The 72,089-nt window shown below is 33.0% G+C and overlaps 3 protein-coding genes, 1 long non-coding RNA gene and 1 other non-coding gene across 6 annotated transcripts; 1 reads left to right on the forward strand and 4 right to left on the reverse strand.

Moving 5' to 3' along the window:
- Positions 1 to 3,225: 3,225 nt before the first annotated feature.
- LOC108451368 (transcription factor FER-LIKE IRON DEFICIENCY-INDUCED TRANSCRIPTION FACTOR-like) lies at positions 3,226 to 5,290 on the reverse strand. The gene is made up of 4 exons (XM_017749062.2): positions 4,757 to 5,290; positions 4,285 to 4,476; positions 4,014 to 4,187; positions 3,226 to 3,724 (listed from the first exon to the last, which is right to left on the reverse strand). Exons 1-4 carry the CDS (start codon positions 5,219 to 5,221, stop codon positions 3,626 to 3,628), a joined length of 930 nt encoding a protein of 309 aa, XP_017604551.2. The 5' UTR covers positions 5,222 to 5,290; the 3' UTR covers positions 3,226 to 3,625.
- Positions 5,291 to 16,512: 11,222 nt separating this feature from the next.
- LOC128281181 (small nucleolar RNA R71) lies at positions 16,513 to 16,619 on the reverse strand. Its single transcript, XR_008271393.1, has one exon. It is a non-coding gene; the product is annotated as a small nucleolar RNA R71 (small nucleolar RNA).
- A 23,024-nt stretch (positions 16,620 to 39,643) lies between these two features.
- Positions 39,644 to 40,653, reverse strand: LOC128280520 (uncharacterized). Its single transcript, XR_008270609.1, has 2 exons — positions 40,474 to 40,653; positions 39,644 to 40,130 (listed from the first exon to the last, which is right to left on the reverse strand). It is a non-coding gene; the product is annotated as an uncharacterized LOC128280520 (long non-coding RNA).
- An 18,783-nt stretch (positions 40,654 to 59,436) lies between these two features.
- LOC108450011 (asparagine synthetase [glutamine-hydrolyzing] 1) lies at positions 59,437 to 63,689 on the forward strand. 2 transcript variants are annotated; one of them, XM_017747425.2, is made up of 13 exons: positions 59,437 to 59,679; positions 60,648 to 60,786; positions 60,911 to 61,006; positions 61,101 to 61,242; positions 61,330 to 61,520; positions 61,633 to 61,794; positions 61,879 to 61,959; positions 62,052 to 62,273; positions 62,372 to 62,506; positions 62,617 to 62,697; positions 62,777 to 62,863; positions 62,946 to 63,053; positions 63,155 to 63,689. In XM_017747425.2, the coding sequence occupies exons 1-13, from the start codon at positions 59,600 to 59,602 to the stop codon at positions 63,380 to 63,382; spliced, it is 1,752 nt and encodes a 583-aa protein (XP_017602914.1). In that variant the 5' UTR covers positions 59,437 to 59,599; the 3' UTR covers positions 63,383 to 63,689. The 2 variants fall into 2 exon arrangements, with proteins under 2 accessions (XP_017602914.1, XP_052874956.1); XM_053018996.1 differs by lacking the exon at positions 59,437 to 59,679 and adding an exon at positions 60,269 to 60,545.
- LOC108452186 (protein PMR5-like) lies at positions 63,345 to 67,278 on the reverse strand. The gene is made up of 5 exons (XM_017749955.2): positions 66,306 to 67,278; positions 66,052 to 66,223; positions 65,559 to 65,737; positions 65,307 to 65,465; positions 63,345 to 64,305 (listed from the first exon to the last, which is right to left on the reverse strand). The coding sequence occupies exons 1-5, from the start codon at positions 66,650 to 66,652 to the stop codon at positions 63,972 to 63,974; spliced, it is 1,191 nt and encodes a 396-aa protein (XP_017605444.1). The 5' UTR covers positions 66,653 to 67,278; the 3' UTR covers positions 63,345 to 63,971.
- Positions 67,279 to 72,089: the final 4,811 nt, after the last annotated feature.

The raw sequence follows: 72,089 nt of genomic DNA on the forward strand, positions 1-72,089 counted from the left end.
CGTTCCTCCTTGACTGAAGTTCATCTCAATTAAGGGTGAGTTTAGATCGATGGTGCGTTTACTTGTGGTTAGTGTAAAAACAGTGGTGGCGGTGAGATTAGATACTGTAGCGTGAGATAAAAAGTAAGCTAAACGCACCGCACCGGACCCAATCGCCCATCCAAACCCACCCTAATACTTTTTGACCATGTAAGATCTATCCTCCTCCTGTGATCCTGCCTTCTCGATTGGAAACGTTTGTACTAGTTAGTTCATCAACTATATACCATCACAATTTTTTAAGACATCCAACTCATGCTTCATCAACTCAAAAGCTTTTTTTTATTTTAATTCCCATCTTTACCTTTTCTTTTGGAATCTTTTATCCCAGCCTCCTCAAGAATTAGTTGAAAACTTGAGACATTTTTTTCCCAATCACTAGTATTTCTATATTCTCAAAAATTTTGGATTTGCCAATTCTCCTAGTTTAATTCAGAAAGAGTGAACTTACAAACTCTTTGTCACGAGGGTCAAGCTTGCCTAGGAAGTTCCAAACTTCAAGCCTCTCCTCCCCTTATGTTGCTCTGTAGGGGGATTAGGGCTTTGGCATAAGGCCCGGAAACATGTCTTCTCACAATCTTTTTTTATTTTTTACAACTCAATATCTTGGCCCATCTTCGTTTTTTCCTAGCTTACGCTATTCTCGATAACATCCTCAACAAAGCAACCTTTTATCAGCATTATTGTTTAGAGTAATATCATGTCTCATTAAAATGTCGAAATAAATCCATCATTCCATTTGCATAAAACTTTTCCTTTCAGAACATTTAATGCACTAAATTTGCCAAATTTAACCCTCATTTCAAGCGCATGATTGTTGCTATCTCCCATTAGCTTAACATCGATGGAATTAAGGTTTCCCCTTTGTTTTGAGATTTCGCTTATTGGTGGTAATGCATTAATCCAATTGTTATATATTTTATTCCTCCTATGAAAATCCTTGGTTGATCAAATCTTTGGTAAATCATTAAATATTTTATTTTATCAAAAAGAAAATTTTAATATTTGATTTTTTTATATCTGTTTGATGACTGAAATCAATATTCACTTAATTCAAAAATGTCAACAAAAATGTGTTGAATAAAATAAATAGATAAATAGCTACTTATCACTTAATTTTCAAAAGATTAAATTGATTTTATTTTTTTAAATTACATTCAAAATAAATTATCTCCTTAATTTTTAAAAAATGAAATATTCATATTTTTGTATTTAATATTATTCAAAACTATCTAAAATAATATAAAATATCATATTAATAAGATTAAAATTATAGAGTTAAGTAATTTTCAAAATTAAAATTTATTATCTTCAAACAAGATAATTATATTAACGTAACAAACAATATTATAATGTTAATTCATAAACACAAAATTCTGTACTAATTTAGTACTTAATTTTTCAGTATTGATAAATTAGTTATATCGTTATTTAATATTTAACATAATAAATAATTTTAAATAATTATTGTGTTAATTAAAATCTTTATATAAATATATAAAATAAAATTTGTGTTAAATTGCATTCTAAAACAATTATGAATGTACTTAAATTAATGCAAGTTACTAATAAATAAATAATTGCATAAATAATAAAATAGAAATGAAAATAATTTGATATATTATTTTATTAATAAAATATAATTTAAAATAAATATAATTTATTTTTAATAATTTCATTAATATCAAATATTCTAAATATTCAATTTTTTTTATAGATTTCTATTCTCATCTTACCATCATAACTATATCCAACCATTAATTTTATTCTCACTTTGCTACGATAAACAATCTCATTGCTATGGTAATTAATATAAATCGTTATTACTATTTTAATCTCACCAAAAGTAATCTTACCTCCTGTACAAATACGCTTTAACTCTTGTATTGAGTGTTGAATTTTAATTTATTTTTTAATTAATGTTTTATTTTAAATTACAAAATACATTTAGTATATAAAAGAATTTAAAAAAAAATTTAATGTTTTAAACATTAGGATTTGCTTTTATATTCATTTTAAACTATAGACTTTCATTGAAAGTGTTGAAGTTTATAAATGGTATATTATTATTTAAAATTATTTTTACCTAAACAAAAGAAAATGGTTTTATTATTATATCAAAACTTGAATTTTGAATAAATACTACTGCTCCAAAAGCTTCCATTTCAGAGGTTGGTTATGGAAACCGCTAAGGATTCCAAGACCGATTTGAGGTTCCGAAGCAACGCCTTCGCTGCCCTGCAGGAAGCGGCGTAGGCGTATCTAGTGGGGCTTTTCAAGGATACTATTCTGTCTGCTATTCATGCCAAAAAAAAAAAAAAAGAGGTTATGATTATGCCCAAAGATATTCAACCTGCTAGAAGGATTAGAGGAGAAAGAGCCTAAGCCATGATATGTCGTTGCCTTAGGTTTTTAAGATTTAGGATCCCGTACAAGTTTTTGTTAATTTAATGTGTTTGTACAACATATTTCTCTATTAAACTTCAGTTTGCAGACTTTGCTTTTGAGGTTGCCAATCTTGCACCTTTTTTTTTTTTTTTTGTATGTGTTCCTTTTGTTTGGTAAGGGAAATTAATAACGAAGCTTAAAGGAGATGGTTTTTTAATAAAGAAATTAAATAGGTAATGTCAAAGAAAGCAACACAATAGGTAGCTGATGCACACCTCAATTCACAAAACAATTATGGGTTTTTGTTCATTTGTAGGAATGAACAGCCATGGTGATTCTTGCCACTGCTTTGGGAAGAGAGGGTATCAATGCTTTCCGCTTTGATTTGCTGGGAATGGGTAACAAGAATTGAAGAACCACATTGATCTTCCATTTCCTTCTTGCTTTCCTTCGTTTCCCTTCCCAATTTCTTCTCATCACTGATGGGGTTACTCTTAGAGACTAGAGAAAAGGGGCTTCAGCAATGCAAATGTCCACAGTTTTTAGGGTAGGGGACTAAAATGATAAAATTTTAAATTATGTGGAAAATCAAAATTTTAGAAATTATTCATTGTCAGATTTTTGTGAAGCGACCAAAATGATGAAACTATATCACATTTTGCTTAAATTTTAAACTTTTTTGGTGCCTAAAATGAAAACTTTTGAAAGTTTGGTGACCATTTGTGTAATTTACCTAATATTTCATTATAAAATATTTTAAATATTTTATAATACATTAAATGAAAATAGTTAATCATGTATTTTAAATAATAAGTAATTACATTAATTAAATGAAATAAAAATATAATTAATTACACATATAAATACACTACAACGCAAGTGAAACAAGACTCAAATTCCATGACGAAAAACTTGAGGAAAATCCCAAAACAAAAAACCATGGACATGTGATAGTTTAATCTTATGCACAGCTGAGCGCTGACCAATAGTGTAAATTAACCGACCAAATACAACAGGATTTAGACAAAGTCAACGAGATTTGCATCACAATAACATACTACAAACCCTAAATTAAACAAGTTAGCTTTTATAGTAAACTAGGGTCTCAAAAGTCACAGCACATTAATACTTCTCAAAGAAAAAGAAAGAAAAACTGTTCATAACAGGCTAACAACATGCAGCTCAATTCATTGAGGATCTACAGGCAATTTATAAACTCAAACCCTCGGTTTAGAAGAGCCCCACTTACCCATAACTTCATGTTTGCCAAGTTCATGGACTGCTCACGATCTCTGACCTGTTTTATATACCAACAGCAACTAATCAGATTCTTGCAATAGAATAGTGTTGATATACCCCTCGGTCTATAAATGGTTTATATGGTGGAGTCAAACCATATACAATCTCTTCGGTTTGTCATGATTTCACTTTGTTCTAGTATTATGAGTCATTTTCATTCCGTGAATCCACCAAAATTCTCGACAAAATTGAGAGATAAAATTTTGGTCAAAAACAATACCGAATTTATTAAGGGAATGTAACTAAAAGCAACAAATTGAGAGGAACATAAGAAAAGAGTCACTTACATTTAGAGTAAATGTTAATGCAAATGTGTCAGAAACGGTGGCCAGATTGGAATTTTGAATTTTGAAGTTGGAAAGGGATTCAAGGGCCTTGTAAAGTGATAATGCAACCCCTTCACTTTTGTTGCAAACCAGTCTAACGTAAAACACTCTTTCTTCCACTTGAAACATATCCAACTGCAAATCAACATGGAAGCATTATTTTGTTTAATTTGCTTTCCATGGAAGAAAGGTTTATTAAGTGACAAGACAATCTATATATACACTTCAATACCTTCAAAATCTTCTTGCAAATGGGATGGTTGTTTCTTGCAACTCGAATCTTAACGGGGTTATTAATTGATTCTTCTTGGTACCCTGCCATCAATGCTTCAAGACCAGTAATCTCAGCTTTTAGCTTCTTAGCCTGCATTTGCAAGTCTTGCACATACAATACAGCATCTCCAATTATGGATTTCTTGTCCATCTGCAGGCATAAGTTTATTAGCATCGCCAACAAGCTAAATTTAGCACCCATCTTTTAAGTGGAGCTATACTGACGGATATAAATATTCTGTCGCTACGTACTTATACCGGCGGATTTGACCTGACCGTCATGTATTATTTTTATAATTTAGTCCATCAGTGTAGCTTCATTCTATACCAACAGACTGCAAATTCCGTCATGCAATCTGTCTAAGTGAAATTCTTTTTAGTGTTAATCCATATAAGTTACAATTGAAGCACGCACTGCAAACAAGGTATACCTTAGTTATATTAGGAACCAAGGAACGCAATGCATAGAGTTTCTCCTTCATCTGACCCCTCCTGCGTCGTTCCAAAATCAAAGTTCTCGACCGATCAGCCTTTGATTTCTTTGTTGTCATCGATGATGTTGTTGTTGTTGTCCCGGAAGACTCGTCTTCCTCGTCGCTATCTTCCTCCCCATCCTTCATTATTTCTCCATCAAAACTAGGCAATGCATTGAAAGCATAGTTAAAATCCGGCACCATGGTGCTTGTAGCATCAAACTCGAAAGCATCCCCAGGTGCTCCACCAGTCTGCTTGTCATCAAAGCAGCCATTGATAAGATCATAATCGAAAGCGGAGACCACGTCTTCGGTTTCTCCTTGAATTAGATTGACCAACTGATCAAAGTTAGGATCCTCAACGAAGTCATATGGTTCAAAGTGGTCAGGGAGCTCCAGAGGGGAATTTCTCGATGCATCCATTTATGTGATTAATCAGCATATATGCAGAACACTGCCTGGTTGTGAGAGGCGTAGCTGGTATTAGCTTATAAATTTAGAATTTGAAACTGCTTCTTCTCATTTCCATAGTGTGAAAGGAATCACTAGGAGAATCTAATGCTGCCATTGATTATTTTTCATTGTTTATTAGTAATTGGTAAGGTGATGACATATGTAGTGACATAGCCTGCAGCATCAATCAAACCATGCCCATAGTTAAAAAGTAATTATATTTCAGTAAGTTGATTAAAAATAAGTCAACTTATCCAATCGGAGAAAGAACAATATTAGTAGCTGTTCTTTACACTCATCTATTTGAAGAAGTGAAGGGAAGACAAAGAAAGTCAATGCTTAGTTGATTGCACATCTGCTGGCAATATTAATGCCTAATTATTTGACATGAAGCAAGCTTAATAAAATTGATTATATAATTTATAAATGAATTTATTCATTGTTTAACTAATCAATTTTTCTTTGCACTCAGATGCCTTTACACGTGGAGAATGTATTCATTAAATTTTTTTTTTGATTTAATTTCTTTCATATAAGTGTAACATCATGATTTTTAATTTTTAATTTTTGATATAATGTCTAGAACTACTCATTGCCCCTCCCAACTTTTAAATAAAAGGATTACATGTTTTAGTGCACTCGAATCCATGTTCTTCTACATTGACAATAATATTGATACTAATTGAGTTAAGACTCAATCGAAGTCCTTGAAACTTTAGAGCAGTTCGGAGTATGGAAGGCAAATATTTTAATAAAATTATTATTAATCTTGAATTAATTTAAAATTGATCAACTTGGTTTTTTACTTCCTAAAGTTATGTGTGATGAATTCAATTGTATTATGGGTGACAGAAGTGCTCCAGTAAAAGAGGTATTCATTGGGCATAGTGTATTCAGTTGTGTTTGGGCCCTCAAGCTGTCCATATCCTCTTGGGTTTAGTCCTCTCCAATTATCTATCAATGGCCTAGAAAAGTCCCCAACATAAGTCCATAACATCCAAAACTAATAACTCAACCTAAATATTCTTCATCTTTTCTCAAAATAACTTAATTTATTACAAGAGAAATACAATTAAAAAGGAAATGAAAATGAGAGTTTTGCATCACCATGCCTGAGGCGAGATAAGAAAGTGTAGCAATAACAAAATCTAAACTGCTTGATGAGTTTCGATTTTTTTTTTTGAAAATTAGATGTGAGGCGAGATAATTGGTTTTTTTCTCTTTCAAATAGTAAGTATGAAATGGTTGTGACAATTTTTTACTTCATTCTGACCTGTTTCACTATATGAAATTACAGTTTTATTTTTGTATATATAAACTATTAAAAAGGTAAACATATAATAACATAATATGGAAAAGAACCATCTATATTTTATATTTAATTTTTTTTAAAAATTGGGTTTAAATATTTACTTGACTCTAAAAAAGACTGAAAATGTTAAAGACAAGTAGCCAAAATTAAATTAAAACGGAGCAGGGTGGGGTAGGTAGGGATGCATCAAACATCCATAAAGGTGATAGTAATTTTTAATATTATACATCCATAATAGAGGGTAGGGCGAGTGGTGGAGTAAAATATATTAACCGTAAAGCAGTGGTGAATTTAACAATATCCACTTCTGTCCCTCCATTATCATCCTTAATTTTTTTATAAAATGGAAAGTTCCTGAAAATATATTTCAAAATGATGAGAAATGATTCAAAAAATGAAAGTTTACCAAAAAGGTTTCCAAAAATACAAAACCACTCAATTTAACAAGTTAAAAAAAAATTCAACTGATTGAGTTTTAACTCAAATGGCATGGGCGTTGTTGCCAATGTGAGAGGGCGTGAATTCGAATACGCTGAATCGTATTATTCTCTTATTTATGAGTTAGGAAAAATTATGGGTAATTTTAGAAATATTTTTTCTTAATAAAAGAAACTTTTGAACAAACTCCAAAATTAGTCCAACAAGCATCGTCGTTACACTTTTTGTCATGAGGCAACTTAAATTAACTAGAAACGAGGTAATGGACATAAACATTTAATTTAGTTTCATTTGTTGCCCATAATTTTAGTGATTATTGGAAATCAACACTTGAACTTCCATTGGTCACAGAAGGTTCTTATACTATGTATTTTTGGTAGATTTTGTTTGGGTACTATTTAATTCCATTATTTTTAGTCTTTTACTTTTTGAAATGTGTGAGTCAATTTTTCTGTTAATTCCATCAAATTAATTGACTTTGCTTATTATTTTAAATATGTGGTGATGTGGCATGCACACATCAACAAGTTTTTTTACAATTGGACAAGTGTTATATTTTTTTCCTTTTTTTTTTGTCTATTTTAAATATACAAAAAATGTCATTATTATATGTTCAAAAAAAAAATAAGTGACGCCAAATTTCTTGAAAGAATAAACGAAAAAAAAGTTGGTCACAGTACAAAAAGTAAGCATTTCAAAAAGTCAAAATATAAAGTTATAGTATAGGGACCAAATTTTAAAAGAAACATACAATAGGGATCTTCTATAGAATTTATCCTTTAAAATTTCAGCCCTTATGTATGGACATTTTCTGTCAGCTTGAAAGCATGATCAAAGGGCTGGGCTTAATATTCGGAGATGCTCTTTTTCAGCTGAAATAAGCTTTCATAAGGCCCACTCTATGCCCAAGGGTTAACTTAAAAGGACTTTTCTGAGGCTACTTGGACCGTCATCATTTGTACATAATGTTTTGCTCTTCTTCTTTTTTTCCCATTAAGTGACAGTTAGAAGTGTTTAAGGTGGAAGTTAGGACGGGTTCATGTTATTCCATGTCATAAATATGATGTATAATTATTTAAGTACATATTTCTCTATTTTTAAAAATAATAATGATCTCATATAATATTTAATAATGATATGATATCTTTTTACTATCATTATATATTTTCTATAAAATTTTAAGCATAAATAGCTTAGTATAGTTAGTATATTATATTAATTTTTATATGATATAAAATATATTAAACATAAAAGAAAAAAACATATAATAAATTTGAAAAGCGATTAAAGAAGATTTAAGTTTAGTGTTAGAACTTTAGCTCAATTCAATTCTTAATCGGGTTTAATGTTTTATCTAAACTTATTTTTTAATTAATATTTTATCTAAATCCTTTAAAATATTAAAGGAATTGAACAGATAATTCTGTCCCTCGATAAGTTTAAATTTAAGTAAGAAGTGATTAATTTTCTTCTCTTTTATTTAAATTAAACATTCATTTTATTATTTTAAATGTGCATGCATAAACAAGAAGCATGAGTGGTATAGAAGTTGATGGAAAATGATTTCATATTGAAAATTTCAATTTATGATTTTTCAAAGATATCTTTTCATAAAGATAAAGATGTTTGTTGAAAAATAATCATGGTCTTCCACTTGAATAAAATTATTTTACTTGTTTGCTCGATACTTATTATAAATTCTGATCATATATGTTTTTTTATACAATATTTAGAATTACCCATAATCCCTTCTCAACCTATAAATATGGGAATAATGTGCTTCAGTGCACTTAAATCCACGTCCTACTATATTGATAATAATATTTATACTAGTTAAGTTAAGATTCAATTGACTACTAATTTTATGGTGCGAAAGAATATATATGGTGCAAAGATAAATATTAGAGTGAAATAAAAGAAAAGCCACAATAACTGTAGGAGTTTTGAGATTAGGGATAATTGAGAGAAAAAAAGGGAGTGGTGGATAGGGATAAGATATATGGAGCAATGTCTGGTCGTCGCATCTTCTAAGAAAAACCCATCCTTCATAATCAAACTCTTTTGGTGATTAAGATTAAACATAACGTGCTATTCCTTCTTCCTATTTTCTTTGAAGGGATAACGTGCTATTCCTTCTTTCTTATTATATTTTGATATGGACCACCATCGGCATCGCCTTCTCAATTTCAACCTTTTCTTGCTTCTTAATATAGGAATAGGTAAAATATGCCATCAATCTTATAATTAAAATTTTAATTAGATGGTTATTGGTTGATATTTGTTAATATATTGGGATAAAATTTATCATTAATATATTCCTGCAATCATATCAAAGATGTGTTATAAATTAAAATATTTGATGATAAATAAAATTTTGACAAATGGCATCAATAATTTATCTAAAGTTTTTAGATCTCTTATTATATAAAAAAAGTAATTTAATAATTATTAAGTTCTTAATTGAATTTAAGTAAGTAATGAAGTCATCGTTCTTTTAATATTGTTAACTTGCCGTTAACTTCATCACGTGGCATGTCATGGTTGTATCACGTGACAAAATTTACTAATTTCTATTATATTTATTTAAAAATTGTAAAAAATCATAAATATAAAAATATATTAAAAATAATAGAAAATCATCTAAAAAATAAACAAACATGGCCGATGAAACTCTAGCCTAGAACCCCTTATGAAAGTAGAACCACCGTCGCCAACATCTGCCACGGTGATCGAATCCCACTCACCTTCTATTTTAGAAAAGAAAAACCCTTCCCCACATCTCATGTACTAGTTGTGTTTGTGTTTTTATTACCGAATATGTTTATACGACCATAGATGAAAAAGAAGAGCAGACATTGCCACTGGAACCGATAGAACATTATTTTTAATTATTATGCATATATGCTGTGTTTATATTAATTTTTAATTATTTTGCATATTTGGTAAAATATTATAATAATTAAAAATACTTAATAAATATAGAAAACCAAATATACATTATTGTAAAGTACCATACAATTAATTTTTTATATTAGTCGTTTTATTTATAAAATAATAATAATAATAATTGTATCTATTAACGATATTTAAATTTATTATATCTAAGTAATTAGCTTTAACATTAGTACTAATTTATAAATATTTCAATTACAAAGATATGTGCCTAAAATTGAGCACTAATATTTAAGAAATAATTGAAAAAAATTGAAAGGGATAAAAAAATGGACTTGTCAGAGTTGGTATAAATTTTGGTTGTGAGAGTAAAAAATGGTTAAGATTCAGAAATCGAAATAGTAATAGTAGGAATAAAAGATGAGAAAATTTGTTAGGTAATTATAAATTAAAAATGTGTTTTATTATTATTAATATTTGGATGAGGAAATCTGGGTGTTTATAATGAATGGAGATTGGTATACGTGTGGCCGCGCGCAAAGCAGATGGACAAATGAAATGTAATTGATAAGAGATAAATGGTACGGTAGACAGGGATCTCTCTTTGGACCTTACCTACCCAACAATTATATTAAAATATTTTATTTCTTCGATATAATTTTAGGAATAAAATATTATTTGCATTTATGTCAAACTCTCTACCCCACATCATTATTAAATTCTATTATAAAAGTTTCATAACTAAAATGAGAATGTACACTTTCGCCAAAACTTTTACATTTCAATTTTCATTACCATTAATCGTTGATTTGTGTAATTACTTCAATTATGGCTTAAACTTGAAAACTCGTTAGGAAAAATTAAGTGTTGTTAATGTTCTTTCTCTTCTTCTTTTTCCTCAATAATTCAACACTTTTTTTTTTTTTTAAAATATACATAATTCTTTGCTCTCTTCAGCAATCTTGTCCACTGCATCTGTTGGAGCCTTGGCCATGTCCTTACTTTAGGCTTCTCCACCAAAGTATTATCCTTATGGTCCATAGGATCCTTTGTTTTTTCAAACCTAGGCACCTCTCAATAGTTTGGTTCTTATGATCATGCAAATAGTGTAAATGAATTTAGCTCAAAAATAATGTTTTTAATAATGTTTTCAATTCACGCGATAATGATAAGTACACAATATCATTATCAAATAATAATTGCAATGAAATAAATTTATTAAGAAGTATTCTGATGATCAAACCCATAAAAATGTTAAAGATAACTTTAACTAATTACTTGAATCACAAATTATCTAAGCTACTAATATAAGTAAAAAGACAATTAAATAATGCAGACATCAATAATATGTAAAAGAAATAAAAACCAATGGGCAAAATAATAAAAATACAAAAAATACTATCCAACCTTAAGTCACAATGGTAACCATTAATGATATCCTTCAATTAATGGCAATTAATAAAATCTAGAATTAATGACATGAATGCGTCTCTAGATTTAGGTTAAGTGCTAAAAGAACAAGTATCATTGCCACATCTTCACCCAACACCACCAATTAATTTAACAATTTAACAACCTCGTACTAAGTGTAATGTGGTCTTAAGTTATCTTTTTTTTACCCGAAACTATTCTTGAGTAATTTTTATAAGGTAAAGTACAGAGTTTTCTCAACCTACTTTCCTTTTAGAATTTCTATTAACTTCGCTATCATCAAGAATTAATGCATAAACACAAATAAGAAAATTAAACTGCAAGTTTATTTCTAAAGTCAATTTTAATTCATATTTGATTTACCACAATATTAACTTACGAATCTCCCAACCACAAACAAGTCAACTCAATGTAAATCGGCAAATAACATAAGATATATCCAATTGAAATATGACAATAAAAAAAATTGATAATAAATAATCTCCAAAAGTGTTGTTACTGCAATTCACAATAAAATTGAGAGTTGAATGTATAAATCATTACAAAACTCAAAAGCTAAGAAAACCTAATTAAATGCCTCAAACCTAATTAAATGTCTCAAAAGTTTTCAAAAGCCTCCTTGCTCCTCTAATTACAACACTTTTCTAGGGAAAAATCATGAGTTAGGGTAAGAAAGACCAAAATTATTTAAAAATTGAAGTGAAAATAAAGGTAAGTTTTTTAGCCAATGTTGCGGCCTTAAAAAGCTATGCCATGACATTCTTAGACAAATTCTATGTTTTCTAGCTTTTTCCTCGCCTTGCTTCTTCTGAATTCGTTGTCTTTTTTAACTTCATTCAATTCCTATAAAAAATCTTAAAAAGTTTATTTAATCAAAAGCATTGAAGAATTAAAAAAATACACAAAACACTAAAAAAAAAAATGTAAATGAACAACTAGTTGTCAAATATCCCTAATGACTTCAAACTAACTAAAAATCATTGAAGAATAATGCAAATATGAGTGAATTAAGGCTAAAGTATGTAAAAAAAAATATTTGTTCATCCTACCCACACTCACATTTTTGCTTGTCCCCACGCAAAATGACTCAAAACAAAATTAACTATGCAACCTAGAATACTTAGAACAAATCAATGACAAGATTACAAGTGAAGACAAAGCAACTTAACACTATCAATAACTTATATTCTCGCTTAAGTAGGATATTGGAAAAATTCTGATTAGATAATAAATTTATTGCATAGAGAAAATTCTTTTTTTCTAAAATTGAGTCTTTATATTATTTATAGCAATAAATTTTATTAAGTTAGTATCTGTATTTTGTGCTAAGCAATCTAGCTGTTTCTCGACTTTTAACCAAGATGATCTTCCCTACTATTCTTGAACTCCCAGTTTATTTAGAGAGCGATCACACAATCAAAAATATTAATTTTCTAGTGGATAAAATTAATTTACTCTATGGGCTAGAAACTTAAGTTGAGCTATCACAAAAAAATAGAATATGTTTACAAAATAAATCTCACTATACAATGCTCAATGTGGTATATTTTGAACTAGACCATAGTCTCTATTTATAGAGAAAAATCACAAGAATTCTAGTTGAACAAGAGGTAACAAAATAATAATATTTTAATAGAAAATCCATATAGTGTCGATAGAACTATAGGGTGGGCGGAGCACACCCCTTTTCTGGGAACTAGTGGGCGGCCTATCACATGATAAATGGGCTTATCGGACTCATTTGTGTATTTATTACAATTATATGCGTTTTCTGAATTTTGACAAATTTCTTTTCTTTTCTTAGTAACACATACAAGATTCGTCACTACAAATAGGATAATGCTAACCCCATGATTAATTACTTCATTTATGAATTTCATAGCAATAGAAATACATGTCCTACCGAAACAAAATTTGTAACTTGCTATCCTCTTGCCTAGTGGGCAAGAATTTACCTCCGTGGAAAAGATGATTCATTCAGATCCGCATGAAAGCCCAACTCGATTGCATTGCCAAAATCCATATTGTATAATTGAAAGAGGTTGACCTCCTTGCTTCTTTCATGGTACAATCCTCTTCCCGCTGAGCCCCTTTCTCCGTGGTCCATAGAGACAAAATGGAATGTAGGACTAGAACTGGCGCCAACAGTTAATCACGAAAGAAAGGATTCACTGAGCCGGGATCACTAACTAATACTAATCTAATCTAACTAATACTAATCTAATACTAATATAATAGAAAAATTATAATAGAAAATATTAATATAATAGAAAGAAAATAACTTTCTTTTCTGTATACTTTCCCTGGTTCTGTTGCTACCGCGGGTTTTACGCAATCAATCGGATCATATAGATATCCCTTTAACACAACATAGGTTGTCGAAAGGATCTCTGAGACTCACCAAAGTACGAAAGCTAGGATCTTTCAAAAAATGGATTCCTATTCGAAGAGTGCATAACCGCATGGATAAGCTCACACTAACCCGTCAATTTGGGATCCAATTCGGGATTTTCCTTTGGGGTATTAGTATGGAATTGGAATGTAATAATATTGATCCATATAGGAGGAAAAGGTTCTCTATTGATTCAAATGCTGTACCTATGGGATAAGGATAGAGAAAGAGAAAAAATTGAAGATTTCACATAGTGCTTTTGATCGAAAAATCAATTTGATTTATTTCGTACCCCTCGTTTAATGAGAAAATGGATAAGATTCTATATGATCAAACCTATGGGACTTAGGGAATGATGGAAGGGAATAAAATAAAAAAAAGAGGGGGGGAAAAATAATAAAAAATAATAAATAAGTAAATAAAAATGAAGTAGAAGAATCCAGATTCCAAATGAACAAATTCAAACTTGAAAAGGATCTTTCTGATTCTCGAATAATGAGGGGCAAAGGGATTGATCGAGAAAGACCTCTTGCTCTTATTATAAGATCGTGTGATTGGATCCACAGATGTTTGGTAAAAAAAAAAATCTTATCTTTTGAGAATAATCAAAAATGGAAAGTTTTCAATTGGAACATGAAAACGTGACTGAATTTGTCTTAGTGATAAACGCCAAATTATACATATTTTTACCTTAAATACTTAGCATATTTATGGATGTTTATTACTAGATTTGTGGATTTTGGTGCTCTTAATCCGGTTATTTCATGTTTTGTACTCAGGAGAGCACCAAGAGTCAAAAGGAGCCAAAAATGAGCAGAAAAGGGATAAAACAGACCAAATCGAGAAGATGACAAGGCCTAAGCCTTGCCACACGGGCAGCTCACACTCCCGTGTCTTTCGGGGGTGTCGACCAAGGCTTTCACGATTCACACGGCCTGGCCATTGACCCACACGGCCGTGTGCAATTTAACGGATCGAACACGGCCTGGCAATCACGTCACACGGTCGTGGCACACGGGCGTGTCCCTTTTTTCAAGGAGTTGTATTTTACATGGAAAATGATACTTAGAGAGGAAGAAAGCCAATCCAAAGCCTATATAAACACCCTACTATGACTTAGAGAGAGGCCCCTCCTCCAGAACTTTTCTGGAATACAGAACCACATGCCGGGAATTACTTGAAGGAAGCCAGACGATCCATCCCAAAAGCCGCAGCTACTCCAAGACTGAAGATCTCTCTCAGAATTCCTTCAGGGGTTTTAGAGTTTTCTTTATGTTTTGTTATTTTCATACTTTTGAAATGTACTCTTATTTTATTATGAACTAAATCCCTTAAATACCTAAGGGGGTTGAAACCTATGATGGATCTTGTTATTATTATCTGAACTATATGATAAATACCTGATTTGTTCTTAATTATGTGCTCTTAATGCTTGAGTTAATATTCCGGGTATTGATTCATGATTTGATGTGCTTATGCAGAGGAGCAAAAGTCCCTGTCTAAGAGTAGATTTAGCATAATTAAGCGGAGTTGATCGAACGCCTAGAAAGAGGGTTACGATATTTTACTAGATTAGGGTGAAACTTAATATAGGAGTCCATAGATCGATTTACTGCTTCCCTAGGGGTTTTAATTAAGAAAGAGATTTCGATTAATTCAACTGAGGGTTAGACGTTATTAGTCTCGAAAGAGATAATAATATATGTTAGGGAGTCTCACGGATCAAGTCAAGTGAATAAATTGTCTGGTTTAGAGTTAGATAACAAGTGAAATCTAGGTATTCCTCATTGGGTGTCGTCTTTATCAAATACTTTTCTTCAAGTCTTTTTCCAAATTTTCTCTTCACTTTAGTTTAATTAGTTAATTAGTTTAATAAACAACCCCTCTTTATTTTTAGGTTAAATAATAAAAAGATAGTTATTACTAGTACTTTTGGTTCCTTTGGGTACGATATCCCGGTCTTGCCATTACTATACTATTGTTCGATAGGTGCGCTTGCCTTTTCATCGTGATAATAGTTAGTCTAGGTTTGATCTTTATTATAAATATTTATTACTTGTTACAAATCACGCGATCAAATTTTTGGCACCGTTGCTAGGGAACTAAAATATTAGGAACGCTAAATTTTTATTACTTTAGCCATTTATTTTTCTTGCAATTTAATTTAATTTAATTATTATTATTTATTTACTTTTTCTTTCTCTTGGTAGGTTTTTATAGTTTATGACTAGAAGAAACCCGTCGGGACCATTACTTTTTGACGAAGAAATCGATCGCTCAGTTCGTAGAAACCAAAGAGAAATAAGGCGCTGCTTAAGATACATAGAGAACGAGCAAGAAGACGATCCTCAACCTCCAACCGACAAGATAGTTGAAAACCAAGGCAATCAGCTACCTCCTGCAATTGCGGCTAATCAAAGTCCTGCTCCATGCACTATGTATGATTATGCTAAACCTTCTTTAACAGGAACTGAATCTAGCATAGTTAGACATGCTGTAGCTGCAAATACTTTTGAATTAAAACCTAACACTATTCAAATGATACAACAGTTTGTTCAGTTTGATGGTTTGCAGGATGAAGATCCCAACGCTCACTTAGCAAACTTTCTGGAATTTTACGATACATTTAAAATCAATGGCATTTCTGATGATGCCATTCGTATTCGGTTATTTCCTTTTTCATTGAGGAACAAAGTTAAACAGTGATTGAACTTGTTACCACGAGGGTCAATTACTACTTGGGAACAAATGACCGAGAAATTTTTATTAAAATATTTTCCACCGGCTAAAACAACTAAATTACGTAATGATATCTCTTCTTTTGTAGAAATGGATTTAGAAACACTTTACGATGCATGGGAGAGATACAAGGACTTACTGAGAAGGTGCCCTCACCATGGGTTACCTCTTTGGCTTCAAGTACAAACATTCCACAATGGTTTGAATCCCTCGACTCGGCAAATGGTTGACGCAGCTGCTGGCGAAACCATCAACAACAAAACACCTGAAGAGGCTTATGAATTCATTGAAGAAATGTCACTGAATAACTATCAGTGGCAAGTCATGAGGACTAAGCCAACAAAAACACCCGGCGTTTATAACGTCGACTCAGTTACTATGCTGTCAAATCAGGTAGAACTTTTCAATAAAAAGATTGATGGTTTACTTGGTTTTACACAGGTACATCTAGTAATGAGGTGTGACTTAAGTGGATGAGGTGTGCATACAGAATATCAATCCTTCAATCCCACAACCGAAGAGGAAAAGTCAACTATATGGGTAATAATAACTTTAGATCTCGAAATAACCCATACAGTGATACTTATAATACTGGTTGGAGGAACCACCTAAATTTCTCCTAGGGTGGTCAAGGAAATAAAAAGCCACAAAATCCTCAGGGTTTTCAACAGCCACCTTATCAACAAGAGAAGAAACTGAACCTTGAAGAGATGCTCTCAAAATTCATATCAATGTCAGAAACCCGTTTCCAAAATACCGAGACAGCACTTAAAAATCAGCAAGCATCGATCTAAGGACTCGAAACTCAAACAGGCCAGCTATCCAAACTAATCTTCGAACGACCACAAGGTAGCTTACCAAGTAATACTGAACCTAACCCAAGGGAACACCTCAACGGAATTAGTACTCAAGATAAGAAAGGATTCATTGCGCTTGAGCCAGAATTGATGCAAGGAACTGTGGTGATCAAAGGTGAAAGTAAGGTAAGTTATAACAAAATGGTGAATGATGAATATAAACCTCGTGTCCCATACCCTAACGTGACAAGGAAAAATCGCTCAGGCGAACAATTCGGTAAATTTCTCAAACTTTTGAAAAAATTACATATTAACTTACTGTTTATTGAAGCTTTGTCGCAGATGCCAAATGCAATGAAATTTTTAAAAGAGCTTTTAGTAAATAAGTGGAAGTTGGATAAAGCATCGCATGTGGAGCTAAATGCAGTCTGCTCAGCTATTCTAAAGAATAAGCTACCCCACAAATTGAAAGATCCAGGGAGTTTTACAATTCCTTGTTTAATTGGTAGTTTAGATATAAGTCATGCATTAGCTGATTTAAGGGCTAGTATTAACGTTATGCCTTACAAAATATTTAAGCAACTAGGTCTTGGGAAACCTAAACAAACTAGGATGAGCATTCAATTGGCAGATAAAACTATAAGATTCCCTAGGGGTATTATTAAAGATGTACTCGTGAAAGTAGATAAGTTCATATTCCCCGTTGATTTCATTGTTCTAGACATAAAGGAGGATAATAACACCCTTTTGATTTTAGGAAGGCTCTTTCTAGCAACTGCTAAAACAATTATTGCTGTTGGCATAGGGGAGCTTGCACTTCGTGTGGAAGACGAAACGATCACCTTTCAAGCTCGTAATTCTGGCATCACATCGAACATTGAAGGTAATAGTCCACACCAATATACTAAAACTGACAATATGACTTTGTAGAAATTAAGCTTCAAAGAAGTTCACGAGCCATGTTCCAGAAATGATAGAGGACACATTCATGAAGAACGAAGGCTACGGATAGAGGAGCTAGATGAATGGCGAGCACACAAATCGAGAACATATGATAAACTAAAACTATGCCAAAAGAAGCCCGATACCTCTCCTAATCAACTTAAGGTTGGTGATAAAGTCTTACTAGATGCCGCAGATCCCCACATTGTCACTACCACACTGAATGAGGAAATCCCTCTTACGATACTCAGTATTTTTCCATTCGGTACGGTAGAGGTGAGTCACTCCAAGTTCGGCAATTTTAAGGTAAACAACACCCGATTAAAACCCTATTTTGATGAGATTGATAGCAGGAATGAAGAGTATAAACTCCTCGAACCACCCTGACCATTTACTAGAGAGGTAAGTCGAGCTTAGACTATCAATAAGCGCTTCTCGGGAGGCAACTCGAGTATTAACATATTTTGATTTCTTTATTTTTAATTTGTAACACTTTGAATCATTAACTTTATCTTTGAATTGCAAAGCTTTTCAGCACACACGGCTAGGCACATGGACGTGCCTAAAGCCGTGGTCAAATAGGGGAAGAGACACGGCCGTGTGGAAGCAGGACATGATTTTCCCAAAACACGGGATGCGATAAATCCCTATGGCCGTGCGACATGGCTGTGAGTGAACTTGATAGGTGAACACGGGCGTGGGAATGGAAAAACACGAGCGTGCTAGGGGCAAGGCTCAATTCTGATTCTTAAATACGGGCGTGAGACATGCCCGTGCCGTTAAACCATAGACAACAATACACGGGCGTGGGAGAAGTGAACAAAGCTAGACACGACTGTGCGACATGGCCGTGTGCCACACACGCCCAAGACACATGAGCGTGAGATAGTAGCCGAGCATGACCTAAATTGCAAAATTTGAAAAACACGGGCTCACCTTCAGAGTACACGGGCGTGGCCCTAGGCCGTGTGCACCTTTCCTATATAAGTAAATCACTGTTCATTTTCTTCTTCCTTTCAAAACCCTAGCCGAAATCTCCCCTTCTACTCCATAATCCCTATTTCGATCACCATTCCCTAGATTCTCACTTCCTCAACCTCCAAACCACCCCTCTACTCCCCCTATATTAATCCTTACTTTCCCCTCTCTTTTCCCTCCAATTTTCCTCTACATGGCTGTATCCCCACGCCACACACCCGTGCTCACCTTCAACACGCCCGTGCGCCACCCTACAGTAGCTTTTGGTTCACTTTCTCAACCTTGTTTTTCTAATTTGCATTACTGTATTAGTATTCTATATGCCTTACACAGATATTGTTACTGTTACCAATTTGTTCTGAATAATTTAGTAATTTGCTTTAGTATTTTCTACATTTGAACTGTTAAAGCTACTAAATAGCATATGCTAGTTTTAGGATTCTTGTTTAACTGATGATGCATCTTTGATTCCAGTAAATGCTTCTGAATAATCATATAATTTTTTCACTTCTCGCTTGATATCGTTAAATGTTAACACATCTTGGACGTACTATATTAATGCTCATACATTTTTAGGTACATTATGTCATCATTGAGAGGCAAGAGGGCCGCGGTCCCATCCTCAAAGAGACGTTGGGGACTGGGTTCTTCCTCAGTACGTGCTACAGCCGAAGTTTGACACCCATTCCTTGAGTTTCCGCAAGCTTCGCAGGAGGAGCTATTTCAAATACTACGCGCGTGACCCCTCACTATAGGTCGCTGTATCGACTGGGCTGCAGTAGAGCAAGTCCAGCTAGCTGATGCCCTCCGCGCTTTCTTTTCCATAGACCTATGGGAACGGTTCTTCGCTATTACCGAACCCACTTATTTAGAGCTAACTTTAGAATTATGCTCTACTTTTCATTTACAGGTGATGATGATGAACAATGACGACCCTGGCACCATTCACTTCTGATTAGAAAGGTATAGTTCGCGCGATGAGTGTCCTAGAGTTTAGAGTCGCTCTGAGACTCTACACTAATGAGTTTATGGAGGAGGAGGACATGAATGCACTACCACGCAATATCCATATTTCTTCCTCATTGTGCTGGAAGGCTTTGGCACTACTCTCTTCCACTTACGACCCCAGCCGCTCGAAGGCCTCAGCTCTTGCTCATTCTCTACGATATCTCCATGCCATATTAGCACACACCTTGACCGGAAGGAGAGAGAGCACCGGCGTTGTCAACACCCAAGACGCCTACTATTTATGGTGCATGGCGAATGCACACGTGACTGACTTGGCATATTTCATCGCTTTCGCCATTCACCATCAGACCGAGCGGCATCGGAAGTGAGTAATCTCTATTGACCCCTACGTAACCCGCCTTGCCAAACATTTTGGCCTCCTCAACACTGTGGCCCAGTCATCAGCACTTACACTAATAGGTCAGATGTCCCCACAGGGCATCACGACTATATTACACATGAGGATGATTGAGCGCCAACGTAGGATCAATCCTCCTCAGTACCGTCTCACTCATGCTATTGTCGAGGAGGATCTTGAGGATATTTCTGATGATGTCCCCCCACAGCATGATGAGCCTTCTACCACGCCATCTAGGGAACGACCAGTTCATGCGGCTGCTTCATTGGCACACCTTTCCGACCGACTCGCTCACTTCGAGTAGTATTGCACTACACAGTTCGAGATTATTCACGAGCGAGATTGATGACGTGATAGACAGATGGATGACATGCAGGCAATGATGCAGCAGTTGTGCCAGTACATTCACATCCTCACTTCAGCGCCACCACCTGAGGGCCCCACTGACGAGGATCATTGAATCCTCCTATCTTTTTATTTTTATTTTAATTTTCATTTCAATTTTATTATTTTCTTTTGAACGACATATCTATATTAGTAAATTTTACTTTCTTCATTTTTCTGGTATTTCTAACAAGTAATCCCACTACACTCTCTTTCAAACCAACTCTTAATAAGCTCTTCATGATTCTACAAACTTCCAAGCGAAGCTACTAGGAATATTTTATGTAATAAGGAAACAAATAGGGAATAATACCCAACGAGTGCCATGTTCAACGACCCAATTTCTTCATCTAGCCAAGAACAGTGATAGCTACCACTTTCCCCAAACACTCCAGCCTCAGAATCAAGCTCCGCATCCATAAAACAGGGAGTTTCACCTCTTTCCCTCTTATGATTTTCTTTATTTTGAATATTCTATCTTTTTACATTGAGGGCAATGTACATCTTAAGTGTGAGGGGGTGAACATGAACATGATGCCTAACTTTTTGCATTATTCTCAAATCCTTGAATTTGGTCTTGTGCTTAAGCGATTTTCTCATAAAATTGATCGAATGAATTCTGAGTAATCTATAATTATTGTTGATATGTCATGAATTAGACCATGGGAATTATGTATGATTATTTGATTATAGGACATTAGAGAATCGAGCATGATAAGTTGATATTTTGAGAACTAAAATTTTTAGACTATTTTCCTAAATTGAGGTATTATCTTGAAATCTTAAGTATACAGGAATGACATCACAAACCCAAATTTTTGGTGAGATTTTGAGCCTTTTAAGCATATAGCTTTCTTTCTTGCTCACTTCTTTTGTGGTTTGAGTACGTCAACATTGAACTGTTATTCTAAAACTTGCTTCGATTATACATGTCGAGATCACACGTATGATTTGATATACTGAGATGATAAAGGCACTTAGGATTTAACCCACTTACTCCATAAAAAGCCTTCTCACATAATTAAACCCTTAGTGAACCCCTTTTGAGCCTACTAACCTTTTTTATTAGTTAACCCTCATCATTAACCCAATAACCCATTATTGTTGAAATCCTATTACTTAAATTACCTTTTTTTTATCGAGATTAAATTTAATATTGTTACCTCACTATGTTCACCATTTTTTGTTACTGAATCATGAAGTATGATTTCTATATTGTATTGACTTGATTTTTTCTTTTTTAAAAAAAAAAGAGAGCTCATGTAATATAATTCTAGATATTTATTTGTGATTCAGTAATTAAGTTTTTGATAGTTGGGTAATATATTGAAATTATCTCGATTCTAACCTTTTTCTTTTCAGCTTGTATCCATACCCGTAACCTAAACCTCGTTACAACCATGTAAAGACCTTTTGATTTGTGTATCATATCATTTACAAGTGGTGGAGATTTGATTTTCATGCAAGCCTATGGTAATAACTTCTCATGTTAGACAATTGATTGCTTAATCTTGAACCTTAAACACTTTGAGTGAATCTTTAGTGAGGATGTCATCTTTTGTATATTTAGGACTAAAGTTAATTACTTGGAGGAAGGAGATTACCTATAATTTTATTATCAAAATATTCGATTTAGATTGTTTGAGGCTTTTAATGCCCCTATAGTTGAATTCTCACTATATGATTTTCCATGAAATAGTTTGTAACATTATCATTAATGATTATGTGATTGAAATGAAGGAATTCTAGCAGTAAATGAGAGTTTTTCTTGAGGACAAGCAAATGCTTAAGTGTGGGGGTATTTGATAAACGCCAAATTACATATTTTTACCTCAAATACTTCGCATATTTATGGATATTTATTACTAGATTTGTAGATTTTGGTGCTCTTAATCCGGTTATTTCATGTTTTGTACTCAAGAGAGCACCAAGAGTCAAAAAGAGCCAAAAATGAATGGAAAAGGGACAAAACGGACCAAATCGAGAAGATGACAATGCCTAAACCTTGCCACACGGGCAGCGCACACGGCCGTGTCATTCGAGGGTGTCGACCAAGACTTTCACGATTCACACGGACTGACCATTGACCCACACGGCTGTGTGCAATTTAACGGATCGAACACGGCCTGGCAATCACGTCACACGGCCGTAGCACACGGGCGTGTCCCTTTTTTCAAGGTGTTGTATTTTACACAGAAAAGGATACTTAGAGAGGAAGAAAGCCAATCCAAAGCCTATATAAACACCCTATGTATGACTTAGAGAGGGGCCCCTCCTCCAAAAATTTTCTAGAATACAGAACCACACGCCGAGAATTACTTAAAGGAAGCCAGACGATCCATCTCAAAAGCCGAAGCTACTCCAAGACTGAAGAACTTTCTCAGAATTCCTTCAGGGGTTTTAGAGTTTTCTTTATGTTTTGTTATTTTCATACTTTTGAGATGTACTCTTATTTTATTATGAACTAAACCCCTTGATATCTAAGGGGGTTAAAACCTATGATGGATCTTGTTATTGTTATCTAAACTGTATGATAAATACCTGATTTTTTCTTAATTATGTATTCTTAATGCTTGAGTTAATATTCCGGGTATTGATTCATGATTTGATGTGCTTATGCAGAGGAGCAAAAGTCCCTGTCTAAGAGTAGATTTGGCATAATTAAGCAGAGTTAATCGAACGCCTAGAAATAAGGTTACGAGATTTTGTCGGATTAGTGTGAAACCTAATATGGTAGTCCATAGATCGATTTACTGCTTCCCTAGGGGTTTTAATTAAGAAAGAGATTTCGATTAATTTAACTGAGGGTTAGACGTTATTAGTCTCGAAAGAGATAATAATATAGGTTAGGGAGTCTCACAGATCAAGTCAAGTGAATAAATCGTCTGGTTTAGAGTCAGATAAGAAGTGAAATCTAGATGGATTCCTTATTGGGTGTCGTCTTTATCAAATACTTTTCTTCAAGTCTTTTTCCAAATTTTCTCTTCACTTTAGTTTAATTAGTTAATTAGTTTAATAAACAACCCCTCTTTATTTTTAGGTTAAATAATAAAAAGATAGTTATTACTAGTACTTTTGGTTCCCTTGGGTACGATATCCCGATCTTGTCATTACTATACTATTGTTCGATAGGTGCGCTTGCCTTTTCATCGTGATAATAGTTATTCTAGGTTTGATCTTCATTATAAATATTTATTACTTGTTACGAATCACGCGATCACTTAGTTACTCTTCGAGACAGAGTGGAAGAAGGGAGGAGATTTTCGAACAAGAAAAATGACCCAATGACTTCAAAAAAATTGAACGATGAGCCATATGAGTTATTTACCTAAAATTTTTAGAGACCTTAGAGTTATTCACGTTTAAGAATTTCGACATAGAGGGTATTACAGACTACTTGACAAAGGGCCGTAGTGAGTGGACTCGACAAGCCAACTCTGAGGTGTCTGATAAACCATATTTATACATATTTTTACCCCAATGATTGGCATAATAATGGATGATTTATTATAAAATTTAGTGAATTTGATGCTCCTAATCCTTTAATTTCTTGTTTTATACTCAAGAAAGCCTAGGATAGCAAAAAGAGCGAGAAACGGGCCAAAAATGGACAAATTGGGCTTAAATCAGTGTTTCACACGGCTTAAGCACTTCCACATGGGTGATCCACACACTCGTGTGTCATGGCCGTGTTGACATTAATCCAAGTCAGAATTGCACACGGCCTGATCACCTTCACAAGTACGTGGCACACGGCCGTGTCCCTGTCGAGCCCAAGTCTGGTTCTACTCAGAAAAGGCTAATTTTGGGCATTCGAAAGTCTATATAAATGCCCTAAAAGAGGATTAGAGGGGAGACGGAGAGTTGAAGGTAGAAAATACTTAAGGTTACTTATGTTAAACTTTATTCTTATAGATAACATTGGACGATTGGACCAACACTCAAGTCACACTATCTAGCTTAATTCGGTAGCTTTTGAACGTTTACTTCAAATTATATGGCATGTAATTGGTTGAGTGATGATACTAATGCTTTGGATATGTAAATAGTTAAATATGAATTTGGTTGTACAATTTGCTTTGGTTGATTTTTTTTTGGTACTTTTGGTGCCTTATCAATATGTGTTAGTATAATCATTTGATACTTGATGGAATGGTTAAAAGAGTATATGATGCATTAGTTGTTAAGTAACTAAGATATAGTATATTTGAGTTGGTGTTGATAGGTGATATCTTGAATGAATTGATATGTTGTATTGATGTTATGTTTTTATATAAATTTATGTATACTTGTGGTGCAAATGACGGTACATTGGTTAGGCATGGAAGTAAGTTGATTTCGATATGTCTTTGGCATGATTAAAGTCAATCTGGATAGATATTTTGATTGGTGAATGGTTTGCTTAGGTTCCAAGTAAGCTTAAAATGGTAAATTTGTTGATTAAGGTACACTTTAGGTCCACTCGGCCTGAGACACAGGCGTGTGTCTCAGTCGTGTGTGACACACGGCCATGTTGCATGACCGTGTGTCCCTTGTAGGTTTAAGGCATGCAAGTTAGGCTATTACATGGCCTAGCACACGGCCTAACACGTGGGCGTGTGAGGTCATTTCGAGGGGTACACAGCCTGGCACATGGGCGTGTGGCTTGGCCGTGTGACCTAAGTTAGTGAGTTACATGGGCATGGACATGGGCTGGGACACAACCGTGTCTCCCTGTTTTGAATGTCCACACAGCCTTATGACCCCAGTGGTTCAAAATTTTTCAACTTTTTCCTAAAATTTCCAAATGTTTCCTATTTAGTTCCAGACTGTTTCTAAAATATTTTTAGGGCCTCAAGGGCTCGATTAAGGGACATTATGAATGTATTTGAATGTAATTAGTTTATGTTTGCATTGATGTACGAATTGAATGGTTTACTATTCTGTTAGTCTAATAATTCTCTATAACCCTGTTCTGGCGATAGATAAGGGTTAAGGGTGTTATAGCCGAAATTGATATCAACAATAAGCTTTTTTAGATTCCAGCCAATTTCATATTATAACACAATGAGTACAATTCATCAAATCCTTCTACCGGTTCCCATTTAGCCTCTCACCATTTGAAAAATTTATACCAAAATCTTTCAATAAATTTGCATTTGAAGAACAAATAGTCTACTATCTTTGGAACCCTTTTACACCATGGGCAACGAATTGAGATGTTTTGAGGTTTCACCCCTCTTTTGAAAAGAAATTCCTTTGTAGGAATTCTATCAATGGCGATTATCCAAAAAAAGCTTCGCACTCTTGGTGGTACCTTTAATTTCCATATTTTGTCAAAAAAAATTTATATAATCCCTTTCATCTATTATCAATAATTCAGAACACTTCTTTACCGTAAATTTTCCATTACTATCGTGTACCCAACAAAGCCAATCCTACACCCTAGGAACTAAATCTGTGCTACTCATTCATCCTTCAACCTACGAAGCATCTCTTACTCTCTTTCCAATAAGGATCTTGTAAAAGGTTTGCTCTATTTTACTTTGCTAAATCCATTATTTCTCAAGTAATCTACTACCGTACCTCCCTTTTGTCTTGCTAAGCAAAATAGCCTTGGAAATTTCAATTTTAGTGGACGATTACAGAACCATATGTCCACCTAAAAAATTGTCATCATTCTATTTCCAACCCTCCAACAAAAAGCTTCATTCCTCACCCTTTTAGACACATTGGCATCTTTGGAATTTTCTACAATAGCTCTTTAAAAAATTGACATAGCTTTTGAACAAGTTGTCCTAAATCGCCACCATTGCAAGCTCGAACCATACTTCACTAGGATAACTTTTCGCCACAACGCATTTTTTTATCGCGAATCTCTAGCATCATTTAGCCAATAATGCTCTATTTTTTATTCCAATATTCACTACTTCCGTTTCTCCCTTCTCCTCTGGCTTGCATAGCTGATTCCAATTAATCTTATCCATCTTCTTTTTACCATCCATACTCCCCTAAATAAAATTCCTCCTTATCTTGTCGATCTTTTTAATTACCATCATCGGAGCTTGAAATAATGACATGAAATAAATCGGTAAAGATGATAAAACAATGTTGATTAACACTATCTTTGTAGCCCGTAAGAGTGTACGAAATTTCTACCCCAATAATTTCTTTCTAAATCTCTCTACAATAAGGTCTCAAGTGGCTACTCTCCTTGGATCCGCTCCCAATAGAATCCCCAAGTAATTGAAAGGTAAAGACCCTATCTTGCACTTACATATTGCTACCATCAAATATAATATTTCTTCATTTACATCGAACCCTACTAGACAAGACTTTCTGAAATTGATACTAAGACCTAAAAAGATCTCAAAACACCGTAAAACATGCTTAAGTTGCCTTCTTTTTCATATGCTCTTAAGAATAGTATAGTGTCGTCTGCAAATTGTAAATGAGTAAAAATCTGTCCAGGAATAACATCTTGAAAACCTTCAATTAGCCCCAACTCCACAACTTTATCCATTGCCAAAAGAAGCACTTCCGTCACTAAAATAAATAAGAATGGGGATAGCTGTAACAACCCGTTTTTAGTAAAATCGGAACAATGGTTTTGGGACCACAAATCTGAAGTCAAAATATTTATTTTATTATTATTTTAGTATCTACAGTATGGTATAATAAATGTGTGAAAATTTTGTTGAGAAATTTTATTGTTTGATTAGTTAATTTGAGAAAAAAGACTAAATCGTGTAAAGTGTAAAATTTGAGTTCTAGAAGAAAAATGTGTCTAATTGCTATGGTTTTTAAATATGTTGGCTTTAAGTGGTAATTTTTCCATTTATAAAGATAGTGGACAATTATGGGCACTTTATCAAGTGAATTTGATGTTATTATTAATGGATAAATATGTAATTCATTAATTAAGTAAAATAAAATAATGGAAACAAATACATCATCTTTGTTTTTTTCACCTTCCACTGAAACTAGACCTAAGAAACACCATTAAAGGCTCTCCAAGGTTTGACCATGGTTCTTTGGTGCATGGTATGTATTTTTTATTTGGTTTTTAATAATTTCTATGTTTTTGAGATCGTTGCAACTAGGTCTAGCTAGTCCAGGGACTAATTTGCAAAAATATTAAAGATTTTGAAATTTTCATTGTTGAATAAGCATGAGTTTTGAAGTTTCTTGATAGATTATGAATGCTTGTTGATAGATATACAAGTTTTGTTAAGTGATTTTTTAAGAAAAATGCAAATTAGGGACTAAATTGTGAAATGTATAAATTATGTGGTAAAAATGTGAAATAATGAAAATTATGGGATGTTATGGATATAGTGATAATTCGAATAGCTTGAGTGTAATTAAAATTTTATGAAATTGCATTTTACGAGCTAAGGACTAAATTATAAAAATGTGAAACATTATAGACAAATTGATTGAGATTGAATGATGAATGCATGATTTGTGAAAATGTATGCTAAGAGAATGTTTAACTGGTTTATAAGTAGGTTTATAAGTCCGGTAATACTTTAAAACCCTATTCTAATGTTGAATACGGGGGAGGCTCAAGTCACACGGGCGTGTAACCCCTGTTTGGCAGAAAAATTTTCTAAGTGTTGAAAATTTTATAAAGTATCCGGCTTAGTCTCGAACCGCTTCCAATGTATGTTTTGGGCCTCGGAAGCTCGCAATAGGGACTTTATGATTGAATGCAAAAAGTTTTAAAATTAGACGAAAATTTATGGCTCGAAAATGTGTGGTTGCTTGTGTTTAAGTCCGGTAATGCCTCGTACCCTATTCCAGCGTTGAATACGGGTAAGGGGTGTTACAATAGCAGATCTCCTTGATAAAGACATCTGCAGAATCTGAATTCATTTCTGGTTAACCTGTTGATAATTACTGTTTCTGTCACTGTAGATACGCATTTCATAATCCATCCTATCCATTTTTCGCCAAATTCCAACTTGAATAAAACTAACTCCAAAAAATCCCACTGAACACAATCATATGTTTTAGAAAAATCCAATTTGAAGATCAAATTGCCTCCCCTTCCATCTTTCTTCTTAATCAAATGGATTATTTTGTTTGCTATTAAAATTCCGTCAAATATTTGTCTTCCTTTGATGAATGCACATTGAGTATCGCTCACCACCTCTTCAACAACCTCTCTTATTTTTTAAGACAATACCTTTGCCACTATCTTGAACAAAGAGCTCATCAAACAAATTGGCTTAAAATAAGATATTTCAGTTGATTTTTCAGTTTTGAGTATGAGTGTAATAAATGATGAATTAATATGCCTCTTAAGCTTTTCGGATATAAAAAATTCTATGATCAATATGAAAAGATCCTTATTTACAATCTCCCAAATTTTTCTAAAAAAACACAGATTAAAACCGTCCGATCCAGCTGTTTTTGATTCATCGCAGCTCCATACTGCCTCTTTAATCTCATCCATTGAAAATGGTAACTCCAATTTCAAATCCTTCTCCTCATTTAGCTTTCTGAAATCCAGTTCCAAGTCCATTCTCCATTTCCTTACTGGGCAATTAAAATAATTTTTGAAAAAAATTGTACAGTCTCTCTTTCATCTCTTTAGGTTTACTGTACCAATGACTCCCTATTTTCAATCTTTATACCATCTTCCTTTTAGCTTTGATCTTCACTGCTCTATGGAAAAAAGCTGAATTAGCATCCCTTTCTTTTAACCATGCGATCTTTGATTTTTGACGCCAAATTGATTCTTTAAATTTAATTGCTTCCACAAGTTCGATATTCAACTTTTTTAATTCCTCCGTCTCTAACTTGGTCAGTTTTTTGTGTTCACTAGCTTCATTGATCTCCTTAATCCTATCTTCACTTTCTATAATTCTTTTTTCCAATACATTGCCGGCATTCTTGTTCCACTTATTGAGAGCTCCCTCAAATTTTTGCAATTTTATTGCCATACGCTCTTTTTGACTACCCATTTTCGACCATTCCTTCTCAATTAGTTCTTACAATCTTCCTTCTTGAACCATGCATTAATGAACTTAAATGGTCTTGGTCCCCAATCGATTGATTCGTTTGCCAATAAAATTGGTATGTGATCTGATATCGATCTCTTTAATCCTTGTTGTTGTATGTCTTTCAATTTAATCAACCAAGATTCCTCTAGTAAAAATCTATCTAGTCTGCGATGTTTATTGTCCGGTCCAAACAAAATGAACTTTTTCACTAATAAAGGAAAATCAACTAGTTTGCATCTATCAATGAAGTTGCCGAACACCCTAGAACCCTTCTCTAAGCCCAAACAATTGATTCTTTCACTTCTGTTTCTCACCACGTTAAAATCACCTCTTACAATCCATGTACTACTAAATTGGCTTCTCAAACCATATAGCTCTTCCCAAAGATATTTTTTGTTCTGGCAAATTGTTGGGTGCACATATAGTAATCAATACAGCCCCATCCCTTCACATAACCACTTTCCTTCGATAACAATGAATCTGTTTTCACAATACTCAATGTTGGCCTTAAAGAAACCTTTATTCCACAATGTTATTAATTATTCTAAATAGTTAATATCGTTAACTTTTTAATTAAGATGTTAGGGTTTATAATGTTATTAATTATTTCAAATAGTTAGCTTTTTATATAATTGGAATGCTTTAAGAGGCTTAAAGACTAACACATGATTTTCCATTTCTTTTGGGCTTTCTTTTTTTTTTTTTTAACATTGTAAGACTGTGGTTAAATTTCAATTTTGATCCCTATGCTATTCTAGAACTTGAGATTTGATCTATATACTTTAATTTTGACATAATTTGGCCCTCTACTTTTATAATGTAATTAGTTACCCTAAATAGTTAATATTGTTAATTATTTCAATCAGTTCATGTCAATTTTTCTTAAGAATAATATTTCAATTTTTTTATCATGATAGATTTGAATGAATGTTTTAAGAAAATAACCCACAACAATATTTTCAATGTTATTTTTATTGTTACATAAATATCAAGTAAATAATTTTAATTTCAAAATACCACATCAATAAATTTAATAAAAGAATTTTAAAATTAATATCAACTAGACTTAACTTATAAATTAAAACAAAAAAATTAAAATCTTAAAAATAAAATAAATAAAATACTTAAAACTTATTTAACTTTCAAATTTTTAGTTTATAATTTGTGACAAATAAATGAATGGACAATTATTGTAGTGAAACTTGAAAGAAAGCTCCATTTTATACAAATTGGAAGAACACAAATAACAAAAAAAGGTGTTATAATTCTTATAAAAATCTTGAAGAATATGCAGAAGATAAGATTAAGAACCTTGGAATTTATCCATTCATGGATGACACAACGCTGACAACGATAACAAGGGTAATTATATAATATTATATGAAGAAATGTGGAAAGGGACTTTGGCACCGCAATGATAAGCACAGTTTGTTTAGGGATAACAAACATAAGGTCTCTTTTATCTTTTCAATTATTTTAACTCATTATTCTATTATAATTCATTTGTATTCCCATGCAACCCTTTTTCGTTTTCAATTTATTAGCAAATCATAATTTTAATTAAACCTAAAAATTATTTAAATTTTTAGGTTAAATGTTGTTATTAATTTTGTATTATATAGATTTAATCTATTTTTCCAATTTCATCATTGCTGATTTTTATATTTTTTAAATTTTAAAATTTTAACCTAAACTCAAAACGGTAGTTATTAAATTTATTAACTAAAAAAATTGTGACTTGTTTAGAATATTATATGAACATAACAAACTAATATGAGATTACACATATGATGATATATTTATCGCATCAAATTTTGAAGTTAGAAAAATTGAACTTAACAAATTTAATAATTATTGTTTGAATAAAAACTAAAATTTTAAAATCTAAAAATATAAAATAAAAATAAATTAATTAATAAAAATAAATCCGTAAAATTTGACCTTATTTTTATTATCTATATATAGTGGTTTTTCATCCATTCTTTTCAAAAAATAATAAGCACGTTCCCAAATCTGAACCATGCATGGATAAGAAGCAGAGCATGGTAACTTACAAAAGTTGAACACATGCACGGTCTCCATAATAAAAAATTCATGATTCTTCTGCCCATACCATACCAACCAATCATTTTCTCTCTAATTTTTAATTTAATTTAATTTATTTCATGGAATTTGGAATATTTTTTAAAAAAAAAAACCAGAAAAGAAGAAAAAAGAGATTTGTATAAGATGCTCTTTTGGTAGGCAAAACGCAAGCTCATAGCTGTATTTGTGCTTATTTTAATTTATATTTGAAATGTTTTATGAGCTTTGGGAATCTCCAAAGATTGATCGAATATTCACTCCATCGGCACACATTAAACCAACTCCATTTTTGTTTGGGAGAAGAACTAAAACACCAATAATACATTGATTAGGTTTTCATTCATATTTCCTTAAAAGTCATAGGGTTGATATCAAAATTATTGGATTGCATTTATTAGGAGATATTAAGATCCCATTTTAAAGAAAGTGATTACCATTATCCTCTCCATTTTATAAACTTAACCAAACTTTTTCTGTATTCCAATAATTAGCATCATAATTAAATATTATAATCTACAAGAATAAAAATTAAAATTTGTTTTTTTTTGAATAAAATAAGATAAATAGAATAAATTAATTACACAATGATTCTCTGTCCAAAGCTGTCACTTGGTTAAGCAATAGGAGAAAGTGCTAACATCTCCCTTGAAATCTCCTTAAAAATCTTCAATCCTTAAGTTTATTTCAAAGACTTTTTGGCCAAGCAGCATAGTAATATGTTGAATAAATTTTAAAATTTGTTTTAAGCAATTGTTTGGTACTTTCCCATGATAAAATTTCAATTGAAATGTGATTCTACAACATTTGATTTCTAAAATGTGATTAATAGAAATATGATATTACTATGTTTGCTATAATTTGGAAAGTACTAATTAAAACTGAGAAATTCATATTAATATATTTGGTTTATTAAGGACTTTCTCGGTAAATTTTAAAATTATTTCTATCATATAAAATGCAAGTTTTAAAATAAAATAAATTAATATATGATAATTTTTTAAATTTAATATATATTTAATTATTATATATTTTAAAATTTAACTCGATAGTATTTAAAATAGAGTTAGAGTTAAATAATTTTTATAATTTTGTAAAGAAAAAATTGTATACAAATGAAAATAAATAAATAAAAAAGAGCAACTTTGTCTCAAATATAGAATGTAACTTTCTAACTATATGGAAAATTGCCTTCCCATCATTGTTTAAAAGAACCACATTCTCATGGTTGGTCACTAAGACATCAAACTTGGTGAACTCTATTGGTAAGCCTCTTTCCTTTATTAATGTAGTGCAATTGTATGAATGAATTAAACTAGGGTCACGCAATGCATAAAAAATGAGTCAAACAAGGAAAATATACCAGTGATGACATTAGGAGCATCTTCCTTTTCTTTAGCCCTGCTGGCATAAGCACGGGCTAGACCTTGGGACTTAGGTCTAGATGTAGCCTCCTTGGTAATCCTTTGACTATCAATTTTGTTACCACTACCACCAAACTTCTTACCCCTCTGCGTTGTAGGACTAGGTTCCACAAGCTGAATAGTAGTGTCATCGATCCTCTTTGGACAATCTCTATACAAGTGTTCTTGGGACCCACATTGGAAGTATGTCCCAGAAACCTTTTAACAAACTTTGGTGTAATTCTTGCCATAGCGCTTACATGATGGAAGTGATGCTTTTCTCGATCCGCCAGTACTAGCTTGCAGCGGAGGTGGTGGAGAAGAAGCCTGAAGATCAACTCCCATGAACTTGGAACAATTGGTTCATCATTTGAAAGAATGCCTCTCAGGCTGATCTCTTAAAAGTTAAGTGGCATAATAGAAGTCAAAAGTTGTTTTTACCTCAGGTTTGGAGCATTTCAACTTCCTCATAATCACTTCTCTTGAATCGGTTGACATATTGACTCTAAAATCACAAATGAAGCCAATTTAAGGTTAGGATAACATTATAATTTATTCACATATGTGGCATGCACTTCTAAATTCGTTCTAATGTCCCGACTTAGTCTTAGAACTAACTAAACCTAGGCTCTGATATCACTAAATGTAACACCTCCATATTTGATCTAGCATTTGACTTATTCCTTGCATTTTCCCAAGTTTCTTTTTAAAAAATCATCATTTGAAAATTTTAACAAAGTCTAATGAAACTTAGGTGCTCGGACATGACAAATGCATAAAATGGAATTTTAATAACCCAAAATGCAACAACACACTTCTACAATTTTCAAAACAAACCTGACATCATCTTGATGGCTATTTCTGCCATTCAGATGGCATTTTTTTGCAAAAATATACATATTAAGACAGTTTTTCAGTTATCAAGAAGGCTAAATTATACCATTAAGATGGCCTTGTAACTGCCAGCCCAAACAATACCAACATGTGACATTTGGTTTCTAAAAAAAAAAAACATTTGAAAATCATTCAAGTACATGAATAACCACACATTCAAGCTCATAATTTATAATGACAAATTAGTGAACCAATTATCTATAGTGCATGCATCTTAAAGATTCAATCATTCAATGATGGCCCTAAGGCCAATCACAAAGTAATCTTTAAATTATATCCTTTAACAAAACATTAATATCATTCAAAGACCTCAAGTAATATGAAACTAAATTATATATATACACAATGTGGAAGAACCCTCAAGATGGTGATTTGATCCAAAGGGTTGAATTGGCTTTATGATTTCAACTCAAAATCTACGTGCAAGAAAATAGTAGTGTATTAAGTATAAATGCAACCTTTTGGAGTTATGAGATGTGATTGCAACCTTTTGAGGGTCTCTGAGGTCAAATTTTGAAGAAGTAACCTTGTCCTTGGCGAGCCCCTAATGGCGATGTAAGTTTAACAATAGAGTAGGTAACGTGGAGGCTGACCGTTGATGATGTATGAAAAAGTTGATGCCATCGAACATATTGATACCAAAACCAATCATATTTAATAATAGCATACATTTAAAAGTCTTAAACCATGATTTGGTCCCTGAACTATACTTATTTTACTTAGCCAAAATCAAATTTATTAAATCCAAAAAGGGTAACTAACCAAATGGTTGGTGTACAAAAGACGAATATAATTATCACCTAAAGACTCCAATAACATACTACACAAGCACATAAAAACTCTAAAAGAACATCATGACACCCAATAACATTAAAATCTAAACCCTAAATAACAAAATATCCTAATCAATAACACTACACGTACAAGAAAAACACCCTAAAAGGAAACATACAAAACATAAAAAATTACCAAAAACATATTCACCAACTACATCACACCTTAATACACACATGCATGACTCATAATAACTAAGATACCATCTATAGTTTCTTGCAACAACCCATAAACACTTTAAATAAAACAACTCCCAATATCTTACTAAACTAAGATCATCCAAAAGCCAATATCCCTGAAGTCATTTCTTACTCAATTCAATATTTACCATTTTCACAACTATCTCTTCTTCCGCTTTAACTACATTAAAGCCTATTTGTTTACCTAAAATCAAAGCTTTTTTAGCCTCCTTAACATCCTTTCCAAGATGCAATAATGTTAACCTTTTCACTATTTCTATAATTTATAATATCCCTTATTGAAATAGATTTATTAGCAACCTTCACCATATTGTTCCGTCTTGGGCCCTTTGTTATCACTTTTCATTTCAATTTCTTCTTTTTACTGCGTTTCTTTCCTTTCTTTCTAGCAAAATCTTTAAGTTTCATCATCATTATTGTCCAACCGTTTGTCTTCAATCCCACTAATCTTCTTATCTGTCTTTCTATCAACCATCATGTTACCTACTTTGTTATCAATCTCCAAATTTTCATTAAAGGTACCCTAACACCTTTGTGTCAGACTTTGAATGGTTACCCATCACCTATAATGCTGCTTCCATTAGGCATGTCATTTACTTCACAGTTTGTTGCAAGTTGCATATTAAAAACATCCACACTAGCCTTTCTGTCTTGGCTATTACATACCACATGAAAGCCATCTTCTTCTTCTTCTTTGTGGCCTCTTTAGACAATTTAACCACCTCCACTATCCTACCATCTATTTTTAATTTCAAATCAGATTGGAATTTAAAATTCGAAGAATCATTTAATTTAACTTCTTTAGTTTCATTAAAACAACAAAAAAATGACATAGCAACTGGATCAATTTCCACAATTGTAAGAGAACACTTTATCTCTGTAACAACCCGATTTTAGTGGTACCAGAGATGGTGGTTTTGGAACACCATATTCCAATAATCGAGTTCATAAGTATTAAATATTAATGTTTATGAGTATATTATAGTAGTATATTGAGTTTTGTCTTGGTAATTTTAGTGAACAGTTAGTAATTGAGGAAAAAGGATTAAATTGTAAAAGTCGCAAAAAATTAATTTTTATAGGTTTCTAAGTTGCTTGGGGACCAAAATGGTAAAAATACCATTTTATAAATATGGTGGATGGTTTTGCATAATTATTTATGTTAATTGAAGTAATTTTATAAAAAGAAAAGAAAAGAAAAGAAAAGATATTAAGTTAAAATAAATAAAACATAAATTTTAAGGTGGAAGGTGAGAGAAAACACAATTTCATCTTCAACCTTCCATCGATTTCACCATTTTTGGAAGCTCACTTAGGACTCAAACCATTTTTGGAAGCTCACTTAGGACTCAAACATTCACTCATTATTTGGTGAGTAAAATCTTGTCTGTTTCTTATAATTTTTATGTTTTTGGAATCCCGAGAACTTGATTTAGCTAGCTCAGGGACTATTTCACAAAACTGTTAAAGTTTTCTAAAGTTATCGTTATTGTGTTATTGAATTTTTTGGTATTAATGAATAGCATGTTAAGTTTAATTGTTAGTAAGATTAATTTGTAAAGTGAGGTTTTGATAATTTTGCCATTAATGACTAAAATGTAACATTTGTAAATAGAGGGGTAAAAATTATATGTTACATGTTACTGGTCTGTTATCGAAGCTAAAATTTGAAAGTAATAGTATTTTCAGTTTTAGGGACCAAATTGAGATAAATGCAAAACTTGAAGAATTGTTTTATAGATGAAATTGAGTTATTATATAATTTCAATATGTTTTTAAATGATAATTGGAATAGTTAATTGAGTCAAATTATGATTTAGATCAAGAATCACAACAACCAGAGGACTTATACGGAAAAAGGGAATATTGTCGACTAGTCCCTATTAGCTAAACCGCTACAGTTTTGTCAGGTAAGTTCATACTATATAATTGAACTTATATTGATGTTGTGTTAAACTTAATTATGATATGATGTTTTTGTTAAGAGTTATGAATTGGGTTGTAAGTTGAGGTTAATCTCGATTAACTTAGTAAAAGTCTCGTATACGAGGTTACAGGTTGATGCCTGATGGAACCGAGCTTCAATATTAGTTGCAGACTGGAGGATACATGTATGTTAAGCCATGACCAGACTTTTTGTTGTGTAGGTTAACCCGGACGGGTAACCAGGCACTATTGTTATGATTAGCTTGGACAACCAATTGATATTTATCGTGTAGGTTTAACCCAAATGAGTAACCAAACACTACTATTCATGATTAGCTCGAATGAGCAGATTGATATCTATCGTGTAGGTTTAACCCAAACGGGTAACCAGACACTATTATTTTTCTTTGTATACTGAGTACTTTTACGATGTTTCATCAGGTAGAATTATAAAATGGAAATGTGATGATATGAAGTTTATGGATAGTTGATACAAGTTGGATTATAATAGAAATATGAACCACTGGGTTATATGTATGGTTTGAGCTGAAAACCTTATGTATTTTATAAAGTTGCATTGTACCTTGATAGGGATAATTATTTTGCATAATGAATTGTGTGTGTGATAAGTAACTAAGGTAAGTAATTGTTTATATTGTATGAGCTTACTAAGTATTTTAAATACTTACCCGTGCTACTACTTTCTGTAGACTTTGGACGTCCGGAACATGATGATCGGATCAGCAAGAAGCAGACATTTACCATCTCTCAATTCGGTAGACTTTTGATGCTTCAATTTGGTTATTAATGGCATGTACATAGGATGGTTAGACTTGTATAAGTGAATGTATGTGTTTGGTATGGTTATGTTTGTATAAAAGTTTATGTAGTATTTTGTAATATGATGTATGGCTTGATGTCAAGTTTGGTATTTTGAAGGTTAAAGGAAATGGCAAAGTTCTAATGATGTTTTTCACATAAATAATTTGTGGTTTGCAATGGTTAAGACATGAATTGTATTTTACTTGAGTTTAATGTTTTGTTGGTGCCAATGAGGGCATATTGGTTGTATGTTTAGATGGGTATACAAATTGATGTTTTGGCCTTGAAATATGTATGTTTTGGAATAGGTTTGAATGGTATAAAAATGGCATGTTAGGTTACTTGTAGGAAAGGTTTGAACATTGTTTCAAAAGCGTTATTTTGGTTGTACATGGTCTACCACACACTCGTGTGTCACATACAGACAAGTGACACAGCAGTGTGTTCTGTATGTTTAGGTTGGTTTTGAGTTCACACGGTCATAGTCTCTCACACAGCCTGGTTACACGACCATTCCTTTAGCGGTATATTCCCTTCCTTCCTTTTGCAACTTGGGAATATGATATATTGATATCACCACCATTCATCTCGTACCAACGACCCACACCTCCATATTTTTAGCAACCTTAAAATTTTGATTTTTCTACCACTCAATTCCTTTGTACTTCTTCTCTAGTAACATGTTTTGGGATTATATTTGGTGATATTAGCACCTATTTTATGGTTATTTCCCATACACTAATAAAATGTCTTACCTCAATTTTTGATTGATCCCATCTCTCAAGCAAAAAAGCCTTCATGTCGTAGATCTTTTTTTGCAGGATGAACATATATAGAATTTTACCAAAATATTTACACACATTAAAAAGTTAACATGGATCCAATGATAGTGGTAAATTATTGAAGAACACAATAATCACCATTAGGAGAATTGCCAGCATTTATAACCTTTTTCGTGATATTTATTTATTTTTAGAATGCCAAATCTTTTTAGGCATTGCATAAAACAAATTTTGTGCGCGAATAATCTGGGGCCAAAGCATCAAGCGATTGGAAACACTAAAGTATGAATCTTAATATTTGAATTTTGATACCTGCCACCACATTATATAGATATATTTGCAATGACCCATTCGAAAAGTGAGAGGGTTTGAGCAAAAATATAAGCCTGAAAAATGAGCTTAAACAAAAAAATAAGGCCACGTCGGGTAAGGCATTTTTGGTCTGGGATCGGCTCGGTCTGATTCACAAAAGGATAAAAAAATCTACTATTTTTTGTTGTTTTAATGCTATTTTCTTGTTGTTTTTTTCCCTATTTTGCTACTATTTCACTATCATGTTACTATTATTTTGTTGTTATTGTTTAGATATTGTATAACACTTGTTTTATTATTAATTTTGTTATTATTTTAGAGGCATTTACTTGTTAAGTTGCATCTATCTTAGTGTTATTTAAGTATACATATTTCTTAAAATTTATTTTCAATTTGTTTGGAAATATTTATTTTAATATTTTTAGTGTAATAGCCCAAATTTAACCGGGCTAAAAACAGTAATTAAAAGGGATAAATAAATAAATATACATTTATTAAACAGTCCAAGTCCATGTTACAAAGCCCAAACAATGGGCCCAAAATCAAACATCTCAGACCCATTTACCCGGATACTACCCAGCAGGCCTAAAGCTACCCAGTGGACCCACTTACAACCTTAACCCGTTTACACCCTGGACCCATTACAATTATAACCTTAACCCAAATACACCCAAAGCCCAAACCTAAAACAGACCCAAACTCTCAGAGGCCCAAAATTTAGAAGCATTCTATTAGAGTTAGAAACCCTAGCCCTCTCCTCGCGCCGCAAGGAGTTTCTAGAAGCTTCGGGCACTTCAAATGGCGTGGCTTTTCATCTCAATCGTCGCCACCAAGCACGCCGTGACTTCTCGACTCTGCCATCATATGTCACGCCACCATCGACGCACAAGACACGGCCAGAATCTGGCGTTGGCTCCATTAGCGCGCAGACATCAGTGATCGAGCGAGATTCTCGTGGATTACCTGCGAACAAAAGAGAAAACAAAGATAGAAAATCAAGGCAAAATATGGAAAGAAATCTTTGATTTCTTTCCTAAAACATAACAGCCTAAGGCTATAAATCTTTCTTCAAATCTATAAACAAGAGGGATTTTTATACACAATAGAACAGAAAACAAAAATACAGAGATAAAGATTTACTAGCAGTTGTATCCATTTAAAGCAGAAGAAATATAAAACAGTTCCTTTTTGATTTCTTACGGTAATCAAATCATTCTTTTATTTTTTTTATTCACCTATTTGTTTTCTGACCTTAATACACGGATTTGAGTAATAATAAAAGAAAATAAAAGAAAAGGGAGGTTACTTGATGATTGGCGAAGGAAAAGAAGGTTTTTTCGAACCCTAGCCACCGTGCGCGGTGGTCCTTAGGGCAGCGTGTGGGCGCGTGAGGCCGACGACCGGGGCGAGGCCTACGGAGGCCAGAGCCCGGAGCTTCTCTCCTCTCTCTCTCTCTTTCAGAGAAAATTTTAGGTTTTTTAAATCGAGTTTCAAATGAGTTTAAGGCTGAGAAGTTGGCTTATATAGCCTTGACAAAGCAACATCGTTTCATGGCCCCAGGATCCACGCGTTGACCCGATTACTTGGGGAGGATCTGCGTGTTTTTTGAGGATTGGGTTAATTACCCAATTGATCCTTCTATCCTTTTTTGTGTTTACAATTAAGTTTTATTTTATTTATGATTTAACCCTAATATTTTGTCTCAGTTGTGATTTAATCCCTGAAGTAGCTGCTTTAAGTCCAAGTTTAAAACGCAGTCATTTTGGGAATAGGGAAATTTGCCCAATGAGTCCCTTTTGTTTTGCGCGCGTTTTAATTAGGACCTAAATTCAGTTCTACTTCTTTTGAATTCGCCTAGTAATTTTGCTGAGCTTTAAATTTAGCCCTATATATTTATTTTTATTATTATATATATATATATTTCATATATTGTAATTTGTTTTTTAACCTTACTTTTATATTATATATTGTAAAATTATTTTATTATATATATTAATATTATTTATTATCTATTATTTTTCACAAATTATTATTATTTTGCATCATTATTTTATTATTATTATTATATTTTTACTTGTATTATATATATTTATAAATTATTTATATATATTGTTTTTACATATATACTTTCATTATTTTATATTATCTATATTATATTTCTTATTTCCTATATATTTAAATTATATTTTATTATATAACATTTATTATATTTTTATTTTTATTCTATATTACTTATTAATTTTCTTTTTTTTATATATGTTATGTATATCATATATATTATTTATGTTTATATTATTCATTATATTATTCATAATTTTAAAATTTGTAAATTAAATTATATTTTTAACTCAATTATACTCATATTAAATTATTAATTAATTATTTATTATGTATTATTTTATTTTAAATAATATTTTTTTATATTATGTGTTGTTTTATAAGTTCTTTTACATGCTTTTAAACCAATATATTTTATATATATAATTATTATTCTTTTATAAATATTTTGTTAATATATATATTGTATATTAAATAATATTTTAAAATTATTATTAAATATCATATTTTATTTATGTTATATGTATATTTTGTTAACAATTGCTCATTTCATTTTATTTTTATATTGCATATATCTTGTGCTAAATGTCATTTTATATTTATTATTTGATATTACATTTTATGAACATGTACATTGATATTGTATTACTTTGTTGTATACTATGCATTGTTTTTAATTATTACTTTGAATGTTTGTATGTTTTGTTTATTCATTTTCAATATATACTATGTATATCTTTGTATGCATTTGCTATGTGTATTATTTTTATATGTATGTATCTAGTATACGATTTTTGTATTATTGCCATTGTATCGTTTAAATGCATGTTTTGTTCATTTTTAATTGCAATATTCTATTCCATAATGATAATGTGATTTCTCATGCATTAATTAAAAACAAAATTCCAAAGTTTTCAAAAAAGGTAAAAAGGCAATGCTTGGTGTTTAGGAATTTCAAGAAAAGTAGTGCCCTAACTTATTGGGTTACGAATTTTCTCGTTGAGTTCGAATAATCAAGTACCCTTCTAAGTTTTTAAAGGTTTTCTAAATGCAAGCCACTGTCTTGGAATTTCAAAGCAATATGTCCTAACTTATTGGATATGGCGTTTTGTTGTTTCGAGATAAGGATTTCCAAAAAGGCTAACTTAGTGTCAATACTTTGATACGAGTGAACCCCCAATTTTCAAAATCAAAGTATTTTAAAGAGGACTACATCTTAAATTTTTTGAATTTCCGACATTAAAGACACTTGATAATCAATTAGGTACCAATTTTAGGGCGTAACGAGGGTGCTAACCCTTCCTCGTACGTAACCGGCTCCCGAACCTGTTTTCTGATTTTGTAGACCAAAACTAATGATTTCAAAACAAAATGTTTTAAAGGTGATCTAATCGCACCTAAAAAGATTGGTGGCGACTCCCATTTTCGTTTTTTTAAGTCGATTCCCATTTTCCAAAACTCGATTTAAAAATGGTTTCGACATTTAGTATTTTTGATGTATTATATATATTTAAAAATTATATAAAAATATTTAAAAAATTAATACAGACAGGCCGGGCCCGAATTTTGAAAAATTTTTTGGTCCTTCTTTAATACCTAAACCATCATTTTCATCCCATTTTACTCCAAAAATTACTCGCGTTTAATAAGAATATGCCGCATGTTCTTGGCAACTTTTTTTTTTCTTTTAGAGTAAATTGAAACAAAAATAATAGTAGAAATACTAAGGTTGGGAAAAATTATATATATAAAAACAATTTAATTTAAAATTAATAACATAAACTGATTTAAAATATACCTCTTCCATTAAAATATTAATGTGTCACAACTTCTCTATAAAAACAGTCCATAGAAGGGATGCATAAAAGATTTAGAATCCCAATGCCATGGTTCAAGGTTTGTAAAATGTTGGTTGTTGAGTATTCTGGTTGCTTAAACTAATATCCATCTTCATATTATTTAGTAAAATAATAAGAAAAGCAATAGCTTATAATTAATTATGAAAGTCGATTAGTTCCTCTTACTAGCTAGTTGTATATTTTATAAAATTAATTGATTCATCTTTAGTTAATGTGTAAGTTGTTGTTTCCTCCTTAAATTATTAACACAAAAGAAACCCATTATTATATGATGATCCTCATGTGCATAAATTACTCAATTTTATTATTTTTAACTATCACAATCCCTTCATGTGGTGCAACTTTATCCTAACATTATATAATATAATTTTGGTTAAATTATATTAGTGATTACTCAATTATTGGTATCTTTCTTTTTGTTAGTTAATTATTAAAATTACAAAATAGTCACTTAAGCTATTCAACTTTTTTTATCACCCGCTATTAAATAATTAACGAGGTAAATATATAATTCTTAAATTTAAATATTCATTCCTATATTCAAATAAAATATACTTTTTGATTGGGATAATATAATTTTTTGGCCTGACAACTAGGTTTATTTTGATACTTATATTTTTTCTTGGTCCACTTTTATTTTTAAACTTGACAATTAGATCCGTTTTGGTCTCTAAAATTGGATTCTGTCAAGATTTGATCATGCGACCGGTGTTATTGAAACAAAATTGAATTGAGAATTGATCGATATAATTGCCCAAACAAAAAGGTTGAACTGATTGACTTGAAAAACTGTTTAAAATTGGTAAAAATTGAAAATTGAGACAAAAATTGACAGTTGAACCAATTTAACAAAAATTCTTTTTTAACGAATGGCCTGACTTATCCAAAAGTCAATCCAATTATTAAAATAATGATAGTGGCACTCTGAGATTGAACCACAGTTGATAATACTCTAAAATGACGTATTTTTATATATTAATCATGTGTTTATTTTGAGCTTGAGCCTACTAATTTGAGCTATTTATGTCTTTTTATCTTTTAGGGACTAAATTGGAGGCGAAAAGTAAATTCAAGGGAAAAAGCGTCAATTTGGAGATTAAATGGGCCAATATGCAACGTGGGACAAATATGGTGCCAGAAGTGCGAACATGGAAGGCACAAGGACTTAAAAGCAAATAGAAGAGATTTTATTTTGGAAGACTCTATTTTCTTTTATTCTATTAGGATAATTAATATTAAGATAATTATTAGGATTATTCAAATTTAGGATTTTATTTTAATTATCTTTGTTTATCTTTAATTAAATGTATTTATCTTTTTAGAATTTAAGTTCAATTAGACTATCTCCCTAGCACTATAAATAGGGGGTAAAGTGACTCTATTTGAAGGATCTTTTTCTGTAAATACTCTCCCCTAAAAGTCTTTTGTTCTTTCATATTTCTTTTCAATAAAATTTCTTTTTCCATATTTTTATTTATTTGCTTTCCCTCCATTATCATGAGCCACTAAAAAACCCTTCTAGCCAAAAGTTGTCAATATTTCCCCAAAAAGGGTTCTTGAGGCCTAGAATCCGTACTTAGCCTTCTCGCCAAGTATTCATCGTTTCAAGACTTCTGGTGGCGCTTCCGTCCATGGCCCTTAAGAAGTAAGCTTTTCAGCATATACAAAGGCGGCCGCTTTGTATGTTTTGGAAGGACTGCATAGTCGGTTCGTTAACTTACTGCGTCAAAGGTTGGCGAGCCAAAGAGACAAAATGGCATGGGATTCGCCATTGAGAAGCGTTGATCTAGCATAGATTACTGGCTAGAGTCAGGTTCCCTAAAAATCGTAAATCTAATCTTTGGAGCTGGTGGTCGTAGGCGTCCTCTTCCACTATAACTGGCTTACTTGAGTCGAGAAGGATCATCCAAAAGCCAAGGATTGAGCCCAATGAGGAATGAGACAACCGGAGGCTGGAACTTTCCCATAAGAATTTCTTTTCTCTTAAAACTCTCTTTATTATTTTTATTATTTTCGTAATCATAATTTCAGTAAACTTTAAATTCTGTTTTTATTTTATTTTCGCTTCCAAAATCAATTCTTAAATTCTGTTTTTTATTTTTTTTTCCAGGAACGCAGGTTTTCTTGGGCACGATTCTGCCCAGGATTTCAAGAGACAAGCATTCGTATAATCTGGTCCCTGAGGATTCGACCCTACTTTCCCTTTACTATTTCTTTTTTATTATTTTACAGGGAATAGGATATTTTTGGTGCTCTCAACGACCGCATCAAATTTTGGCGCCGTTGCCGGGGACCCGCAACATACTAATATTGTTTTTCTTTGTTTTCTATGACCAGATCTGCTCCGGGCACTCTTATGTTCGACTCGAAATTGAAAAGATCTGCAAAGCTAATCGAAGGAAACAAAACTAAGGAAAAAGCGATATGGTGGTTGGAACTCAAAGTAATCCACCGCCGTAAATTAGAATCGACGACGAAGTAGAGTCTAGGGTTAACGAAAACCCTACTCAAATGTTAGAAAGTAAAGAAGTAGAAGTCGATTCCCCTGAAGAAGTGCTGAACACTAGGGTTGACGAAAACCCTAATTTAACACTTCAACTTATGGCTCAGACAATTCGGCAACTGGCCGAAGCGCCGACAGAACAACCGCCACTATGCATCGTGTATCCTACTATAGATACTGATTTTGAATTAAGGTCAGGCTTGATTCACTCATCGCCAACTTTTCATGGTTACAAAATGAAAACCCCATAAGCATTTAAAAGAATTCCATATGGTTTGTTTGAGTATGAAACCTCGGGGGCGAGGATCAAATTAAATTATGCTTTCTTTTTCCCTAGTGATTCAAACTAGGAATGGTTATTTTATTTACCTCCTGGATCCATTACAACTTGGGCTGATCTATCTCGTTTATTTCTTAACAGGTTTTTCCCTGCATCACGAGCGGCTGAGTTAAGAAGAGAAATCGTGGGCATAAGGCAAAAAGACGCAGAGACTCTATACGACTATTGGGAGCGATTTAAGAAGTTGTGTGCAAGTTGCCCACAACACGGTATAACGGAACAGTCTTTGCTCCAGTACTTTTATGAAGGCTTGAAACCCATGGAGATGAATATGGTAGATGCATGAGTGGAGGGCGTTAGTCAACATGACTCCACAACAAGCAAGAGACTTAATCTCCACAATGGTGCGAATTCCCAGCAATTTCGAGCCAATCTCGAACCCCTAGAAGGGTTCACCAGCTAAGTAATTCTACCATTAAAGATAGACTTGATAGACTTACTAATATTGTGAATTCCCTTGTTACAGAAAAATCAAAACTAGCCCGAGTATGTGGAATATGTGCTACACCTGAACATACGACTGATGCGTGCCCTAGTCTGTGTGACGATTTTATGGCCCATTTAGATGCTGTGGGAAATTTTCCTGGGCCACCACAAAGACGATACGACCCTTACGCCAATACCTACAACCCAGGATGGAGGGACCACCCTAATTTTAGTTATGGGGCTAATCCACGATATAACCAGCCATACCAAAATCGAGCCCCACAACAGTTGCAAGATTCAGGTAATTCTTTAGAAACTTTGGTCAATAAATTAGCAACTAATGTCCTTGATTTTCAACAGCAAACTTTCAATTTCCAAAGAGAAATGAAGGGTTTTCAGCAGAAAACTGAAGCATCCATAAGGGAGTTGACCACATCAATTGAGAAATTAAACTCTCAAGGGAAACTGCCATCACAAACAGAACTAAACCCGAGGCAGAATGCGAATGCAGTAACGTTACGAAGCGGAAAGATCACGGAACCGTTCTGGCAAGAATCTTGGTCAAGAAATCGCCAGAAACTCCGTGAAGCGACGAACAGATCGAAAGCGAAACCCCACCGCCGAAAATCCAACCTCCATTCCCAGGACGATTAAATCAGTGTCGAAAAAGCAAGGAAGACAAGGAGATCCTCGAAACATTCAGGAATGTTGAGATCAACTTATCACTGTTAGATGCCATTAGACAGATTCCGCGGTATGCTAAGTTCCTCAAAGAACTTTGCACCAACAAACGAAAACTAACGGTAATGAAAAGGTAAGTGTTGGAGAGAATGTTTCAGAGTTTCTACAAAAAAATGCGGTTAAATGCAAAGATAGGGTATGTTCGCTATTCCATGCAAAGTTGGCCATTTGGGAATTAAGAAGGCTATGTGTGATCTAGGGGCCTCAATAAATGTAATGCCTTATTCTATTTATGAATCACTTAACGCGGGTTTTTTGACAAAGACAGGTGTTATTATTCAATTGGCAGACAGGTCTATTGTGCATCCCGAAGGAGTCCTCGAGGACGTCTTGGTAAAAGTTAATGAACTTATTTTTCCTGCAGATTTCTACGTAATTAAGATGGAGGAGGACAACACTGCTGGATCTTCAGACCTCCTGTTGGGCCGACCCTTCCTTAGTACTGCTAGCACCAAGATCGATGTTCGAAGCGGCACTCTTACGATGGAATTTGATGGGGAGATCGTGAAATTCAATGTTTACGATGCCATTAGCCATCCAAGCGAAATCTTGAGAGTAAACCGCGTCGACCTGATTGACTCATTAGTGGACGAGACTTTTGAGTCAACTTATAAAGACGAATCTGAATATAGATATGATGATTATGAATTTGTTAAGACATTATTATCACCATCAGAAACTAAACTTCTACCTTCTGTTGTGCAGGCTCCAGATTTGGAATTGAAACCACTTCCCGCACATCTCAAGTATGCATTTTTAGGAAAAGGTAATACCTTACCAATTATAATTTCAAATAAACTCTCTAAACCCGAGGAGGAAGGTTTGATCCAGGTACTAAAGAGTCATAAGGAGGCGATTGGCTGGACCATTGCTGACCTGAAGGGGATAAGCCCTTTGACATGCACCCACAAGATTTACTTGGAGGAGAACACGAAACCAAAGAGAGAGGCACAAAGACGCTTAAACCCGAATATGATGGAGGTGGTGAAAAAGAAATAATTAAGTCATTGGATCTTGACATCATTTTCCCATTTCGACAAAGAGATGGGTAAGTCCGGTACAAGTTGTGCCCAAAAAAGCAGGCGTGTGAAGAAAAAAAATCTTGAGGCGACTTAGTACCGGTCCGAGTGCAGAACGGGTGGCGTGTCTGTATCGATTACAGGAAGTTGAACGCTTATACTAGAAAAGATCATTTCCCTCTTCCTTTTATAGATCAAATGCTTGAACGTTTAGCTGGTAAAACTCACTTTTGTTGTCTTGATGGATATTCAGGTTTCTTCCAGATCCCTGTTGCGCCAGAAGACCAGGAAAAGACCACTTTTATATGCCCGTTCGGCACGTTTACATACAGGAGGATGCCATTTGGACTTTGCAACGCTTTCAGCTACCTTCCGGAGATGCATGATGAGTATATTTTCGAATATGTAGAAAAATTATTGAAGTTTTATGGATGATTTTACCGTGTATGGAAACTGTTTTCTTGAATGCCTTGAAAACCTTACGATAATTTTGAGCAGGTGCATAGAATTTAATCTTGTCTTGAACTATGAAAAGTGTCATTTTATGGTAGACAAAGGTTTGATTCTAGGTCATATAGTCTCATCTAAGGGAATTGATGTTGATAAGGCCAAAATTGACATTATAAATTCTTTGCCATATCCCTCTACTATTAGAGAGATACGTTCTTTTCTTGGCCATGTAGGATTTTACAGGCGTTTTATAAAAAACTTCTCAAAAATAGCTGAACCATTGTGCGAGCTGTTGCAGAAAGACAAAAATTTGAGTTTGACTCAAAATGCATGGAGGCTTTTGATACACTTAAGCAAAAGTTGGTAACGCCCTATAGTACAAGCACCGATGGAACTATCCTTTGAAATTATATGCGATGCAAGCGAACGTAAGCGTGGGAGCCGTATTGGGACAAAAGATAGCGAAAGAGCCTCATGTCATCTGTTACGCCTCAAAGACCCTAGATGCTGCACAAAGTAACTACACAACCACAGAAAAAGAACTTTTAGCTATTGTATTTGCTTTAGATAAATTTCGATCATATTTTTGGGATCTAAGGTGATTATTTTTTCGACCATGCAGCTCTTAGGTACTTAATCGCAAAGAAGGAAGCAAAGCCAAGGCTCATTAGGTGGATTTCTTGCTCCAAGAATTTGACATCGAGATTCGTGACAAAAAGGGTGTGAAAACCTGGTGGCCGACCACTTGAGTAGGATAAAAACTCCATTTGATGATGATCCCATAAAGGATGAGTTCCCCGACGAAAGCTTATTCTCAACCGAGGCTTACTATCCGTGGTATGCAGACATAGTTAATCTCTTAACCACGGATCCGCCCACCGAGTTAGCTCAATCCGTAAAAACAAGCTTAGACGCCAAGCTCGAATTACATATGGGACGATCCATACTTGTGGAAACATTGCTCGGATCGATAATCTGACGATGTGTTCCAGGAACTGAGGTAACCTCTATCCTTACTTTTTGTCACACAGAAGCTTGTGGAGGTCACTTTGGCCCTAAGCGGACAGCTCACAAGGTATTGGAGTGTGGGCTATATTGGCCTACAATCTTTCGTGACGCGTTTAACTTCTGTAAGTCTTGCGATAAATGTCAGCATACAGGTAATATCACTAGAGCGAAATCAAATGCCCCTATCCCCGATTCATGTATGTGAGATTTTTGATGTATGGGGCATTGATTTCATGGGCCCTTTATTTTTTCGTTTGGAAGCGATATATATACTTCTTGCAGAGACTATGTTTCTAAGTGGATAGAAGCAAAGCCTACTCGCAATGATAATGCTAATACTGTTGTGGAGTTTCTAAAACGAACTATTTTTTCTAGGTTTGGAACACCTCGAGCTTTGATCAGTGATCGTGGTACCCACTTTTGCAACAAGGTCATGGAGGCACTATTATCAAAATATGGGGTTCATCATCGTATAGCAACAGCCTACCATCCCCAAACGAACGGCCTAGCAGAGGTTTCAAACAGGGAGATCAAGTCAATTTTGGAAAAAATGGTTCGACCCAACCGTAAGGATTGGAGTCTTCGGCTCAATGACGAGCTTTGGGCCTATCGGACGGCGTATAAGGGACCAATTGGCATGACCCCATATCGACTTGTTTTTGGCAAAGTATGTCATCTACCAGTAGAGTTGGAGCATAAAGCTTATTGGGCTATTCGACAATGAAACATGGAGTTAGAGCCCGCGAGGAAGGCAAGGAAATTGGACATTCAAGAATTGGAGGAAATTCACAATGATGCCTACGAGAATGCTCGGATTTATAAGGAAAAAACAAAGATGTTTCATGACAAAAATATAGTTCAAAAGCATTTCTCAGTAGGACAAAGAGTTTTACTTTATAACTCCGTATTAAAGCTATTCCCAGGTAAGCTTCGATCTCGGTGGCAAGGACCTTTTATTGTGACTAAAATATTTACAAATGGCGCAATTGAAATAGAGAGTGAAGAATCAGGAAAGCGGTTCACAGTCAATGGTCAACGGCTGAAGCCATTTTACGAGAATTTCCAGGCCCACACGGTCGAGAAAATTCAATTAGAACCACCATAAAACCGTTCAAGGCGTCGAGCTAACGACGTTAAACAAGCGCTTGTTGGGAGGCAACCCAGTCTTTCTTTTTATTTTTATTTATTTTTTTCTTTTATTATTTATTATTTTCTTTTATTTTTATTTTATTTTAGTTAAATATTAATAAATTTCTCTTCTTCCATCTAGGTGAAATGAAGCGAAAATCGGAGAAAAAAAAAGACAGAAAGTGTGCACCAAAACAACCCTATCCATCTTTGTCAAGCAGTTCTATTCTAGCCCAGAATGCCATATCTCTGCAGCCAAACAGTCCTATTCCAGCCATAGAATCCCCAAAACCTGCAGCCAAACACCCTTTTCAGCAAATAAAACCCCAAACCTTACATTTTTTCCCCAAATTTCTCTATAACCGACTCCTTTCTCCTCCACCACCCACCGCCGATTTCTTAGCCACCATGGTGAGAACCCAAGCCAGAACCAACATTGCACACATCACTCACCCGTCTTGACTCTTGCCGCTTCGCCATCTTCTTCTCCACCGTGTGCGCCAACCGACCAGTAACTACATGGGGAGTTTTTCTAAACTTTTTTTCTCCAACTATTTGTTTTCCTTTTACTTTCACATCGAGGACTATGTGTTTTAAGTGGGGAGGCATTCTTCGTTATTCTTGTTATTATCTGCTATTTTTTTGTCATATTGTTGTTCTTTGTTGTTTTGTGCTCGTTTACGCCTATTTATTTTAAGAATATCCTGCTTGCTTTTCATGCCCAAGATTTTACCAGAATTGCCTCTTGTTTGACTTTCATGCATGATTCTTACCTTCTAAGGAAGTTATGATTTTTCCCATAATTGATTCCATCTCCTTTGTTTTATTTTTAATAGGCTAAAAATAATTGTGATTAATAGGGTTAATTCTATCTTGCTTTTAGTAAAATTGATCAAGTTTAATATAAAGTGAACACTTAAAATGATTGCATGCTTAATTAATGTTCATGGCTATTAGGTGATTATTAAAACTTATTTTGACACTTAAATTTTTTTCTTTCTGAGTTCTCAAGAATTTTAAATATCGTTTAATTTTTAATAAATGTTTTCCATGGTTATGAGTTCACTTAGATCGTGGTGGTCGATGTAGGGGTAGGGTGCTTGGGTTGTCATTCTACTTGCGTCAAAAGGTTGTGTGATGTGACAAGTAAAACTCCGCTAGCCGAGGTTATGAGTATGGCTCAAATCGTGGTTGATCGAGTAACCGGGTAGGGTGCTTGGGTTGTCATTCTACTTGGCGTCAAAAGGTTGTGTGACGTGTTGGGTAAAACTCCGCTAAGGAAATAAATAATTTTAGGAGTATGTTAAATGAGTAACCGGGGTGGGGTGCTTGGGTTGTCATCTCTCTTGGCGTCAAAAGGTTTAATATATTCCTAAGTAAATAAATAATAATAAAATTTTAAAAAAATCAAAAAAGAAAAAAAGAAAAAAAGAAGAAAAAATAAGTACTAATAAAGTTGCACTTGGGGACTAAAGGAGGAAATAATTAAGGTGTCTTAGTAGGTTTGGTAATTTACCTAAATGGCATAACTCAAGTCGATCTTAATTTTGTGTGAAATAATTGGAATACTTTTTTGCTTTTACTTAAAGCAAGCTTAGAGGTCTCTTTATTTTTCATATGCGTTTTTAACTAATTTTTATGAAACTTTGGAGTGGTATTTCTTTTATGGCAGAATCTAGCTTTCACAGTTGATAGGAACCATACTTGAGGGCAAGCATGGGCTAAGTAGGGAGGAATTTGATAATACTCTAAAATGACGTATTTTTATATATTAATCATGTGTTTATTTTGAGCTTGAGCCTACTAATTTGAGCTATTTATGTCTTTTTATCTTTTAGGGACTAAATTGGAGGCGAAAAGTAAATTCAAGGGAAAAAGCGTCAATTTGGAGATTAAATGGGCCAATATGCAACGTGGGACAAATATGGTGCCAAAAGTGCGAACATGGAAGGCACAAGGACTTAAAAGCAAATAGAAGAGATTTTATTTTGGAAGACTCTATTTTCTTTTATTCTATTAGGATAATTAATATTAAGATAGTTATTAGGATTATTCAAATTTAGGATTTTATTTTAATTATCTTTGTTTATCTTTAATTAAATGTATTTATCTTTTTAGAATTTAAGTTCAATTAGACTATCTCCCTAGCACTATAAATAGGGGGTGAAGTGACTCTATTTGAAGGATCTTTTTCTGTAAACACTCTCCCCTAAAAGTCTTTTGTTCTTTCATATTTCTTTTCAATAAAATTTCTTTTTCCATATTTTTATTTATTTGCTTTCCCTCCATTATCACGAGCCACTAAAAAACCCTTCTAGCCAAAAGTTGTCAATATTTCCCCAAAAGGGTTTTTGAGGCCTAGAATCCGTCTTAGCCTTCTCGCCAAGTATTCATCGTTTCTCAGACTACTGGTGGACGCTTCGTCCATGGCCCTTAAGTAAGCTTTTCAGCATATGCAAAGGCGGCGCTTTGTATGTTTTGGAAGGACTGCATAGTCGGTTCGTTAACTTATTTGCGTCGAGGTTGGCGAGCCAAAGAGACAAAATGGCATGGGATTCGCCATTGAGAAGCGTTGATCTAGCATAGATTACTGGCTAGAGTCAGGTTCCCTAAAAATCGTAAATCTAATCTTTAGAGCTGGTGGTCGTAGGCGTCCTCTTCCACTATAACTGGCTTACTTGAGTCGAGAAGGATCATCCAAAAGCCAAGGATTGAGCCCAAGGAGAAATGAGACAACCGGAGGCTGGAACTTTCCCATAAGAATTTCTTTTCTCTTAAAACTCTCTTTATTATTTTTATTATTTTCGTAATCATAATTTCAGTAAACTTTAAATTCTGTTTTTATTTTATTTTCGCTTCCAAAATCAATTCTTAAATTCTGTTTTTATTTTTTTTCCAGGAACGCAGGTTTTCTTGGGCACGATTCTGCCCAGGATTTCAAGAGAAGCATTCGTATAATCTGGTCCCTGAGGATTCGACCCTACTTTCCTTTTACTATTTCTTTTTTATTATTTTACAGGGAATAGGATATTTTTGGTGCTCTCAACGACCGCAACCACAGTCATCATCAAATTTTTATATTTTCCAAATTCAAGTATCAAAATTGGCCTAATTACTAATTTTAATATCAAAGTAAAAAAAAAACAAAATTAAACTAATTATCAAATTTAAAAGTAGAATTTTCATTCACCTTCTAATCTTTGTGTTATTTTCTTCCTCGTCTTTCCAATACATAAAAGTGAAATGATGCATTGAGTTACCAAAAGTCATTTAATTCGTTCTAAAAAAAAATGAGAAAAAGAAATCTCTAAGAACACTCCAAAAGCCACATGGAACTTGACGAGGAAAAATAAAAAGTTTGGGCTTCGAATTTTGACCTTTCAAGAGAGCATAATATTCATTGGTGAACATCATTTCATGCTTCTTTATTTTCAAACAAGGCCAAAAAGATCTTCTTTCTTAATTCTTATGCTTAATTTCCTTGCCTACCCAACTTTTCGTATTAATTAATGTTTTTTTTTTTTTAAATTTCTGCAACTAATACAATTATTTAGAGCCAACAAAAGGAGACTGCAACTAAATAATGTTTTTCTTATTTTCAAGTTTTTAAAAGGAAAGTGTTTAATGGCCATGAAGCTTATACAAGTAACATGGATGCCAAGTTTTAAGACGCCAAATTAAACGACTTTTCCACCAAACTTAGGACAACAATTTACTCATTTTTTTTCCTCCTCTGGCTTTTGGACGGCTCTTAGAGATTTCTTTTCCTCAATTTTATTTTAGTACAAATTAAATGACTTTTGGTAACTCAATGCATCATTTCACTTTTATGTAATTGAAAAGACGAGAAAGGAAATAACATAGAAATAATTTTTAACCTAGATTCATTTTGGGATTTATATTTTTTTTATTTACTTTGATACTTTGGCTCAATAATAATTTATTGACCATAAGGTATATTATTCCTGCTTTTGGAACATATCTATAACTGTTCCCAAATAAGGAGAAGGCTCAATTTCAATTTTGGATGCACTTGCATTGGATAATTAAGATTGGGTATTAAAAGGGTTGAAGGGGTTATTTAAGGAATTGACTTTTTTAATGAAAAATAAATATTAAATTACATGAATTTTGTTCTAATGTACAATTTGATATATAAATTTTTATTTGGTATAATTATATACATGAAACTTGAATCGTAATTCATATATATACGTGAAGTTTTGATTTGATTCAATTGTACACATTTAAAAGAATGAATACAATTATTTTCATATTGCATTAATATAATTGTTTGTGTATTGAATATATCAATGTAAAACTGAATCATATAAAATTTCTTGTATAAAATTGCATAAAATTAAAGTTCTATACAACATTGCGACCTGGATAAAAGTTTATGTATAATTTTAATATTTGTCTAAAAGAATTAGGAAAGGAAAAAAGAAATATGTTTGTAATGTTATTTTCATGTATTTATATACGTTCGTCCTTTAAAAGAAATATATCTTTTACATGCTGAAGTATTCTTGTTGTATTCATATTATTTTCTCATATGTGTCTTAATTATATTATCTATATTGTTTTTGTGTATTCGCTTAATTTATTTCGTATTTTGTGTACTATATTCTGTGATTCATTTTGGATTGAATTTTGTATATTAATGTTGATGTTGAAATTCATTAAATATTATGCATAATGTGTTATAGTGACCCAATAAAAAAACAATATTTTTTTTGTCCATGATAGTCTTTGTATTTGTCCAAATTACTATAAATTTATATAAATCTTACATGTTAACAATTTATTTTATATAAATACTGAAACATTCATGTTTAAATATCACAACCTTATTATTTTTGTGTCATTTAATGTATCATTTCTTTCCTCAAAAGAAATAGAATTTTATTAAGAAATAAGAAGTTTGATTAACTAAAAATGGAGCTCTAACTAAAACCCCTAGTTTCATTAAAACCCTAGTTTTGTTGTATTCAACCCTAGGGACCCACTAGACCCACCGCTCAGGGTCTTTTCCGGCCCTTTTATCTATACGAGGTAAATAACTGGTGGAAATTGTATTTGCATACGCAACGAGGTAAAATGCTTGATAACTGGATATGATTGTCCATCTTTGATGTTGTGTGATGGAAAATATAAAAGCTTGAGAGATAAATATTGTTTTACTAATGTGAATAACCCTATTGATGCCAAGGTTGCTAAATTGTGTAACAACCTCAATGAATCTGGGTTTATTGTGGAAGCAACTCCTACATGGCCAAGGAAAGAAATTTTGTGGAAGGGACCAATAAAGGATGGGTTAAGATGAACCATGATAGGAGTTGGGATCAACAGAATAAAATTGCTTGTGCGGGAGGGTCATCAGAGATCCACATGGATATTGGATTACTGGATTTCATAGTGCTTGTAGCAATTGTAGTATTGATCTTGCTAAGCTTTGGGGAATTTATCATGGCATTGTGATTGCTTGATCTAAGGGATTATTATTAAAATTGAACATGATTTGTCTACTCAGTCGAAAAGATCAAGAAAGGGGTGGATGATAAACATAGTCTCTTTTGTATTATTCGAGTGATACAATCGTATTTGAGCAAATAGTGGGTTAGGGATCTAAATTTTGTACCTAGACAAAAGAACTTTGTTGCAGATTGGATGATCAAAAGAGAGAATGCATAGCAACAAAAGGCTTGTCATATATGAAAAACCACCCGAAGATGTCATTAAACTGTTAATGACGGATGTCGTAGGAGTTCCTTTTCCTAGAAGGGTTATTTAATTTTGCTTAAGGTGTGTGTCCTTTTTGTGACAAAAGAAAAAAAAAAAAAGCAGCTTGAATAACTAGTACAAACTTCTGCATTTTTTCCCCTATGTCTCATTTCATTTTGTATTTTGTATAATTTATTATAGTAATTTAAACTCAATTTAACTCTAAAATTATTTTCTTAAAAATTAGATTATCACGCATGTCTTATAAATTATATCAATAGGATTGATATAAATATTATTTTATATTGGAAACTTCAATCTAATGTTTCAAAAAATTGGTGAAAGGCTTTTGTTTTCCATCATGCCATAAGCAATTTCATCCTTAATTAGAAGAAATCTTGTCTAATGTTGGGAAGAAAGGATACTGATTTTCTATTGAAATAATTGTCTAGGAAATTGAAGTTACATCATTCCAAATCTTGAGTTTGATGGCAACATCCCATCCCAATATATATCAAAACCTCATTATCCCGAGAAAGAAAACTATGGCACACATTTGTTGAATTTCTGTACCAAGAACATAAGGTCAAGTGCTCCACTTATATAGTCCCTCTCATTATAGTAATTCAGTTTTTCATACAGTATAATAAATATAATATGAATTCAATAATAGATGCAAAAACAAGAATTTTAGTTTACCTTTCAGTTATTGATGGATGTGCCTCATTCAAGTAATAAATTGAAATGATTATTATTATTATTGGAATAAATTTTGATCTGTATTAATTATATTAATTTATTTCAATTAATTTTAGTTACACCGACTGAAATATTGTGTATGATCGGTGCATAAATAATGTTAAAAATAGATAAAATCATTATTTATTTTCCAACTTTAAAATTCAAAGTAGACAAAATTTCTAAATGCTACATGAACACAACTTTTTATGTATGTTTTATTAAACTTTCATTTTATATATTTAGTATGGGATGATTTTATTGTAGTTTTTTAAAATAATGTTGTGGATAATTATGTTGTATAATGTGTGAGATTTTTTTTCTTGTTTACTTTAGATTTGTTAAATGATGATATTTTATTTGTGAATTTTATTTATGAGTATTTTATATAATCAATTAATTTTTATATTTGAAATCATTTGATCTAAAACATTTTGACATATTTAATATTTTATATATTAAATATTTTTCAAAAATCAATAAATCTTAAATGGTACACCGAAACAAACTAATACTGGTACCCAACTTCAGTAAAAAAAAGCGGTGCATCTATAAGTGTGGTATTGAGTACCTTGCTTGATATTCATGTGAGATTAAATCAAAGGAATTTATTACCTAGTTTTTGAATATTGGGTAGATCTCACAAATTAAATCAACATGTCTGTCTGTTTTATAGTCTATATTCAGGGTCCGTCTCTCAATAAAACATTCTGTAATATTCGAATCTAAATCCTCCTTTTAAGAGTGTAATGTACCTTACTATCACACTAAACTATTACTTGTTATTGAAGATAAATTTGATTTTAAGGATGGTACAACTTTTGCTTGATTACCTTATTATTGTTAGGTTAGTTTGTCTTTATTTGGAGTGGTTATTAAAATTTATAAACTCAATTATTGTGGGATCAATTATACAAATACAAATTCACTATGGGTTTCACTAAACTTATGAATTAATAAAAAAAAAAACCTAATTACTTTAACATAGTTCACTCCAATCATAGGAAAAATACAAGATTCCCATAAACTTTGATTTTGATTGTTGTATTATATATTTATTGTCAATTCTATTCTTTTCCACTTGCACTTTGTGACTAAATTATTAATCAAGGATGATAATTATTGTGATAAAAAAACATACACAAAGTAAATGAATTTTAACGTCTTCTTCAACCATTGATCGATTATTTCAACAAGAAATAAAAGCAGACAAAAAAAAAAAAAAGGAATAGACCAAAATAACAAAATTTATTTATTTTTTACAAAGTTTTTAACCCTTTGTCATGTTGTTTTATTTTTCTTATTGATACGCGATGATTCGTTCACCTCTTTCTCAATAATTGTTTGGATTATGTAACTTAGACTTTTAATACAATGGGATTAAAATATAATTACTTGGAGAGTTACGTTTTTGTATTACTATTAATTATTTTATATATTCAGTCAATTTACATAATAATCCTTCATCATTTCTTAAATCAAATGGATCAACGGCATTGGTTCCATCGCCAAAACTATGTATATTTAAATCAACCCACATCCGTTCAGTTGATGACATGTGGAAGATTAGATATATTGTAGAAATTGCTGTTTTCGGGACGGATGGGATGGCAGTCAATCCTGTGTTCCTAATCTGCCTAAATTTTTTTTTTTTAATTCTATAGGTAAATTTTAATTTAATAATAAATAAATATATTAATTTATTTTTATATTAAATAAATATAATTATTTATATATGTAATATATAAATATAAAATGATATTATATTAATAATTGTATTAATACCTTTTAAGTATAGGATTAAATTAAAATTTAACGTATAAAATTATACAAATTAAAATTTATGTATATAATGACATATTAAATTATTGTTAATATATAATTTTGAGATTTTTCCTCTATAAATTTATTTTAAAATTTATTTATATTATATTAAATTTTTAAAAATTTAAGGACTCTAAATATAATAAATTTAAAAATGAATTAGATATATTCAAATATTTGATTTTATTTTTAATTCAAAACTTAAGAAAACTCGAGTCTGAACAGGGTTGCGCTTTCGGAGAGTCATTCCCGGATAGTGGAGAAAAATTTTGAGAAAGTAGAGGTGATGTGTCAGCAACGGAAGCGGATAAAGCCCCAGTGGTGATGGAGGGGGAAAGGGAGAGAGTAGAAAGAAAACATGTTGGAAGACATGGCATGATGGGATAGGTGGGCCCGAAGAAGCGACGAAACATCGCCGTTTGAAAGGTACCCCAGACATTTTGCAACTATAAATAGGTTGTGATGATATTTGAAAACACAACAACGTGTTTGCCTTCCCCCTTTTACACTCCCCCTTCAGATATCTTCATTTTCATCTTCTTCCTCTTTCTTTCTGTTCTTTGTTTTCTTCAAAAACTGCCCTTCCATTTTGCTTAGTTCTTGTTAAAAAGAAAATGTGTGGGATTTTAGCTGTTTTGGGCTGTTCTGATGATTCTCAGGCAAAAAGGGTTCGAGTGCTGGAACTTTCCCGTAGGCAAGTCATCTTTCTTTCGTTTTTAGCTAATTTTGATGGTTTAGAGGATTGAGAAAGAGTTTTTATGGTGTACAAAGCGTTTTCTTCACAAAAAATGGATTCTTTAGAATGGAAAAGTAATGAGAGAAGCCACCGAATAATAAAATGGCTTCTATCATTTTTTTTTCCTTCCAAATATTGTCGATAAATGGTTTCATCGTTCCATTAAGCCGTAAGGGTAAATTACTGGGTAGGTTTTATTTTGGAATTAGGATTAAATTAAAAACTTCGTAAATGTTTTAAGACTAAATTTATTAAATTTTTTAGATATAGAATTAAATGACAAAATTTGTATACAATAAGAACTAAATAGCCCATAACTTCAAATTTTCCTTGATGAAGTTGAAAATTTGTGATCAAAATAAAATTTACCCAGGCAATAATTATTTTTCTTTCAAAATTTATCAATAGACTTATATAGATATTTTCAAATAAAACATTATAATAATATAAACAAATTATAAAATTCTGAAAATATAAATTTTAATAAATATATTTTTTATTTTTTAATTAAAGTGATATTTCATTCCTACTAAATAATCAGAGAATATTACTCGTACCGAACGTTCCAAACAATTAAGTATTTGTGTTTTGGTTCCTCGTACCGGACCTATCGGCGTTTTAAGTAACATTTATTTGTTACCGTCAAAGATGAGCCAGAAAAGACATGGTTCTGATGAAATTTAATAACCTTAAAACTTGGTCTTGAATTCTTCATCATCTTTAAGCTAAGCCGGGTGTTTTGAAGCATAGATACTCTGCAACTTGGAAACGATTTAAATGGACAAAAGAAAAAAAATAAAGTGGGAGAGTCCATGTTTCAAGATGTTAGTTCAATCAGCCAATGGAAATAAAAGTCTAATAAATTGAATTGAATTTATTGGTTAATGAGTTAGTGATTGTCCACGTTGATGATGGTTTACCAACAGGCTGAAGCACCGTGGTCCTGACTGGAGTGGCCTCTACCAACATGGAGACTGTTATTTGGCCCATCAACGCCTTGCCATCATTGATCCTGCTTCCGGTGACCAACCTCTCTTTAATGAAGACAAGTCTATTGTTGTCACTGTAAGCCCCTCTCTCTCTGCTTCTTTTGATTTACTATTTCTCCATTTATACCCTATATGACCACTCATTTAACTTTTCCAACACTTGAGGCTGCCTGATTGCTTAATTCTGTGCTGAAAATCAGGTCAATGGAGAGATTTACAACCATGAAGAACTAAGGAAGAAGTTGGCCCACCACAAGTTCAGGACTGGCAGTGACTGTGATGTTATTGCCCATCTGGTGAGTCTCCATGGATAGAGCTAAATTTTTTGGTCTCAAGTTTCTATTTTGTTTTGTGAATGATTGCCTAATAAGTACTTGACCTATATGATAGTATGAGGAGTATGGTGAAGACTTTGTGGACATGTTGGATGGAATCTTCTCATTTGTGCTGCTGGATACCCGTGACAACAGCTTCGTCGTCGCACGCGATGCTATTGGTGTTACCTCCCTCTATATTGGCTGGGGACTTGATGGTATTAGATCTTGGTTTTTCTTTCAGTTGCAAGTAATTTGGGTTGAAACTGATTTTTGCTAATTCCTTTTCTAATTGTTATAATCAGGTTCGGTTTGGATATCGTCTGAATTGAAAGGGTTGAATGATGACTGTGAACACTTTGAAAGCTTTCCCCCTGGCCACTTGTACTCTAGCAAATCAGGAGGATTTAGAAGGTGGTACAATCCACCTTGGTTCTCTGAGGCCATTCCATCCGTTCCATATGATCCCCTAGTTCTTAGACGTGCCTTTGAAAATGTAAGACTGATGACTTGCCACCCAATAAACACTTGATACTTTTTGGACTAAAGAAAGAAATATATATTTTTCAGTAGTTTCAGCTTACAAGTTGTATCAAATATGTTTACAGGCGGTGACCAAAAGACTGATGACTGATGTGCCTTTCGGAGTTTTGCTTTCTGGAGGCCTTGATTCATCATTGGTTGCTTCTATCACTGCTCGTTATTTGGCTGGTACCAAGGCTGCCAAACAGTGGGGAGCTCAGCTCCATTCTTTCTGCGTTGGCTTAGAGGTAAATCGTAAAGTATATGATGAAACTTTAATGTTCTGAAGGATTTAAATGGTTCTTAAAACTTGATTGTCAATTTCTCTGCAGGGTTCACCAGATTTGAAGGCAGCAAAGGAGGTTGCAGACTATCTGGGCACCGTCCATCATGAATTTCATTTCACTGTTCAAGTATTGACTCAAACATTTTTGTAGCATATTCTATTCAAGAATTTAGGGTCTAATAATCCTGTAACAAGCTAAACTACTCTCTAATGCGGCAGGATGGAATCGATGCCATCGAAGATGTCATCTACCACATCGAAACATATGACGTCACCACAATCAGGGCAAGCACTCCTATGTTCTTGATGTCAAGAAAGATCAAGTCACTAGGTGTGAAGATGGTTATCTCTGGTGAAGGCTCTGATGAGATCTTTGGTGGATACCTGTACTTCCACAAGGCACCAGATAAGGATGAATTCCACCGGGAGACATGCCGCAAGGTAATAGATCATCTTATTCAACACTTCACTTATGAGTAGGGGAGTTGGAACATAAGGATATAACGAAAACTGGTCTGTTTTGATACCTTTTTGTTCAGATCAAGGCCCTTCACCAATATGATTGCCTGAGAGCTAACAAAGCAACATCAGCATGGGGATTAGAGGCACGAGTCCCCTTCTTAGACAAAGAATTTATCAATGTTGCCATGTCTATAGACCCTGAAGCGAAGATGGTATGTAAACAAGCATCTTTTTTCTTATTGTTCCTGGAATTGCTTGGGTTTATTCATTCATGGTTGAGATTTACAGACTCATGACAGATAGTTCTTTGTTTATGAATCAGATCAAAAAAGATGAAGGACGCATCGAGAAGTGGGTTCTAAGAAGGGCCTTCGATGATGAAGAGTATCCCTATCTGCCAAAGGTCGTCAAACATCATTTCTTGTCTTTCATATTTGTCAACTATGAAGCTAAACTAACATGTCCTATATGATGCCCTGCAGCATATCCTCTACAGACAAAAAGAACAGTTCAGTGATGGTGTTGGTTATAGTTGGATCGATGGTCTCAAGGCCCATGCTGCCCGACATGTAAAATATCTTTCTTCAGTGGGTTCTGTTATATGCGTTTGCTTAGTTTATTGTTCATAATTTAACAATTAAAATCTTTCAGGTGACCGATAAGATGATGTTCAATGCTTCTTTCATATTTCCTCACAACACACCAACTACAAAAGAAGCATATTACTACAGGATGATTTTTGAGAGGTTTTTCCCTCAGGTGATTTTCTGAATCTCACAGTTCGAATACGTTTACGCTTCTAACTTTTTGTCAACACATTAATTGCTAAAGTGATCATCTTCCTTGGCTTGGTTTAACAGAACTCGGCAAGATTGACTGTCCCTGGAGGAGCTAGTGTGGCATGCAGCACAGCTAAAGCTGTTGAGTGGGACGCTGCCTGGAAAAACAACCTTGACCCTTCAGGCCGGGCTGCCTTGGGGGTTCATCTCTCAGCTTATGACGCAGAGACTCCCCTCAGCAACAAGCCATCCAAGGTTATTGATAGTATACCACGGATGGACTTTCCTGGAGTTGCCATAAAGAGTTAATGCCTGCCTACTGGAAGTCAACAGAATGTATGAATTATTTAATAAAATGAGTAGGAGCTGTGGCATGTCCAAATGTATGAAGTATTTAATAAAATGCGTAGGAGATGTGGCATGTCCATCAAACTTCCGAATACATTGTTGTATAATATAGGTGATATTTACGAGTACTAAGAGATTCTGTGATCGTTGCATCATCTTTTGTTATCATCAACCTATTGGTTCTTTGTGTTAAGTGTGTAATCAATATTTTGTAGTGGAAGTTAATCATGAATGAGAATCTTCCCTTTTGTTGGTGTAATTGCAAAAATGCTTCAGTTCTTCCGCTTTACAAAAATCTTGCCCTCTAACGACTGCAATGTTAGATAACTTGGAACTAAGCAATAATTTGAGAAGAAACATGTTGTCCCTACTAGATGAATCGGGCATTGAATCGGTCTAATTCTTGAAGATAATATCATATTTGACTTGAAAGAACCATATGATTATATCATTTATTAAGACACAATATTAGTAAAGTGCAGTTTTGCACCCTCTGCAAACCTATCAAAATTAGTAACTAATTATAGAATGAAGTAAAAGCACATACAACTTAATAGAACAAGACAGTATAAAAGAGTTGATTCCAAGTATCAGGCAATCCAGGGAGGCACCAATGGCTACAATCAGCTGTGCGGTCTGGGTTAGCCCTCTGAGTAGGGCTTAAGTCACCACTGTAGATTGAAGGGTGCCCATCTTTCCTAAGCTCAGACAGCATTGTTATGTCCAACAAATATGTAGGGACGTGCATTTCTCTAATGACTTCGTCCACCACTCTCATCTGGTCAGGGTATGTGCCAGGATACGTAGTTCCGGTCATCGGTGCTGTTTCTCCGTAACAGTTTTTCGTTACGGTCGCAGTTGCTCCGGTACCCCATTCACTCGGACTGTCAAAGGCATTTCATCAAGCTCATTGTCATAGAACTTTTATATCCATGTTCGGATATATAACAAATTTAAAATACTAAAAAAAATCGAAAACTATGGACACTCATGCATCATGTGCTCGGAGGCAGTGGTCAAACAAAAAATTGTAGTCAGGCAATGTATGGCCCTTTTGCAGACCTTTTTTAGTTACTTTATAGTGAAATTTGTAAGGATAAAGAAAAGGTCATTTCCCACCGACAACTAAAGGGACTAAAAAAAGATACTTTGGCTGCTCACTATTTCACGAGGTTACACGGTTGTAAAGAAAAAACAGTAAAAATCAACTAAGCACTTTTAATTAATAAAAAGTAATTTGACTATCTCATGAAACATGGGAAGACGAAGGTAGAACGTATCGAGGGCAAACCTAAAAAACATCAACCATCTATCATGCGGGAAAAATAAATAAAAAAAATTCTCCCATTGATGCCTGGTCGAGTGAAGAACATATCATCAACTAATTCTTGTGGTTTTTGTCGGTTTGGTTTTTAATATTAGCAAACATGAAAGAAATCCGTCAAGACTCTTTAACAGAGTCTTTCTTGCAAGAGATAATACCAGAAGCATTGAGAATTCAACAAAGATACAGAGAAAGTGATACGAAAGTTTTTCAGACACGATCTAGTTTAGTAACTCCAAGTTGTATGGTCACATTTATTATATAATTATAGCAATTTCAACAAGTTGCCATTGGCTTAACCTATCCTACCCTACCCTACCCTATTTTATTTTTTTGTTTCTCTACAGTCTCTGTCTTCAATATTAAATATTGAGTTGGGATAATCTTAGCAGACAAAAACTAAATTCATCTAAGCTCACATTGGATCGAATTTCTAGTTCTTGGAGTCCAATTATTAGTTTTTCACTCCAACACAACAATAATTATCAATCAAAGAATTGAGTCCACTCCATATTCTAATTAATTTCCATGCAATTATTTAAGAGAGAAGGAGAGTGTTACTCGTAATGCGTGGGGGAAATAGACTGGAAAAAGACTCTGGTTCTAGTTCTGTCGACATAGGTGTCCACCCAATTTGACCATGTTCTCAACCCTTTCTCCATTGCAACCAAACGATCCATGTCCTTGTAATATTTTCCCCCTGACTCAATTAAATCCCACCTGTCCAGTTTCACCTCAAGCTATTCAATTAACCAAAGCACATAGCCCAGTAACAGAGAAAAATGGTTGTAGTTTTTTGTCTTTTTGGCCTACCCTTGGAGAGATCCTTTATGAGTCCACCAATGGCCTGTGTTAAATACCAGCAAGTCTGCCATTCTCCAGGCGTTCCCATTTTCATCTATTCCCTCTAACTTGAGAATTCTAGTCCCTTGTACCACGTCTATGTCCACCAAATATGGAGCCCTGTAAAATGATATGGATAAACCATATTCCTGCATTTTATCATTAAACAATGATTCAATTATTAAAGGTATACTTAAAATTCGAAAGATTGTCATTTGCCAACACAAATCGAACCAATTGGACCCTGGTAACTTTTTTGGCAACATAATGCTCACTTTGGGTCCTTCAGGCTCAAAAAAGGATTTCATCTCTTCACCATACCCCTAAACATTCATTTTTTTGGGGTTAAAATATGGAACAGAGTGCTTGAAATGGCTTTTTGACCATGAATTGTGAGAACAAATGATTGTATTTTAAAGAGTTAAGGAATAAAGAGCAAAAGCGGTTTTTTCATAAGACTCACAAGGAACCTGAAGGTGGAGAGAGGGTCTCCTCTGATCATCTGAGTCTGCATTTTGGGTGTTGAAGCTGAAATCATACAAATCAGAGACTCCCATTGATTCCTTCCCAGAGAATCACCAACAAACATCACGTTTTTCCCTCTCATTTTCGATAGAAACACAAGTCCATCGAACCTGACAAATATCATCCCTCAATGTAAAAGTAAAACAAATTACAATGCACTTTACATAAAAAAAAAAAGTACTCCAAAATTACCTTGGAAGCACACAATTGAGAGGCTGCCATCGATATTTGAGGTAATCAGAATCAGGTCTTCCATACAGTTGGCAGTTGAATTCTGCATCTATGATTGGACAGTTGGAATATTGGTACAATGGGTAACTATCATCGCGAACCCAAGTGCCTACAAACAATGCACAAGTGCTTTGGTTCGTTTGGAACATTGGCCTTCGATGTTGAGGGTGGCCAGGATGGTTCTTCAAGCTCATTATCAAAGCAGAGAAACCAGTTTGAAACTGAAACAACAAGGCTACAAAAAGAAAGGGTAGACATGACTTAAAGACATGACAAGAAGGAGATTGATCGGAAGAAAGAAGGGTCATTTTTCAGAGAAATGATAGTGAAGTTAAAAAGCTAGACGAAGAAAAGAGAGGGGCAAAATTAAAAAAAAAAAACAATAGCATATAAAAAGAAAGTGGGGTTTATCAGTTCCTGGTGAAGGTTCTTATAAGAGATGATGAGAGGGAAGCTTGGTTTTGGTGTGTTGTGAAGGTAAGCTGAAAAGGGTTTCACTTCACGTGAGCTTAAATGGTAGTGGTGGACGTCAATTTAGACCCTTTTGAACCAAGTCTTATTGGGGGAACAGGGACTCTTACTTGTCTGCAAGTGTATCTCCTTCCATTTTCATTAGCAAATTCACAGAAAAGGAAATGGTGCTACTGCAACTGCATGAAGGAAAGTCAGAAAAGGGGAATAATGTCGGGGAATGGGGCCAAAACTGGCAATGACCAAATCATGCATCTAAATTCAACGAGAAACCAAACAAATACTCTCGAATATGGGCTTTGGTTGGCGCCACAATCTTGGATTCTGTTGCTTGTTTATAGAATAGAAAGAGAGAATACTTGCTACCAAAACCATGAACAGAAGCAAAGTTTTTTTTTTTTTTTCTTTTCTACTTTATATCAAAGAAGGGGCAAATCCTTTGAAAAATCTAAATGTTCTTTGCTTTCCTTCATCCCCATGCATAGAACATCATTCATTAATTCAAACCCTTTTTTTTCTTCTTTTGTCATAATTTAAAATAAAGATATAATAATCTATTTTCCTTCCAACTTTACAAAAAATTATTTTAATTTTATTTAATTTCTTCTCCTTTTAGTCTTTAATTTGTACGAATTGAGAAAAATTTAATATTTAGGAACTGTTTTGATGTGACATACAAGTAGAATAACACATAAATTTCATGTCAGACAATTAATTAAATTTTTGAAAATTTAAAAATTAAAAATATATAAAATTAAATTTTAAAAAATTAAGAAGTATAAAATTATAAAAATATTGAACCACCGCCGTCTCCTCAATTTCAAACCTTTCTTCCATCTTAATTCCTATATAAATAATATAGGAATATGTAAAAATATGCCATGACTTGGATCTTAACTGAAGATTAATTTGGTTTATTTTTAATTAAATATTTAAAATTTAAAGGTTATACTATTTGTATATTTAGAATTAGAGGTGTTCATGGGCCGGTTTACTCGGCCCGGCTCGAAGATCCGCCTGAAATGTGAGAGGGTCAAAATATAGGCCCGAAAAATGAGTTTGGACAAAAAAATAAGACCAGTTTAAAAAATAGGTCGGGCCTCGGGTAAGGTATTTTTAGCCTGGGTCTTGTCCGGCCATGGCTCGGCCCGGTCCGGTCCCAATTCACTAAAGGACAAAAAAATATGCATTTTTTTTTATTTTTGAATGTTATTTTCTTGTTGTTTTCTCTCTATTTTGCTACTATTTTACTATTATGTTGCTACTATTTTGTTATTATTATTTGGATATTGTATAAAACTTATTTTATTGTTAATTTTGTTATTATTTTAAAGGCATTTGTTAATTTTTTATTTTTATTTTAGAGGCATTTGCTTATTAAGTTGCATCTATCTTAGTGTTATTTAAGTCTATATATTTTTAAATTTTATTTTTAATTTGTTGGAAAATATTTATTTTGATATTTTAGTATTTTGATGTATTATATATATTTAAAATAATATAAAAAATTAATACGGGTGGGCCGGCCCGGGTTTTAGTATTTTTTTCTGGGTCGGGCTTGGACATGATTTCTTAGTTGAGCCCGACCCGGCCTATGAACACCTCTATTTAGAATTTAGTCTTCATGTTTTTATCTTTAAGAATTTAGCCTTTCTATTTTTTTGAATTTAAAAATCTAGATCCAAATTAGTATCATTAAAATTCTTTAATTTGTTGGTATGACATTCTAATTTTTTTTTTTTAAAAAGAAGCACTCACTCGATAATTATGTTGTAGAAAATGACATTGTAATGTACTTTAATTTAACAAAAAAATTTAACAATGTTAACAATTCTTTAAATTTACATATGCACTTTAATTAGAATAAAATATTGGGTAACTTTCACCAACAGTCACTCAACTTTGAGGTAGCTGACAAAACAATCACCTCGGTTTCATTTCAATCACTCAACTTTAGAAAAATGACAAAACAGTCACTAACGTTATTAAAAAATGACAAATCAGTCACTTATTATCATTTTCTGTTATTGGCTTAAAGGGACCACTGATATGGGAAGTTAACTAGCTGACGTGGCCAGTTAGCTTGCCACGTTGGACAAGTAGTCAAAGGGTAAAAAAAAAATTATTGGTTAAAGGTAAAAAGAAGGATAAAAGGAATGGAGGAAAAAAAAGAAGAGAAGAAGGGAAAATGGAAATTGTTCAATCTCTTACTCAATCTCTGAAAGCTAAATGGAGGGCTAGAGTGGTGGAAACAGGAAGGGAAAAAACCTTATCTTTCCCGTTTTGCAAATCAATGGCAAAAAACCCTAAAATCAACCCTCCCAATTAAGCTACCTCCTCCAAAAAGAAAAGGTTCCAACATTAAAAAAAAAAAACACAGAACTAGATCCTGCAAACAAGAAATGTAAAACGGGAGCACACAGATTATAACAAAAAACCCAGGCCAAACAAAAGCACGGAAATCCAAACTCTTAACAATGCACAAACACAAAAACCTGTCACATTCAAGATTAAAATAAAGCCTTTTTTTTTTGGTGTTATACTTTTTCGTATTTTAATTCGAAACCCAAAACAAAGAGAAAAAAATCTCTATTTTATTGAAATTTTTACAAAAAATAGGTGAGGAGAAGAGACTTCCATGACTTAGTGTTTCATTAGGTTTTAAATCTCTCGCACCGAGAAGACTAAGACTTCTCCAACCGGTTAAAAACTTTTATTAACATTTTTTGGGATTTTTTTTCACAAAGGGAAAGAGAGAGTTTTGCTTGGTTTGAATTTGCTGTGAATGAAAGTTTTAGTTATGGTGTGAGAAAACATAGGAGAGGACTGGGAAAGTAAAGGGATCTGGAAATTTTTTTATAAAGATTAGCAAATGAGAGAGGAGGTGGAGAGTGTTTACAAAATTTTAATGTTGGAAATAAATTTAAAGAGATTGAGAGAAAAAAATAAAAGGTTTACATTGGTATTGATAGGGTTGTTTACCCTCTTCTTCTTCTACTACATAAACTAGCCAGTTGGATGGTTAATGACACCAAGCAAGTTGTCATCTGCCATGTCACTTCACCGTTACTGTAGCGACGTAAAAAAAAATTTGTTTCACTTGGTCGCTAATTGTGGCGATTTATTAAACATTTGAAAACCAACTTTCGATTTTATTAACAAAGGAGTCGCCACGATCCTTTTTATAGGTGTGATCGGACACCTAATAAAATTATTTTAAAACAAAAAGAAGGCCAAATTTAGGTCTACGTGAAAGTCCAGAGAAAAATTGGGGTTCGAGTCGATTCTGTGAGGAAGGTATTAGCACCCTCGCGACGCCCAAAATTGGTATCTCATAAACATGTGTTGACTTGATTTTCAAAATACGAGTTCAATATAATATTTAATCGTGATCTGATTGAAAATGAGAATTTTAGTTTTCGATTTTTTAGAAAGGGTGTCCTGCTTTTTAACACAACCATTTAATTTCACCCAACATAGCGATGAAATCGATGGCTTAATATTAAATCGGTACATTGCCTTATTTTTGAAATTAATTAAAACATGAGAAAAATATTCCTAAAGTGAGAAATTAAAATAGATAAAGAAAGCAAAAAGAATGATATCATTAATGAAAAATATTAACATGAAATACTAGAATATTAGAATAACAATAATAATGATATTTACAAAATAAAACAAATCATGTACTAATAATAAAATAGGAAAAATGATATATTTGGTAATAATAATATAAAATAATAATATGTACATAAAAATACATATATATATATATGCATATAATAAAAGTATGTAATAATAATAATAATAATAATATCTACAATAAAAGAAAATATTAGGAAACGTACATAAAAATTTACAACAATAATATAAAATAATGATATGTACAAAAAAATATATATATATATATACATATGTACATAAAATATACACTAATATAATAATAGCTATAATAATACTAGCAATAGTAATAATTTGTAATAATAATATATACACAATATGGTATTTAAAATATATATATATGTATATATAATAGTATTTAAGAATATATACATAAGAAATATATAACTAATGGCATTAAAAAATATATACATAATATATATAAAATACCTAAAAAAAAAAAGAAGGGGAAAGAAGAGAGAAGGGAGGGGGGAAAGGAAATTCGGCCAAGGGGGGCCGGTCACCGGTCGATCGTCGTTCGCCGCCCGTCGTCGGCCATCGCCGGCCACCGTGGGTGGTGGCCGGAAAAGGTAAATTTTTTTTAACAATATATGTATATATAAAGAAAGAAAAAAAATAACACAAAAAAAAGAAAAAAAAAGATTCGAAAGAAGAGGAAAAAAGAAAAAGATGCAACCTTTTTATTGATGTTTTTTTTTGTGTTCAAAATTTGAAGGGATTTTTGTGTTTTTTTTTTCAATCTTTGTAAAATCCCTCCTCCTTCCTTTTTTTTTTTTACATGATTTTTGAATGGCTTTTTATAGCCATCTTTTACATGATTTTTTTTTTTTTTTTTCTATTTTGTAGGTGGTGGTGGTAGACAATGGGAGGAAAAATGGGGCAAGTGGGAAAGTGGTTAGGTGGCTAGGTTTTTTATCTTTTTTGTTAGGTTTTTTTTTTCTTCTTTTTTTTTTTGGGTTAGGTTTTTTTGGGGTAGGTTTTTCTTTTTCTTTTTTTTCTTTGTTTTTTTTTGGGTTAGGTTTTTTTTGGGGGCTTAATGGGCTTTTGAATTGGGTTTGGGTAGATGTAAATGGGTCATGGGTTAAGGGTTTTAGTGGGTTTAGAGGTTTGGTTGGGTTTTCATATAATTGGGCGGGCAATTTGGGCTTTATATGCCCTCTTTGCTCATTGTCGTGCAACGATAATAGAGCAAAGACTTTCAAGGAAGACCAAACTTGCCGGTCTTGCTAGGTCTTGACTTGATTTGGAACTCTTCTTGTTTAGTTAGTCTCTTTTCAGTCCACCGCATCTTGTAGCTTTGGTTCAATCCATCGCAAATTCGGAGATATGCCTTGTAGCTTCAATCTGTTCCAATGTAACTTCAAGGATATGAGATTTGTGGCTTCGATCCGCTTCACTTTGTAACTTCGAAAGATAAGATCTACAATTTCAATATGCTCTTCTATCGCCGGTGAGATAAGGTTTTGGTCTTCTCTTCTGCGACTCCGGAAAGGCAAGATCGATGCCTCGATCAACTCCATCGCAACTTTAAGGAGGCGAATCGACGTCTTCAATCAGCTTCAATCTTTATTCTCTACTCGGCATGTGATCCCG

Source organism: Gossypium arboreum, chromosome 9, assembly GCF_025698485.1.
Source record: "Gossypium arboreum isolate Shixiya-1 chromosome 9, ASM2569848v2, whole genome shotgun sequence".
Classification (NCBI taxonomy): domain Eukaryota; kingdom Viridiplantae; phylum Streptophyta; class Magnoliopsida; order Malvales; family Malvaceae; genus Gossypium; species Gossypium arboreum.

Coding starts and splice junctions, on each gene's coding strand:
- LOC108451368 (XM_017749062.2), bottom strand. CDS start 5,221: ATGGATGCATCGAGAAATTCCCCTCTGGAGCTCCCTGACCACTTTGAA. Junction 4,477..4,756: donor TGGTTCCTAATATAACTAAG/GTATACCTTGTT, acceptor TTATGCCTGCAG/ATGGACAAGAAATCCATAAT. Junction 4,188..4,284: donor TTTGCAAGAAGATTTTGAAG/GTATTGAAGTGT, acceptor GTTGATTTGCAG/TTGGATATGTTTCAAGTGGA.
- LOC108450011 (XM_017747425.2), top strand. CDS start 59,600: ATGTGTGGGATTTTAGCTGTTTTGGGCTGTTCTGATGATTCTCAGGCA. Junction 60,787..60,910: donor ACAAGTCTATTGTTGTCACT/GTAAGCCCCTCT, acceptor GCTGAAAATCAG/GTCAATGGAGAGATTTACAA. Junction 61,960..62,051: donor AATTTCATTTCACTGTTCAA/GTATTGACTCAA, acceptor CTAATGCGGCAG/GATGGAATCGATGCCATCGA.
- LOC108452186 (XM_017749955.2), bottom strand. CDS start 66,652: ATGACCCTTCTTTCTTCCGATCAATCTCCTTCTTGTCATGTCTTTAAG. Junction 66,224..66,305: donor CTCAATTGTGTGCTTCCAAG/GTAATTTTGGAG, acceptor GATATTTGTCAG/GTTCGATGGACTTGTGTTTC. Junction 65,738..66,051: donor TCTCCACCTTCAGGTTCCTT/GTGAGTCTTATG, acceptor GATAAAATGCAG/GAATATGGTTTATCCATATC.